Source organism: Homalodisca vitripennis, chromosome 6 (assembly GCF_021130785.1).
Source record: "Homalodisca vitripennis isolate AUS2020 chromosome 6, UT_GWSS_2.1, whole genome shotgun sequence".
Lineage (NCBI taxonomy): Eukaryota > Metazoa > Arthropoda > Insecta > Hemiptera > Cicadellidae > Homalodisca > Homalodisca vitripennis.
The window spans coordinates 112,725,897-112,797,985 of NC_060212.1; the positions used below are offsets into that span (position 1 = coordinate 112,725,897).

Below are 72,089 nucleotides of genomic sequence, written 5' to 3' on the forward strand. Positions count from 1 at the left end.
TTAATTTCGCTGTTATCAAAAGATTCCATTCAGTTTTAAATAAATAATAATGAAAGTAAATTTTCTGTAACTTTTGTAAGGTTTATATTTTGAGAAGTTAAATGGAAGAGAGGGCTATCCCTAACTTCAATTCAGAATAAAGACTATTTAAATTTTCATTTTCAATGTTTGAAAGGAAGAATGTACTTTGCGTGTTCTTTGTAAATATTCTTATAATGTAATGGCCCACGGCCCCTGGACCATAAACATTGTGGCATATTAATGGAATAAATTATTAATTTTTTTGTACAGACATTGTATTATATGAAAGTGTAGCATACTGCAGTATCGGTAGAAGTAAAGGATGTGATTATATATACTAATACACAAATCTCTTAGCCTTGTAGAATTAAAGGCAGACAAGAGACAATTTGTATTTTATTAGCGCATAGCCATGTTTTTCGTGAAATTGGTAAAGAAATATCCCTTAAGTAAACAGTCGATTTTTACCGACGCTAATTTTGACAGCAATGGAAGTGCAAATGTATCAAAAGGGTTAATAATATGAAATGACAGATAGTATATTTCATAGTTTTACAAACTTACATAAAACCAACCGTCAATACGTAAACAAATGTTAAATCAGCGTTAACTACCCGTTACATTAATTCTCTTTGTCCAGTTTTCTGACGATAATATAACTATCATTATGTATGTGTCTGACGTTCAGGACACAAAAAATATCGTTTCGTATTTGACGAATTAAATACCGTTTCATTTCGACCTCCATCAAAATTAGCTTCGTTGACGATCAATTTTTTTTAGAGATAATTCTACATCGATTTAAAGAAACCCAAGGTTGTACGCGTATACAGTGGAAATTGGTTGACGGCTTTTATACTAATAGACCTATGAAGTTACTTGGTTGACAACAAATGTATCTCAAGTATATTGTGCCCTAGCAATACTTACACTAATATTTTTTCTTCAAATAAAACATGCTGGTGTCAATGCTGGATGTGAACAACACATTTTACGTTTCCATACACAGGGTGTAAATTAAGTCCTGATACGCCTGAATATATTCCAAACGAATTGAGATATCACTGTAGAACCTTCACCACACTCATATTTTTTTGGATTTTTTAGTGTAAAAAATATTTTGCCCCCCTTTTCAAAGAGGGGTAGATGGGGGTCACTTTAAATTTTCGAATTTCAATCCCTATCTTGTGACATTTCATTTGAAAGGTAAATTCAAAAGAAACACAATAACATGAACAAAACATCTCTACGGCAATCCTAGCAAAAGTTATGGGCAAATAACCCTTTACATTGTAATGCCATCTAGAAAAAGACACCTCTTACCAAAACTATGCACACCATAAACATTAGATGCTACTTAAACGGATAAGCTGGACCCCCCAATGTCTTACTAAAAGATATCACGCATGTATTGCGTTGATATGCGCAAGACATTTGCATTGCGGCTACAGATTATTACTGTTTTGCGCTATTTGCCCATAACTTTTGCTAGAAACGTCATAGAAGTGTTTTCTTAGTGTCATTGTGTTTCTATTGAAATGACCTTTAATATGACATGTCACAAGATAGAGGTTGTAGTTTGAAAATTTAAAGGTACCCCCTTTTACCACCCTTTGAAAAAGGGGGTGAATTTTATTTACCACCAAAAAATCCAAAAAAGTCATTTAATAAATATAATGAAGGTTGTACATTGATATCTCAATTTGTGATATTTGGATTTGGAATAAGTTTGAGAATTACCCTTTCATTTTCAATATATAGACTATTGAATACAAATTAAAATAATATTGTGCCATTTTTCAATGTTAATTAAAAAAAATAGCCTATCAGTTTTGTGAATAAGTATTGAATGACGGCAATGCAAACCTAAAACCCTAATAAAATTGTCAAATAAATAATTTTCATATATACCACCTTAAAATGAGATATTAGTTGGTACCAAAATTACAGTACACCATTTTTAAAACGAAATATTAATTAGTCTTTACAAATTTTTATAACAATACATAGTTCAAAAAATCACCACTACATCCTGTATTAAAATTAAGTCAATGGCTATTTGCACTCTTGCCTCTATAAGACTCTAATACAACTAAGAGTCTAGGAAATAATTATATCCTGCTTCAATGACAACCTTAATTATATGAACCATTGTTACTTTTAGGATTTGGGTACAGCGGTCTTGTACTGGGATACCGCCTTATTAGGATCGATCAGGTCCTAATAGTTTAATAACCTAGAATGAATTATTCAATAAAGGTACAAATCAATTTCATCACTTAAAAAGTACCAATTCAAATTCAAATTTTTCTTGTACTCAATTCTCTTCGAAGCCGACACTTTACTTAGTGTATTACAGAATACAGATGTTTTTGTATGAAAACAGGTTTGTTACGATATTTACCATCGTTAAGTGCAACAAGTAACGCGACGTTTCGAGTTCTGGTGTCTGCTCTCTTCTTCAAGCGAGAAAACGTAGGACACTAATAGTGTGTCTCTGTTACTGATATGCGTAATCCGTCCCTCATGCTAAACAATAGTTAATATATGTGTGTTTTACTTAATTTATTGGCGGGTTTTGAAGCCCAAACTCACTGTACCGTTGAGCAACTTGAGGTTTACTGCGGTTATATACTGAGTGATCGTGACTAGTGATACAAGACGTGGCAAGGCGTGTTATCGCAGTCAACGTGTTAACCTTTCTTTTCACCCTTATTATGTGTCATATTTTGGCAGATGGAGAAGATAGCAGACGTCGCGTTAAAGTTATTTGCAATGCACTTAAATTTCCAAAACATAAATGTCGATTTACTTTGTTTTTGAAGATGTAATAGTTGTAAAACGAAAATATAGGCCTATGGTTTTCGAGTGATCAATATGTCATTATATTTTAAAATTGAAAAATAATTTTTTCTTATTGTAGTTATTTTACCTTAAACTGGATTTTTATTTTGTTTCCGTGGAGTAGTCACTGTTTAAAGCGATTTTTAATTTTGTTAAATTATGTAAACATTTTTTGTTACATATTTTCATATGGAAAATTCATTTAGGCTACCTTTAAAACGAATTAAAATGGAGCTTTTAATGATCAAAAATAAATTTTACGTTCATTCTTTTCTGAAACCTTGCGTTTTAGTAAAAATAATTAACTATTTTTTACAATTTTGTGTTCGGTATAATATAAGATTATGACACAGAGTTTTAGAATGTTTTAAATGTTCTTCATAGTAAAAGTATTGATATTTCAAAATAACGTTTTTAATAATAGTTTTTAATACCCACTGGCACTTTTCAACATGGCTTTGATTTTATCTCTGGCACTTAAAGGGTTAAATCAAAATAATAATATGTTGTGCTTTACAGTGTTATAATTGATTACAAGTACACACACAAGTAAGTATCAAGTAACCCATTACTTACAAGCATCATACGTGCTTCTCTCCGTGAATTAACAGACATTGTCTCCTAATTACTTTACAGTGTTATAATTGATTACAAGTACACACAAGTAAGTATCAAGTAACCCATTACTTACAAGCACCATACGTGCTTCTCTTCGTGAATTAACAGACATTGTCTCCTAATTACTTTACTAATCACGAGGCAGTTTATAATCCACTAAATAGCAGTTTATGTGTTAATATCTCCAATTAAATTAAATTTATACTCTAGCTAACCGCATCCCTTTATAACAATGTGTGAGATAGAGAATCGGACTTCCGTTAAATTTGTAATACATTTCAGATCGCAGGTTGTATATCTCCGGTGGTTACTTACTTATAAGAAAATTTAAATTGGTTAACATTCCTTACCGAAGTATTTAAAAATGTACCGTCATGACAGAATTACAAGGTGTTTTGAACACACCAAGCTAATCTACTGATTTGTTTGAAATGAAATGAATAGTCGAATAATAGAATTATTTTTACTTCAGAACTGTTCTTCGTATAAAAAAAATTATATGTACTCCTTGTGATTAGATTGAACACATTTTGTTGTTAGTAATTTAAATTCATTTTCGCGATTTTATTCCGTGAGCAAAAACACACGGAATCCTTGTGCATCTGGAGGTGCTATACAGTAGGGCGAGATTCTACGAAAAACAAATCCACAGTAGGCCTACCGAATCACTTTTTACAGCCCAATCGAGCAGGCCAACAATAGCGCAGTGTAACAAGGCGGACAATGGGTCCACGGTGCATTGACGAGGCGTGAGAATGGAACACAGGGATGACACGTTGTTGACAGACAAGACAGCGAGCGCGGCTGTGTTGTGGGGGGAGGAGGGTAGAGCCAATGGGAGGCAGGCCACGCCCCCAGCCTATGACAGCTCAGACAGACCGGAGCCCGGCTAGTTAGAGATTCCCTCAACACCTGTCGGCAAGGGGCAACATAACCTACCCGGTCCTACTCGGTTACGCGCGGTCTCCAGCAATAGTGTGGGGCTGTCACTGTCGCCTGGTGTTCTCACACATTTTTGACTGAATTATTTTTTTAATTGTATTATTTTAAGTCGCGATATGTAGTCTAATTGTTTTTTATGTGTAAGGGATGGTAAAAATTACTTTCATTAAATAGTTAAAACAATGTGTTTTAATTAAAATTTTACGCTTGAACGAATCAATTGTTGTAGTCAACATGGGAAGGACTATGAGATAAACCCCGCTTATGCTACTTCCGTGATGGCAACTTCTCCGCTCTCCAACAACCTCTCGCCGGGAAGCTACTCCTCCGCGGAGCTCAGCGACTCCTCCATCAGTTCCCCGGCCGTGCTGGCGGACATGGCGGACTACCTGAGTCCCAAGAGGCCCCTGACGTTCACCGCGGAGCAGGTGGCCTGCATGTGCGAGGCCTTGCAGCAGACGGGGGACATCGAGAAGTTGATGCAGTTCTTGTGGTCGCTGCCGCCCACACAGCTCTTCCGGGGCCACGAGTCCATCCTGAGGGCCAGGGCGGTGGTGGCGTACCATCGGGGCGCCTACCACGAACTCTACGCCGTCCTGGAGAGTCACAACTTCGACCCCCGGCACCACCCGCAGCTGCAGCAGATGTGGTTCAAGGCGCACTACAAGGAGGCGGAGAACATCCGCGGCCGAACGCTCGGAGCCGTGGACAAGTACAGGCTCCGCAAGAAGTACCCCCTGCCCAAGACCATCTGGGACGGCGAGGAGACCGTCTACTGCTTCAAGGAGAAGTCGAGGAACGCCCTGAAGGAGTGTTATGAAAGGAACCGCTACCCCACGCCGGACGAGAAGAAGTGCCTGGCGGCCACCACCGGCCTGACGATGACTCAGGTCAGCAACTGGTTCAAGAACAGGAGGCAGCGGGACAGGACGCCGCAACAGCGCAGGTGGGCAAACACTAGAGGTCTAGGAGTTCTAGGGCTGTAGACTAGATCGTAAACTACGTTGCATTCTCTATAAGATTCATCAAAATATCCGTTTGACATAACCTTCCATTAAACTATGCTTTATTTGGCAATAGTAACCCCCAGAATTATAAAAAATTCCTTAAATAACACATCCCATGATAACAAAGTAAGTCCGGGACTATATAATTGTTTACCCCCCCCCCCCAAGCCTTACTGCACGTTAGCATACAGTTGTGATATATTGTGTGGTGTAACAAATTGTTTCGTACATTTTATTAATATTTCTATTTATGATTCATTAAAATATGTTAGTATATTTGGATACTTGAGCACAAGATTGTTGTGTAAGTAAGGTAGGAAGTGCTTGAGATATGGATTTGAATAATCTGTATTCTATGGAAAACTTAAAATACGAGTGAAACACTGATTCAGAGCTATTTTATTCTAGAATACTAACTAATTGGTTTTCTACATTTGGCCTTTATTACTTTTAAAACTATTTCGACATTTCAATTGCGTTGCGTAACGTTTTATATTGTCATATAGCATTCTGTACTCTAGCTAACCACGCAATAACATATAACATTCTAACAACGTTCCGTATTTTATTATTATTCTGTAGTAATATATTGACATAATATAATATATATATATTATAATATATGATTCTGTCCTCTACGTAATGAAGAATATTATCATAAACATTCCATATTTTGATATATAAAATTCAAAGATTGTCGTACGTCGTATATTTTATATTTATACGTAATATATTTTAATACCTGGTATTACAATATAAAATTCCATATAAATCTGAATAGTCAAACATTATCGCACACCATCGTATATTTTATATCTACATCAAAGATTCTATATAATCCTATTGAGGTATTGTTTTACAAGCCAATTTCAACTGAATCTAAGCCAAATATTTAAATATTTTTGTGTAAACATTTAACTATACCAGTTTTTTTTGTCTAAAATCGGCAGTAATGTAATGCAAGAAAACATCAAAATGTAATTTTAAAAATATGTTGCGTGATAACTGTTACGGCCAAACATGAAGACCGTGAACCGTATATGTTGTTGGCAATAAACATAATTTTTGACTATCATACTTAAAAATCTGTTAATTATATTATAATAATAAATGTTTAGAAATTATAAAAGTGGAACACATATACATCAGTATGTACATGGAATTAAAACTGGAAGATTTAGTAGAAAAGCATAAATAACGTTGCACACCATTTTAAACATATTCTTTCCAACGATTAGTTATTGTTTGGCAAATTATCACAAACTAACATGATAGGCAGTTAAAAAAAAATTAGAAAGTGGATTGAAACAATTGTACATTATTTACTAATAACAGTATATCTGAAACTTGGCTTCAGTTACAACTGCCTATACAAGATATGATCTTTGATTGTATAAGATAACAAGGTTTGATAATTCCCAAAAGAGAATACAAATACTACCATGTAGACTACATTAATGTATTCATGTGGTAATGTAGAATTATACTGTATTTACATAATACAGTACGTCCACAAAGTCATGTCACACTTTTAAATAACTTTATTTACAAAAACATATACAGCAGAAGAATAAGGTTAAGACAGGATTAAACAGTACTTTAAACAGTTTTACGCCAGTTTATCTGAGCTCAACATGAGCACCATGTGGATGTTCAAGCGAACTCTGATCTCCTCCCATACTCTGATCAGAAGTTCTGGGGCAACTGATTCAATCGCAGCTCTGATTCTTTACTTGAAATGTTCAATATACGATCGTTATAACGATGCACATTTCTAAATAAAGGTAGCCCCATCACTGAAACCAATGTGGTTTATAAAACTTTAATCCAGTCCATGTTCATACAGAATAACAACAGCAAAGTCATACTTCTTTAATCTGTCACCAGGCTTCAAAGCATGGAATAGTTGAGGTTTGTAACCATTAAATTGAAGTATTCTTTTCAAACCTTTGTTAACTGTAGACACGTTACCGAAAAGATTTTTTTGACTTCTTACAAAACTATTTTGGATACTCTCAACTGTTTTATCTCCTGTTTTTAGCCTACCTGTCCACGCTTTGTACAAATAAGCTGCCTGCTTCCTTAAAACTTTAAAGAATTTTAATGACACACTCGAAAATACTCACGGTGCACTGCAATCACAAAATAAAACTTAACTAGCCAAAAATAGGCTGACCTTTTCTTTATAAGGTGCCATGGTGACTGTTTTCGTAAATACGTTAGATGACAACAATGGGTAACTCAACTAATGAAAACCAAACTGTATGAGCAACCGCTTTAATTTAAGTCTGTTGGTAGACCTGCGATCAATAACAGAGTAGCTATAAACAATAAAAAATGTGACATGACTTTGTGGACACCCTGTATATTGTACTCTACACAACACTCGGTACGGGCGCGCGGATGCAGCACCAACTGCTGGCTGGCCTAGGAGTATAAAAGATGGACTCTCAATTCCGCTACTCCTTTCGTGCGATTGTTGAATTACATTTAGCACTATAATCGCCACAAAACATTGCAATAAATTGCAGGTTTATAGAGAACGTAGCAGCATGTTATTCTATTAAACTCCGCCTAGAGGGCGAAGTGTTTTGAGCAGAGAGCAAATACACTCCTCCCCCCCCCCCACCGGTGTGCCTCCAAACTGTCCCGACCAGACTAAATATCTCCTCTGAACAAAATAATAAAATCAACACTCCACCGTCTGAAAAACACAATCGCTACAGCGTTACCGTGTAACCAAGTTAGTATCTTAGTCAGAATAATATCAGTTAATTTGATTACTAAATCGATTGAGTCTGTGATAAACACCTGGAATCTAAATACAGTGTTGCAGGCATTGTTTTAATTTATTAACAATGTGGTGTACTGTGGTATCTTGAAATGTAGTGTTTGGTACAAGACCGTCTCAAATGGTACATTTATATAATACCATGCGGGTATTTTGGCTTACGTTTTACATATTGAACGTAAACAGCGTATAGGCTACATATTATTTTCTTTAAAAGAAACTCACAATTATCCAATAATTTTTTATTTCTTACAAACAAAAATTCGACAAAGATGCCTTTTGACATCCAAGATGCCATCGTCAGGTGTGAATCAAACAATTTGAAACAGTGTATATATTTTTACAATTTAAAAACAATTATCAGCTGAACAAAAATATTGTGTAATTAAAAGAATAATAAATATTAATATATGTATAAAAGTTTGGGTGAAAAACAATTTAGTTATATTTTAAAGAAAAGTCCAAAATCATTCATTATGTTTCTTATGTATAATGTTTCATAAGCATCGAGTTCTTATTTGTGGACTGGTTTTAATAATATGACATTTTTAAAGATGTGACTAGTTCCTAATGCATGTTTGGCAACAGCTGGATTTTTAGTTTGTCCGTATTTATAATACCTTTCGTGTTCTTTAAATCTTAAAATTGTTTGTTTTCCAATAAGAAGAGCTCCTCCCTCCATAACCGTATACATACCTCGCAAAACGAAAGGTAATGGCTAAAATATATCAATTGGACACTATTAAACTTTTTAAAACTTTAAAAATATCGCAACAAGAAACTCACCTAATTAAATTTATTTTTAATGTATGTACTGTAACAATTTTGGATTTTAGAAATTTAAACTTGTACGTCTCATAAAAGCAGTTAAAATATTCATATGGTATTTGGTTTTCGATAATAATACGTCATATTCATACTAAAAGTACATACTTGTTTCGACACATGCGTTTATGACTGAGTATTCCGTCCGCCGGCGCACGGCCGCAACCTGCATGTCGGCGCGGAGTTTTATACTCAAAGTTTAAACGTGCACTGTAAACTAGTAGTGTTTTAAATCTATAATGAAGGTAACTTGCTGAAACGTTTGTGTTCAATGCGGAAGAATACGGTATATTAACTACAAAATCGACCGAAATATGATTAAAACTACAGACGTAAGGGGCGTACAAATCTAATGTTGATAAAATTCAAAATATGTCAAACTCGAATTGCTGCCTCATATAAAATAAATATTCCAGCAAACTTATAATCGGTAAAAGTTTCACTTTAAACAGTTCCACGACATTTGGGAACTTACAGGACCATCGTAACAAATTAATTGAAGAATATTTTTAAGTGCAACAAATAGATCATAAGTCAAAGTTAACCTTTGCGATGTTTTTTTGGCATACGCTGTTAACATGGTTTACTAGAAACAATGTATATATGTATGAAAAATGATCTTATTTAAACGGTCTTTTTTGCATGAAGGCTTATAAAGTTGAAATCATTTCACATGAAAACACAGGACAAAATTAGTGTACCCATTTTTAGATTGATTATAGACAATCAATAATAAGTTCAATGATAGTCTACCAAATTTGGTTTAAATTTGTGTGATAAAAGACCAATTACATAAAAAGTATCATTAAATAATCTTTATTATTTTCAAAATGGCGCCCTTTAAAACTTTTAAAATATTAAATCCAGCAGTTTTTCTCAAGAATTACATGAATAACAGTTCTTGAGAATATTATCACAAAATAATATCCTCTAATGATACCAACATTATTTTAATCGTATAATAAATAACTGATTTAGAGCAGATTTACTGTGACAAAACATGGCCCACATTGAAGTTCTCAGCGAATAGCCGCCAACAATACAAAAACTAAATAAGCGGGAGCTCTCACCACATATTGTCATTTATATGCTTATTTTGTACGTTGTACACATTGCTTCGCTAGTAGGTTAAAATTAAACTGGGTATGTATCGTTCCATATTAAACTATTGAACTAATAGGAAAATATTCGACCAAGAGTAATTAACATCTGAAGTTTGTAATTTAAATTTTCATCCAATCCACTTTATTAGCCTATTTCATTAAAATAAATCTGTATACATCCGTAAATAATAGCTGAATCTCAAACATTTTACATTTGATAGAGTACAATATTATACTTTACGCAATGAAATTTCAATGAAAAGTTTCTAAACATTTAGAAACTTTGAGTGTTTGATTAATATCCATGATGTAAACATTTAATTTCAAAGTATTTCAACATAACGTCATTAGTAGATTATACATTACTAAACGTAAACAGTCACAGAACAAAATTAGGGTATATTGGTATACTACGATAGTTCATTTAATAGAGATTAAAATTTCCAATAATTTGATAATACGCGGTAGGTCAAAGTTGTATGAGAAAGTAAGTACTCCAAATGAATTTCCTTTTTTCTTGATTGATAGAAATTAAGTTAAAGGAAGGTTTATTCGTTAGCAATTTGTGACGCTTTGCAAGAGGATCTAGCATGTTTTCGAAACATATTAGTAAACACCAAATCATCAATAGTTTATAATGTTTTGTTTTACTACGATTTTGTGAAGGGAATAGGATTTTTCTGGATATTTGCCATCGTTCAGTAATACAAAATATCAGTATTAGACTACGTCTCGAGATTTGCAATCTGATCTCTTCCTCAGGTGAAAAACTAACCTAACACATTACTGCAATAAACAAATCATACTACAGTGTTGTGACACGCATAAGTCAGGAATCACAACAACCATGTTGTGTGTCAACTTCATGCAAACTACCATTAAAACATACCTACACTTAAATTAATAAAAGCAAAACACTATTTGTTAATACTGAACTAAAGAATACGGGTTCATAAATTCTTTTATCACTGAACGACGGTAAATTTTCGAAATCAAATCCTGTTCCCTTCAGAATTCTTCCATCATCAAAAACAAACTTCAAACAAAGTATGTTTTCGTGTCAGACTTTTATAACAAACTTAATAACCTCCAAATTCAACTTTACCAGATACCAAAGACTCTTAATTTTGCCAAGAACGTAGCCAGGAAAAACTTTGGAGGTTTCAAGACGAAGTACGACAGAAAGTAAGGCAAGTGCAGTGAACCACTCATTTCCCATTTTGTTCCTTAAAAAGTTCTTGGCACGTTTCAACGTTGAGAACGATCTTTCAGCAGTGCATGTCAGTAATACTGAATTATTTAACTAATAATAGTAGTATTCTAAAAAAGTCGAAAATTTGGGAGCCAAAATAAAGATCGACGCCATTACAGTCAGGTATTAAGTTGGTTTTTGATTTTTTTATAATCGTTGTAACATAAGAGGATCTCCAACAAGGATTTTACTTTAATATTATCCACAAGCACTGAGAATTTTATTCTTTATGAAGATACATTGTTTCATATAGTAACTGTCATCCGGCAAAAGAATAAATAATTCATCAAAAGAACATAAGGCAACCATCGTGGTGCTACGTATTGTGCTAAAACATTGTGTTTTATTAGTTTTCAGCTGTATATGTTGTTTTCAGAATATTCTACAAAAGGACTGGGATGTCTAATAATGGTCAAATATTGCGAAGTACAATTTACGATCGGTTCCCTTGTGTAAAATTTTTCAATTCAGAAATCCTAAGATCCAGTAACAAAAATTAAGCAGTCAGAAGTAAGATCAAAGACCATAAGTTTTGATTTAACATCTACTGACTGAAGTTGTATCTCCACAGCATGGCCGAGATGCTTCAAGTCAATTGTGTAAGCAATGTGTGAACTTAAAGACCTTGATGTTAGTTATTTTACGTGAGCTTCAGTCTAAGAAACAAAACCAATCATCAAATGAAGATAGTTAATTTATTTGATTAACATTAGTTAGTTACAAAGTTGAGGATTTTGGAGCACACACATATGTTGGCGTCCTAGCACCCTCGTGGTCACTGCCAGAAGGTATGCATTGTAGTTGTCCACAGCAGTCTAACTCCAAAATACAACTGGGGCCACACTAGAAAAGAGAGACAAATAATAAAATTTGCCTGTTATGTTTCCAAGAGCTCCTACATTGAATAGTCATATAAACCAAAGAGCAAGCACTCCGATATATCCAGGGTAGAAACGGTCAACAACTTTTTTATATTTTTTCAAGGCTTCATCACTAGCTTCTCTCACTTGATTTTTCATTGCCACGAATTCTAAGACATTCCCAAAGTTAGAATTACGGATCTAAAAATAAATTAAGGTGATTTCAATATTCCCCCCGCTATCCTCAGATGAATTCTGGGCTTAATTCTGCAAGTTGAACCCAATTGCAAAGCTAGAGCGAGGATTCAGGAAAACGAGAATTACTTTCAGTATATAGCTGTGTGGTATTCGTTTGCTCTGTAGCGTTTCGGTTTACAATCGTTTCGTATATATTTTTTTTAAATTTGAGTGGTAGAAAGAATTTAGAGCCTTATTTCCTCCTCTTTAATATAGGCATTTTCTTTTACTTTTGATATGACAGATTTGTTTCTTTTACAAGCGACTACTAAACAAATACTAATCATCCTATAAAATAGTAAAAGGTGTAGATTACGAGTTACAACTTCTATTTCAAATATATTTAAACCACTCATGTTCGTAAATACATTACTTTTCTTAACAAAAGTACAAGTAAAATTAACTTTTCTTTTGTCTTAAAAGTCCAGTTTTAAAGGATAGATTAGGTAGATTAACTATCCATCTTCTTAAATGTTATACTGATAGTAGTTTTCATTAAAAATCTTCAAGTGAAATAAAAATTTTTTATTTTGAATAGAAATTATCAAGAAAATATTACAGTTTTTGGAAATACCATATTTTGCATTAGGCAAATAATTTACAGCAAACATTTTGTGTTTTCTCTATTACTTGAAATACAGTTGATTTTATAAAGATACGCACCTTAATGTTTGACGGAAGGGAGCGAAGTTCAAAGAGGAGGGTAAGGGGCTTAAAAGAAATTATACACCTTTATAATAAGCTACGATACTAGGAAAAAATTAGCGCCCAGAAAATACTCCTAACATAAGGCGTTGCTTTGGTTTGTACAATAACATTTAGCGATGACTGTTTCAAAAGCCGTTAGTAGGTACAGATATACTAGCTCACAGACCCCACCTGGTTATGACCTTCACATAGTTCTAATACATTTCTTCCTTTTCAACTTGCTGTCCATTACATCCAAAGTGAAACGCTCTAAACAAACTGAGCTTCTGGGTGGGCCTAGTATCACAACTACAACTCACGCCCGTATACACTTCTAAGATTTCTTATATAATATATACAAATTAGTAAACAGTTTTTAAGTTACAAATTAATATTTGGTTAATACTATTACCGCTTCTCCAACTTTTGCACAGATCTCGATATCGAAAAGGCCGTGAACGTGGATGACCAGTTGCATCGTTAGGAGAATGATAATAAGCCCACAAGATAACGTAAACAAGTCACTGCCGCCACACGTTTCCGCTTCAACGGCCATAAAGATAAAAACCTATCATTGAAAACAGTACAGTTTTGATTGTCAGCGATCATTGTTACTCTTTTGTTTGCTCATTTCGATAGGGCCACGCCGCGTCAACTAATTGAATAAATCACTGTGTGATAGTCTTGTTTCACTATTTTACTGTCTATAAAACTACAACTGCAATGGCTGTTTATAATTAAATTTGTTATAGTGTATTGAATCGGTCTTTTTAGGTCACGTGATGGCCTTCTTAACTCATTCAATGGTAAGGAGTTGCGCGAAGGTATACAGATCTGTGTTGAACGGCGGAAGGAGTAAATTTAGTATATCAAACTAGACTACACAAATAATAGAGTAGGCTGTTCTTAGACTAGTTGCAAGTTTAGTGGTATTCCTAAGTTTTTACTGACTATAGACTAAATGTAAATTAACTCACTTTTCAGGAGAAACATACAATCATGGCTAATTCTAGTAACAAAGCCACTTAATTGTTACTTCCTCATGAATCTCACTATTCGCATTCCCATTTTTAAATATACCCGTTTTTTATTACCAACGAAAAACGGAAAAGGAGGAGAATTTAAAACGGAAATGAGATAGTGTAGTGAAATTAATAAAAGAGTGATAAGATAAGCCCTGGTAATCACAATATTAATCCCTTATCGATTAAATCGAAAATTTGACGTGGGGGATAACGATTACCTGAGCTCGCGCAGCCTCTGTAGCTCTGGTGGTCACCACATTGTAACTGCTGTCGGGGAATATTTCGACTATTTCCCGAAGTAGTCAAGAAGTTATAAACCCGTATACGCCCAAAACTTCGCTCAATGACGGGGAATTCCCGTGATAAATACACGGCGTGTGTATGCGAATGTCTATGAATTGTTTTTAAAAAGCAGAGGCCTGTTTCCTTCCAAGTCTGATTCTGGTAATTTCCGTGGTTAGTCTAAATATACGAAAATCTTGTCGAATAGAGTAAGGGAGCTAGAGGTGTAGCATAAATAAATTGCAGAATACAGCTAAAAAGCAACGGTTACAGAGACAGTATTCGAACCTGCCGTATCTCTCTCTAAACCAGCCCCTAAGTCTGACGTGTTGGACTGCGCAGCAACTGGCTTTCATAATATTGTGAATTCTGTGTGGCTTCTGTGAATTCTCAATTTAAACAATCTTTCTCTTAAATTCTGTTTTAATATTCAGTTTATTCTGGCAAGCTGGGATATGGCCAAGGTTATTACTAACATTCACCAATAGAGGATCGTTGAAAGTTATGGTTACATATCGTTAGGACTGAATTTAATACTGTGCGCCTTTAGTAACTGATATTTCTGACATTTATAAAACATTCACCAATAGAGGATCGTTGAAAGTTATGTTTAACATATCGTTAGGACTGAATTTAATACTGTGCGCCTTTAGTAACTGAAATTTCTGACATTTATAAAACATTCACCAATAAAGGATCGTTGAAAGTTATGTTTAACATATCGTTAGGACTGAATTTAATACTGTGCGCCTTTAGTAACTGAAATTTCTGACATTTATAAAACATTCACCAATAGAGGATCGTTGAAAGTTATGTTTAACATATCGTTAGGACTGAATTTAATACTGTGCGCCTTTAGTAACTGAAATTTCTGACATTTATAAAACATTCACCAATAGAGGATCGTTGAAAGTTATGTTTAACATATCGTTAGGACTGAATTTAATACTGTGCGCCTTTAGTAACTGAAATTTCTGACATTTATAAAACATTCACCAATAAAGGATCGTTGAAAGTTATGTTTAACATATCGTTAGGACTGAATTTAATACTGTGCGCCTTTAGTAACTGAAATTTCTGACATTTATAAAACATTCACCAATAGAGGATCGTTGAAAGTTATGGTTAACATATCGTTAAGACTGAATTTAATACTGTGCGCCTTTAGTAACTGATATTTCTGACATTTATAAAACGTTCACATGCTAAAATTATACTATTACAATACCGAGTTCTCATATTATTTGAGCATTTCTGAGTTTCTTTTTTTCTTCCAGCAGGCCTATACTGTGAATTTAAACACGTTTGCATTATTGAACAGTTTCAAAATAATTTGATACTATACTATTGTATTTCCTCAAATTTTACCCCAACATGGCCACGATTTTATAACATTAGGCGATAGAAAAGTTGTTTAATCTTTATTTGAATTTATTTCAAACTAACGAATAATATGTGAGAAAATTAACGCGCCAGATAGAATTATAGCTCACGCCTTCATTAATTAGGCCCTAGTCTATTTTAGATTGATAAAGCATCTAAATACTATAAATACGTTTAACTTAATTACATTTAAAATACAAAACGTAAAATACAAAAATAACACACGAAAATAAACGTTTTTAAGTATTGGTTTTGTGTGTTTTAAATGTAATTAATACAATACAAGCTCCATCTTCAACATTATAAACGTTGTAGAATAATTTAATATTTTTATTTTGAAATTGGAAAATTTCATTGCTATCAGAAATTAAATTCAACAACATTGTTTGTTAACTATCACCTAGTAGACCAAAAACAATACTCAAACAAGTAAATAATACATTTTCTTCAAGTGATAATTCTATAGCTTACGTTTGAATGTAAATTTTACTAAATTCTGAAAAAGAATTGGACATTTTTAATCAAAAGAATGTTTTCTAAAAAACTTATGTACTGTGATGATGCAACATCATCAGAAGAGGCGTTTTTAATCTTACGGAATAAATTTGTATTTTAATTGTAAAAAGAAGGCATGTGTAGAAGCATACAGATTAATATTGCGATCTACGAAAAAACATAGCTTTTTTTAACTGATATTATTTAATAACTGTTGTCATTAAATGTATTCATATAAAACCCTGTTTTTATTACATCTTAACTGTTTACTTTAAAATATATATTAAGAACTAAGCGAAAATGCTTCTTCACTTATTACTATTATAAAATCGGTCTCAGTGAAATCTTACGTCATTAGCCAACAATAGACATTTAGGTACACAAGTCACTCAACCAGTTATCTGGCAGTCGCTTGCTTGTCAGATGAGTCTAACGCTAAGGTTAATTGCAGAATAAAATAACGTGCCCTACACTTCCATACCCATTCATTCTCGAAATAGAAACCAATTTATTTCTACAATAGTACATAATTTACAAAACAATATAAAGATGTATATTGAATTAAACATTAAAATATAGCTTTAAATTGAAGCAACCAAACAATTAAACATCGCCCGATGTTACAATTTGTACCGTTATCTAGTTGCATTATATTATCTGTAACTTTGTATCCGTACAATAGCTCATACTGTACATGGTGACCTGACACTGATAACATGCCTTTACTCATCTGGCGCGGCGGTTAGTTTTAACCTGTATTTAACCCTTTTGATACCCTATTTTTTTGACCACTTCGAAATTTAGCATGGTGGACGGAATCGTATTTGAAAGGAAATTCCTTTGTCGGTTTTAATAAAAACCATATGGTTGAGCATTTACGATGCAAATTTGCTCTCGGCTCTTCTATTCAGGTTGGAAATAATACATTTCACAGTCCGACATAGATATCTGTACACCTTAAGAGGCTGTACATGGTTGGCTGACACTGATTTAACATGCCTTACGCACCTGACTGTTAGTTTTAACTGTATTTAACCCTTTTGATACCGTTATTTTCCGACCACTTCCAAAACTAGCATGGCTGACGGAATCTTGTTTTAAAGAAAATTCCTTTAACCGATTTTAAGAAAAACCAGGTGGTTGAGCATTTACGATGCAAATATGCTCTCGGTTGCTTGACTATGATTATGATAATTTAAAAAAAATGTAATACCTCCACACACAAAAAGGCCTAGGCCTACACATTTTGAAAGACACACTGAAGACATTGATGGAATACTTACACTATTATATTCCCTAACCGCAGTAGCCTATAATTGTGATGAGTAGGCCGGTGGATACCAGGATCCCACTTGACGAGTGGTAGTACAAATGTTATTGTAACACTTGAAGAGGGACAGACGGGACACTTTGTGGGATTTGCGGGAACGGACAAACACACTGACAGGGACACAAAGACGGCGGGGCCAAACAGATAAACATGGTCGGATTAGTGGCGCTTCGCGCTGCCGTGGAACCCTTTCCTCGGCCACAATGTGCTCTACACAGATATTGCTCTACCTTGCCAGCTTCTGTGGATAAACACCTGCTTCAGCTAGGTTCAACACATCATTCCTTCATCTAAGTATTTATAAAACATGTTCCGTTAAGTAGGAAAATGCCCTATGGTGTTCCTCAGGGACCAATACTGGGGCCACACTTTTTCCTCATTTATGTCAACAGGTTGAGTTTTTCAATCCAGAATGGAAAGATGATTCAATATGCTTCAGCTCGGTTCAACACATCCTTCATCTAAATATTCATAAAACATGTTCCGTTAAGTAGGAAAATAGTCCAGGAGCAGGGAATTGCACAACTTGTTTTTGCTTAGAATCGATGAAGAAATTCCTCTAAGAAAGAAATCAATAGTCAGCCACGTTAGTTTTGACGAAGGTCGGAATGGGAAAGTATCATTTAGCAAATTTTGTGTGTGTGTGTGTGTGTGTGTGTGTGTGTGTGCGTGCGCGTGCGCGTGCGCGTGTGTAGGCCTTTTAAAACATCAAAATCAGTGACTCATCTTATTTTACATACAGGAAGCAATGCGTGCAGATTGCGAATGCACTGTCAGGCACAGTGAAAATCCCTTATGGTGTTCCTCAGGGACCAATACTGGGGCTACTCTTTTTTCTCATTTATGTCAACAGGTTGAACTCTTCAATCCAGAATGGAAAGGTGATTCAATATGCTGACGACACGACTCTCTGTAAGTGAAATCATTCACTAAGACGAATTCATGCATTGAGCATTTTTCAAAAATAGATTTGAAAAGAAACAGTTAAGAAGCAAACGTTATGAATGTCTGCATTAGGCAACTGGAGTAGAGTATCTACCCGCAGTGATGGTGGATGACGTTCTCTTGGAAGAAAAGTTCCTTGGTATATGCCTTGATCGAGGGTTGACATTGGACTAGCATATAGAAAGCGTCTGCTTAAAGGTTGCTTCCGGTACTATGTCCTGCGCAAGCTTGTAAAATGTTCTGTGGATGTATTGAAAACGGCCTATTATGGTTTGATACATCCATATTTTTATTACGGTTTTACGTTATGGGGCAACTGTTCTAAATTAAAATTTCAAAGAGTATTTAGAGCACAAAAGAAAGCTGCCAGGATATTTTTTAAAATTGAATTCCAGAGAGTTTCAATAGGAATTGGTCCAAGGCAGGGACATCCACCAATACGAGATGAGAGACAGGGACACCTTCAGAAATGAACAACACGGAACGACAGCGTTGCAACATTTGCCGTCTGAAATTGGCGTGAGACTAATCAATAAGCTCCCTGAGAGTATTAAACGTGTAAATAATCCCGATTAAAACACCTCCTGGTGTGAAAGGCGTTTTACTCCGTTAAAAAGTTCGTGATAGGCCGCTGGGAAGAATATTATAAGAATGTATGAAAAAATTTTTTATTGTTGTCAGTTGTACATTTTACATACAGTAGATCTTAAACTAAAATCAAAATCAACAATAAAGCCCGAGGTAACAAAATACCTGTTCGGGAATTACACTAGTACACATAAAGAAACAGCAACTCGAAAAAATAATTAATTAATAATAAAAATAATAAAATAATAATAATTGATGATGATGGTGAAATCCCAGTTCTGATATCGAAAGCTACGTCCAAAGCCTTATTGTTGACGTTGTAATTAGTATTATAGTTATATTTATAGTAGTAATGACGCATGCTATGAAACTGTATTATTGTTTATGCAATAAAGGATATTGTTATTAGTATTGTTGTTGTCCAAGGGCCGAGGGTCAATTTACTGTGTTTAAGGTTACACAGGAAGCTGCGTAGCTCATAGTCAATATCTGTGATTTTAAAAATACTCAGTAGGAAAAAGGAGTTAATCACAAATTATTTAACTAAATGTATTTTAAGCGTAGTGAGTGAGAGTGTGAGAGTGAGGGAAAGGGCAATATGGCGGCACCATTCAAAAAGATTAAATCTTTTCAAAAAATCATTACTGTATTTGGAACTAAAAATATTTCTTTCCTCACCTCAGTCTATAAATAACTGTGCCTAATAATCGTCCTTTTGAATCCATGTTACATTCTTACAAATTGTGTATTTTACAATATATCACAATTTTATAACCGTTAATCATAGTCTCATTCAGTTTTAATATTTATGTTTATGTTAGTAGTGTGTTAAGAAATAGTTTTTATACCTAATGACTATATTAGAAACATAGTAATATACGGTATATCAATGAACATGTATATTGTATCAATTTTGTCCCAGTTTTTAAACGAAACGAAAACCTTTCTCCCGAACAGCGTACTCTCTACGCATACATTTGGTTACTTTAAATACATTTGCTAGTCACACAATACAGCAGAATACGAACTGGAGGGAAGCTTGAGATAACTTCGTTAGTAAAAAAAACATTCGCACTTTTGTAAATAATCGCTCCGAAAAAATCTAACCCAACTGTTCCAAACCGTGCCATAATCCTTCTCTATGTTCACCCCTATACCAGAGCATAGAGGAAGCGGCGCGCCTCGTGAGTTTCTTGGAAACAATAGAGCGGTTTATTCCAAGAAATAATTATTCTACTCTCAGCCGCGCTAGTTTTTAGACTGTTCTCACCAGGATTAATTCCTAGAATCTAAGGTTCCACATTGGAATGTAGACTACTTAAACCAAAAATCTGTTTTATTCCTGACCGTAACACATAGTTAAAACTCTCATTTAGGTCCAGAGTGTTTCCGTAGAATAATAAATTCAACAACTCAGGCGAACTAAGTGTTCATATAGCCTACAAGTGTAATAGCAGATCGAGTGCAATTTTATCGAGGTAAATAGTAGGCTATTGTTACCTGTAGCTTGTTTATTTATAAGTGCACTAAGAAACGCTACATAGCTTATGTTCAGGTGTTTGTACTGTTGAGGCTGTGAAAGAAAGTGTCCCAGACATCTTCCATGTTTGTTCCAAGTCTTTCTTCTAATGGCTTCTTCAATAGAAGTTTTGCAACAAATCAATAGCACTATCCGTTACTCAACTTTCCCCTTTCACAACACGCCGTAATATTATCGACCATCTCGTATCCTTTTTACGTCTTGAACACAATTCAATTTTTCCATAGTAAATTAGCCCCCATGGGGCTTAGATTTAAATAAAACAGCAATAGAAGTATTGTTATTTGTATGTAATCAAACCTTATTTAGCCTACGCGAGACTCAATCAATAAAGCATAACCTTTACAAAGGTACTCTCGACAATATTAATGTTAATACAGTACTATGTGTTACATACCAAAATATTCAGAACTGTTCAGGAAAATAAAAACTGAAAAAAGATTTGTTTGCAGTAAAGTGTATGAGTACCCTATCGGACGTTCGGGTCGTAATTATCATAATGGACAGCCCAAAGTAGGCTACTGTATGGGAGTAAGTGACATCCAAATGAATTATAACCTCAAAAGTGAGTGGAGATTCGTTTTATAACCATGTTCTAACGTAAAGGTTGTGTTTTATTTCCGTCTTGTACTTTTTTGATATATAAATAGTAAAATAGAAAAGTCCTGGTTTTAAATTTGTAGTGTTGTAAAAATGTTCATTTTCAAAATGTAAAATTGAAAAAAGGTCAAGTTTCACAAACAGTATACTACTGTTTGTACAGAAATTGTTGTAGATCTTGCATCATGGATAATGCAGGCGTCTAATAGTTTACACGGTAATAAGAAAACTCAATGTAGGATCTTGATTAGATATTTAAATTTACAGAAGATTTTAACCAAAATTTGGACTTTGTATTACAGGATAACTGGTATACTGTTACTTTCCAACAAATGAACAAATATTTATATTAATTAATTATATATTAAACCGAATAATAAATACCAATACAATTTCTAAGTATCGAAACTAATTGATCTACATCTAAAAATATATTAACTCTTTTGAATCTTCAACCAATTGATAGGGAGTAAAATCTTAATATAACTAATGTTCAGTTTGCTTTCGTGGATGTAGCCTAGACTACTATAACATAAATAACAGTATAGGTCCCATAATGTTTTTAAAAGTCGTTCGTTCTATTGCTATTAGCTTACCATCTCCTACACTCTTAGGTATTTATAGATAAATATAAATTACATATGAATTCAAGGTGGTTATTATGGATTAAGACACACTGCTTTAATATTACTATACGTTATTAAACATTTACGTTATTACGTTATTATTACATTTCGCGGTTAAATAATTCTATAGGCTATATAGAACTAGTCTTGTCAGTGAAAGCGGGAACAAGATAAAAACAAAGGTGCAACTGATATAGGCCTAATATACAGGGTGTTCAAAAAAGGGTGTTACAAACTTCTGTAGTTGATAGTACTCATGGTCCCAAGCAAAATATGTCCGGTAAATATAGGTCGGGAGATGTATCGTAGCCGTACATCCGCTAGCCTCTATTTTATATTAAAGAATTCTTATCTCAAGAACTAGGAAAGCTACAGATAACAAGCTTTGCACATAGGTTATGACAAATAAGAGATAAACATAAAAAGTGTTGTGCAGCATAAAAAGTTAAGTTTAAATATTAACAAAATGGCGCCTGTTGAAATTTTTAAAATATAAAACCAGTATAGTTGTATTAAAATACAGTTTACCAGCTATTTATCAGTTTTCAGAACAATTCCAACGGTACGTTTCTCAACGAGCTCCGTCAATGAATAAGCGAGCACGATCACTTTAAAGCGTACGCTTGCCAAAACCGGGAGCAACAAACATTTTGTCGGTTGAACAGCATTATCAAGCCGGGATCAGTAAAGAGCTGACACATCTCAACTGTGACGTGTTTATTGTTTGCAAAAATTAAATTTTTGTTAAGAAAAGCATGTTTGAAAAATACCATTTTCTTAAATTTTATTTAATAAAAAAAATGTTTAAAGTCATAAATTATTGAATTTTTATTTTATGTCAAACAGTGTTGCCTGTTCCTAATAGAGTAAAAAAATACTTTTCTACTTTAGATGGCATTTATAAACAATTTGAATTATGATTACATTTTTGTGAAAGACCAAATAATACATTTATAGTCTTAATTGAATGTTCCATTCTTCCTTTTAGAATTTCTTGCCACATAATTTAAAAAATTTCTTCCTACATGAGGTTATACATATTTTCGTAAAGATTCAAAAGTAGATAACCACAATATAATTATATTAACATTTCATACTATCCTTAGACACGTGTGTAGGCATTTTTTTTAAACTTTAGACATTTGTAAGTCTTACTGAAATTTTGAGTATCCAATTATTCTTGACCTACTTCATATAGAAATACTGTACTAAAATTAAGCGTGGGAAACGGTCAAATATCTAAATAGCTAGTAATATGATACGGTTCATCTCTGTAAGTGTAATTTTAAGTAGGTCATTTTAAAGATTTTTAATTAAAAGTGCGTCTCACAAAATTCCAAACTTAAACAAATCCGTATCGGAAAATCAGCCAAAAGTGAAGGAAATATCAAGCAGGACGGTCCGGCCCCAGTCGGTAGATGGCTGGTCCAGACCAGATGACACGGTAAATATGCAGGGAGAGATTAGCTAGATGAGTGCGAGAGAGTGTGTGTGTATGTGTGAGAGAGAGAGAGAGGGCGACACACGTGGTCCTTGCACACGTGCGTCAAGCCGGCCAGTGGTCAGTCTGCCTGCACATGTGTTACTCGTCCCGCCTGGCGCTATACTGGACCATATCGTGGTTCTCAATAAAACACGGAACTCCGAACTGCTACAAACTATACACGGCGGTACACAACAAAACACGGAACTCCGAACTGCTACAAACTATACACGGTGATACACAATAAAACACGGAACTACGAACTGCTACAAACTATACATGGTGGTACAAAATAAACACAAAACTTCGAACTGCTACAAACTATACAAGGTGGTTCACAATAAAACACGGAACTACGAACTGCTACAAACTATACACGGCGGTACACAACAAAACACGGAACTCCGAACTGCTACAAACTATACACGGTGATACACAATAAAACACGGAACTACGAACTGCTACAAACTATACATGGTGATACAGAATAAAACACGGAACTACGAACTGCTACAAACTATACACGGCGGTACACAACAAAACACGGAACTCCGAACTGCTACAAACTATACATGGTGGTACAAAATAAACACGAAACTCTGAACTGCTACAAACTGTACAAGGTGGTTCACAATAAGACACGGAACTACGAACTGCTACAAACTATACACAGCGGTACACAATAAAACACAGAACTCCGAACTGCTACAAACTATACATGGTGATCCACAATAAAACACGGAACTCCGAACTGCTACAAACTATACACGGTGGTACACAATTAAAACACGGAACTACGAACTGCTACAAACTATACACGGTGGTACACAATAAAACACGGAACTACGAACTGCTACAAACTATACACGGTGGTACACAATAAAACACGGAACTACGAACAGCTACTAACTATACAAGGTGGTGGTAAACAATACAACACGGAACTACGAACTGCAACAAACTATACACGGCGGTACACAATACAACATGGAACTCCGAATTGCTACAAAGAAACTATACATAAATAGGCTGGAACTATACTTAGTTGCTTACCATATTTTACTGCTTTACGTACAACGTTGCTTAAACATATCTCTCCTGTGCATACAAACTCAACTGGTGAGACCTATTGTTAAATACCTATATAATTTAACTAAAACTATTTCTCAGTACACTCGTGTTGATCGACTTTTGGAATATGCCTATACCGGCTTTGCAACTTAGCGCATCTTGGAAATCACTGCTATTCTGCTATAATAAAATAAGAAACAAGTAACTTAAATTGTTTTCCTGCAAACATTCCAAAAATCTTACGCTAATTGCGCGTAAGTTGCTTGGTTATTTATTGCTGAACACAGAACTAGGGGCATTGGTAATGATCAGCTTATAAATAGGTATATGTGCACGAAATTCCAAAAAACAAAATTCGCTATTAAACCGATCATTGGTATTTACAAACAAAATCGTCTATATTACAGTATACTTGGCTGTATAAATTGAAATGACGCAGTAGAAGAATGACTACCCAAGAAACCGATCGCATCGTAACAAAAAATTAATCGCACAACTTTCTAAAACTATTATAAGCTTATAATAATTTTGTGGTACAAAAATAATATTGATTTTTGGTTTTTTACGATTACTATTTTCTAACACGGACTCCTAATCTAATTGTCACTGTAACAACAACACAAGTTATAACGGTTACCGTACAGTCTTTAGGTCGGCTGTACAGAATGGCATTTCATCTGACAATGGATGGACTTATGTAAAGGCAATAAGCCGTCTGCATCAAAGTTGAATGTAGCTTCTGAGAAAAACGTAACCCTATCAAACATTCCTCCCTCTTTGTTCGTAGCATTTTGCAAATAGGTACGGCAATTTCTGTGGGCTTTCTTGTTCGAGCTATATAAACCTTAGGTGTCTTTGTTGAGTGAATTGGCAGCAATGTTGAGAAAATCAAATAAATTGGAATGTATACGAATAGTAGCCTACTTTTAAAATGAAGCACGTTCGAAATTGTGTGACCAAAATGGGACAAAACCCAAAATGTCTTCCAGTATAGGCGGCTCTTAAGCAGTTATGTTATATTTATGCCAAATTTCTGATGTCAAACGAAAAGTGGTTGGGCTGTAAAATTTGAGTTGGTAACGACAGTCATCTGTTTTTAACACGGGAGTAGAATTTTAAAACTGCGTTATAAATATGGATTTCTCTCAAATTCATAAATGTATCATTACAGAACAGAATAAACGTCTCAAAGCTTATGAATTGTAAAAATACGATTATCTCTCGATAATAATTGTTCATAATAACAATATTCAGTTAGGATTTTCCCGTAAGAAACTCTATATTGAGAATCAATTACAAATCATTAATGTTAACAGGTAGGCTAGTAATGTTTTTAACAATTCATTAGCACTGAGGCAGTAAAATCTAAGTTCATACAGCGAAACTTGTTTGGATTTGAGGCAACTTCTTGTTTTTTATAACGCAGTTTTAAACTGTCGCCATGTGTTAAAAGCCGAACCTCAGAATTGCGGCCGGTATTTAACTAGCGGCCCTCTTAAAAGCAAAGTTCGTTTGACAACCCAGCAACTCTCTTCATCAAAAGCCGCTGCCACATTTCAGTGATACTTTGTCCGCTTTGGAGGACCGGCAGAGTGATTAGGCCACCCTTCAACCGCGTGGCCAGGACAATAAAATCTTTCTTTTCGAAGTAATTTAGGAGTAAAATAGTCTCATATATTGCCATAAATTGTATTTCGGCTAGCTTGCTTGTAGCATTATAAATTCTTCTCTGAAAATCTAAAAAGTTTACACGAAACATAAGTTCTTGATTTGAAGTTAAAAGAAATCTTCCGTAGGTAGGGTAGTGATGTAGTTGCCACATACGCGGTTTATATTTTACATACCATATTTTGGCGGTTATATTTTGGATTCCATGAGAAATTAGGGTTCACTTTACTTACAAAACAAAAATGGGTACAGATTTGAGCGACACGGATGTCCATTAATTGTGGGCCTTACTGAAATAATTGAATCATTAAATTTGATCGGCTATCAGTAAAATTAGATTTGGCGACATATTATAAACTTTTATTTAGTTCATCATTATCGAGCCATAATACAAAATCCAAAATTCTATATACCTACAGAATGGGATACTACGTTTTCAAATCTGATGGTGTCACCAAAAACCGAACTTAAGTGCTACTGTTTGCCCTTTAAGGCTTACGAAATGAGAGCTCAAAAGTACGCCCTTTAGAAAAGAATATTGCCGGAGGCATTTATTAAAAAAGGTTGTTTTCAAAACGGTCAACTTCAGCTGGTGTAGCGGAAACAAAACAAGACAAGATTTGCAACCCATTTGGCTTATGTTCTAAAACAAATATAGAATTTAAATGTTGTCAGCTCAGCACAAAAAAGGTGACCAAACAAACAAAGGTTGGAGCAGCGCAGCGGAGCAGTGTCTGGTCTGGAGCAATGACTCCGTCAGCACGACTCAGCAGCCTCGGAGTCGTGAGAACGCGCCGCTGAGTCTCGGCAGCAGCGTGCTGAACCCAGAGTACGATTGTTGGAACATTATTGTACAACAATAGAGTCCACTGCTGATCGTGCGCTTTGGATCAAATATGTGCACCGGTGGGGCAGCATTCCCAGAATCCCTGACAGCCAATCGGTACAAAGTAACACGTTACAGGCCCACGGGGAGGCTTCGGTTGGAGTTTGGATTGTCTAACAAATCCGATATTTCGGATTCAACATAAAACCTGGTTGTGGTGAAACGTTCTTGAGTTTCTCCATGGAACAAAGTCAGAAAGTATTAGAGCACTTTTACTGAACACCCTGTATATTCGGTTGAATGTCGTTTGTTAAATAGAATAGATATGGATGCATACAAAATAAATAACTAAGCAACATAAGTGGCAGATTTTTCAGGTTATCAATTACAGAATGTTTATATCTTTATAAAGAAAAAACTAACTTTAATACAATTCAAATTTAGTTTCTGACGAAACCATTGGCAGGTAATTAATATTGGTAATATGCCTATATTGCCTTTTCCTTGCGTTTTAGCAAAATTCCAATTAAATATCCTTAACATGGCAAAAAACAATAATGAGGAATTTATTTATAAAATTATATGGTGCCATATTTCTGCCTAGTTTAAGGGCGTTTTGCCATACTGTGTGCGCTGTTTCTAAAAAGTCTCGATCATTGAGAAAATGAAAGTCGTCCGTATAGGCCAAGGAGCTTAAGATTGTTTCCTACCCCTTCCGATTGTAAAAAAAGAAAGTAACCTAAATCTATTTTGTTAATTGCGAGTGGAATAAAAGCGAAATAAGCGAAAACAATTATTCTCCTAACTATTTGTAACTGTGGTTATGTAGGCTACATGCATTCAATTTTGGTAAGCACAAGTAACGTAATACAGAACACTTTAATATGATGTGAATTTTGTTTTAAATTGTTTTATAATCTTATAAAGGTGTTTTGACCTATCGAGAACATTATTTAACAATTACTAAAATGGTATTCTGCTGGAAAAAGAATTGTTAAGTGGAACAAAAGGCTAAGAATAAGATACCAATCGCGATGTTTGTTCTGATATGGTTTTTAGCGCCGCTTTCACAAATTGGTAGTGTACTAATGTTTTGAACAGATTGAACATATCTTTAGAAATTTTTTCAGCTGAACGATTGTAGTCACTGGCAAAAATTTTACTTTTTATTCTAACTGACTTTTTTATGTTTTGTAGATTATAATTCGAAATCTACAAATCAACATGAACATGAACATCAATGGACATTTCGTTGGTGTAATGCAGGACCGCACACAAAAAAAAGGTTTATTTAACTGTTCAGACACAGATAAGATAAGATGAGATAAGATGGAAAAACAATGTTTAAGGAGGGGATGTTACTTGTGAATATTACCCCTTTTGTCGTGTTATTTTTGTTTTAATTCAAAAAGCAATAAATCTCACAGATGCAATTGTTCTAGAATCACACATAGCTGAAATCAACCTATAAAACGACACTGTTAAACTGCAAATATTATGAGTTAAAATGAATGTTGTGAATGATGCGCTCTATGGCTAATTAGCAAACTGTGTGTAGAAACCGTGCAGGCGGAAATGACCAGTTTGACCGGCACGAGTCCTTCGGGCGACAAAAAGTTAATTACCAGGAGCAGGACGAGGACCTACAATCACAAGGAATGTGCACCACTAGGGTCCAGGGGCCAAGGGTTCAGGGGGCGGTCAGCTGAAGCCGAAACAGCAACAGCTGTGATTCTTGGAATTCTCGAATAAACTGTTTTGTATAATCAAAACCAAAGAGAACAGTGCATTACAAAGGATAGAAACGTCCATTTTTAACGACAATTCGTTTTTTTATCGTACGTCAAAAAGTATAAAATCAAATTGTAATTCACAATTAAATAGTTTTAGATTTAAAATTTGTGTTACTTATTGTCATATTAATTTCTGAATTCGAATTTACAGTAGGCCTATTATCAATAAGTGATTGAGGGTGGAAGGGCCAGATAGTCGCTTCGCACGCACGCACCTGCACACTCACGAGCACTGATGGTTAGGGCCAGCCTAGTACTGTACAAAGAAATATGGAGGAATTTAGCTGTCCGCACGGAACCCAAGTACTATCATTTCAACAAATAAAACGATATCTGTGTGGCGAGTTGCGTTTACATGCTAGCCGCTGAGATGAAGGCGCAATAATCTTTTTAACATAATATGTTTAAACTGCCGATTAGTATCGACAAATAAGTTATTTTGAAAAACACGTTACACCGGACTATACAGATTTTATAAAAAAAACAACTATATGTCCTATTATTGGTACTATTATTTGAATTTATCTAATTATTAAATTGGCAGTGAATTGAATAATATTTAGTTAATTAAAATACTTGAATAAATGTAATTTTATAATAACAAATTTAACCTACAATGATTGTTTTCCATTGCAGTTCTTTAATCCCTTGTAGGCCACTGCCACTGCTATCTGTATCCGAACTATCTCCAACTGATACATTAAAGGATTCTATAATATTGTCAATCTGGGGGTCTGCGGCTGCAAAGTCCTGTTTGATTTTCTCGACGTGCATATATTTTACTGAGCATTTGACTAACCCGTCTCTCCACCCGCATAAATAGTTATCAGTCTCTCGCCCTTGTAAATAAGAACTGTATCCCTCTATTTGAGCCATCAGACCAAGTTTGGTTAGGTATGTGAGACGATGGTATATAAGACTCGTCTAAATAAACTATTGGGCATCCTTGCTCCATGTAATGTTTCAATGCTCTGAAATATTTTCTCATTTTCTTCCGGATTTCTGGTTTTTCAATTAATAATTTCTTCTTGTTAGCTGTTCTTCGCCAAATAAACTTCAGGTCCTTTAATGTCCACCTCAAACGTTTCTCACAACCCTGGAAGTTTATTTTTTTCCCTTAGCGCGTCCCTCAATAACTTTTTTATCCGATGTTTTACAATGTGAAATTGTACGCTAGTCTTCTCACTACACACTTATCGAGTCATCTAAATAAATAATTGTTCTACGTCGTCGGCTTTTTATTGTGTAATAAAACTTGCCTCACACTGATTACTAACCTTCAATTTTTAAGCTCATCGTTTATTTGAGTCACAACTCGCTCTGACACACCAGTTGCTGGAGCACTTCTTTGACGAGCCTTCAACGACGTAATATTAACGGTTTGGTGGTCTGTCTCTTCCTTCATAAATTTATAATCATTACTCACGATTTCAGGCATCATTCTACCTTTGATTTTCGACTCTAACTCACCAGACATTATAAGTAAAAACAAAGCTCCAGCAACCACCACACTCAGCACCGTCACAAAACAGACTGATTTTTAGCGAGTGAGATGTGTTTACTGCGTCAGTACGACTTCGAATAAGAGGGCTGCCGTCGATGAGTCATAGGAAATGTTTTCGGGACACAGCTCATAACGTTACCCCGCCACCCCTCCCGCCTATCACCACACTCTCAAGGCCACGCGCGCCGGTAAAGTCCTCGAACTGAACCTCCTGGGTTATAGAGGTGTGTCAGGTCCGTTCCGACTGGAACGTTCCGCTTAATAGATCCAGAACGCCTGGAATCATTTTGGCACGTCTAGTAAACCGTTCCGGAGGAACATGGAGTTCTGAAGTAGTGAACTGTTCCAGGTCCGTTCCGGTTCCGGAACGTTCCGATGGAACTGTTTGTTCTTTTGGCACAGTTCTATCCTGGGTTTCAGATTGGTACTGAATAACCCAAGACTAGCAGTACTCTGCGACTTTTCCACTGTATAATGCGTTGTTTGGTATCAGTTTTCGTGTTATGATGTTTACAATCTATAGATTATATATTAATCACATCATATATTACTAGTATATTAATCACTCCGGTACTAATAATCCCCTGCACACGAATATATCTTCCTAACTCTATCTTATGAATAACACCACTACTCAAATTTCTATCCAGGTTCCCATCCCTCCAAATTCCAGGAGACGGCAAGCCCGTTTTTCGGGACATAAATAGAGAATTTCTCATAAGCTACGCAAGTGTTCGTGGATGTCGAAATAGGAGAGTAGCAAAAGGGTTAAAATGCTAAATTACAAAGTTCTAAGTTCATTAATCCAACCGCCATAGCCGTAAGCTGTATCATCTTCAACGAAGCAGATAGAGACACTGAAAGACTTCAATTTCAATTTTTTATCTCGTCGCCTAGCGCTGATTCAATTATTATATTTACTTGTATCGCGGATAGATTTAATTTGTCAAGCTAAAACATTACGAAATGTGAACAAACTTATTAGGCCTATTTACTATTTCTAACCCTTTCGCTACCCTGTTATTTCGACCACCACCAATATTAGCGCTACAAAGATTGATTCCTTGCCAAGAGAAAATTCCTCTATGGATTTTACTAAAAAGGAGGTTATGTTCGTTTAGCTCTCGACTCTCGACTGTTACCAACCCCACATTACGTATTTTGATTCTTATTTCCAAATTTATATTTGTTTATTTCGTAATTTACCTCCATGTGCATTAACGTTGTACGAGTTTCAACTGTTTCATTGGATATCACATAATTCACCGAACTTAAGCCCGATTTACAAGGTATTTATTTGCTCCAGGTGTACCACTACAACAACATTTAATGTACCTATTTATATCGCGCAGTTACCTTGAGTCACACGACTTTTGAGGTTAGGTACAGGAGAGGACTTCATAACCCTAACTTTGCCTGCAATGAAGCTATGCTTCATTTCACATTTATCCCTAATTTGCCTTATACATTACGTACATGCAGGTGTACCACTACAACAACACTTAAGTATAGAAATACTATCGCGTAGTTACCTTGAATCACACGACTTTTGAGGTTAGGTACAGGAGAGGACTTTATAATCCTAACTTGGCCTGCAATGAAGCTACCTCATATGTAACGTATCTAGCCCACTACAGGTGTACCACAACAACAGTAATGTTAATAGAGTTGTCTGTTGTGCAGTGAGCTGGTGATATCGAGCGACGCAACCTGTATCCTGAGTCCTTCCTCGGGCGGACTGCTGGACCTGCAGTTGATGTACAAGGACGCCCAGGCCGCCGCCCAAATCAAGAGTGAACCCTCAGGTCACGTGACTCACCCTCACCCCCACGTCATGCACGTCCAGAGCTACCACGGCTACGAGCAGCTCCTGGCTAACGCTACCCACTCGTGAGGGACCCATGGACTCTCGGTCCTTCGGGAGATGCGGTTTCAGGGAGATCCCAGTTTATTCATGTGACTCATGTGTTTCGTGACTAGTGAAAGTGATTCACGTACACTTAGGTAACCATTTCAACATAAACTACAACATGGACTTACGAAGGAAACGGTGTTTTATAGGAAAGCTTAATCAATTGTGCCAGGACTACATTTTTACAGGGTACTTCCTCAGACATACAAAGATCACAAAGATTTTACAAACTCTTACGATGGTTCACACACAAATTGAAATTATTTACATTTTTAACGCGATTAGCAATACTTAATGCACAACCTGAATATAAACTTGGCCATTTTATTAAAAAAGTATATTTCGTTGAAGAATTTACTTGTGTCCTGCGAATTTATAATAATTCAAAACAAAAAAAAAGTAGCAATTCACTAGATTGGTGAATTTCTAAAGCCATCTCACGCAAGTAGTAAATGCAATTCAAGGAAATAAGTATTTTAACTAGAAAATTGGCTATGAAGACTTGTAAATATAATTTCTCGCTATTAAATTCGCACACACTAATTAAAAAATGTCATTAGATCACATTGTTTAAACGACCTTTGTAAGCTAATTTGGCGAAAAATTTATGGTTTTTTTGTATCAGATTCTTTGTTATATTATTTTTATAAATTGTATGTCCTGAAATATCGTAATGTAAAACTTGTGATTTATGTCCTAATAGTTAAGACAGTGCAATCGGATTTTGGTTGGAATATGTTAAAATAATTATTGGATTCAACCCTTCCAAGAAACTATTTTTGAAAAAATAATTTTACAAGACTGGTAGGAATCCGAAGCAGAATTCTGTATAAGTATATGAAGTTTTACAGTGTGTATATGAAGGATCACTGGATTGAGCTATTATGTTTATGTATGAAAAAAGTAATTTCTTAACAAAAAACCTTCCTTCATACATACAGGTAAAAAAATGACTTTATGAAACCATAAGTCATGTAAAAATTGAAAAATTTTCACATTTTTATTTTCACCTAAATTTCCTACTTAAATTCCTGTATTTTCTTATTGAGTGATAAAAAATGTGTATTGAAAGAAATTTATGAGGCTATAAATATAAAATATATTCTAACCAAAAATCGATTGCACGACCTTAATAAATAGCTTAATGCCATTGTTTTGACAGTGGATTACATTAAATTCTCTGTTACCTGACATCAAGTGGGCGGTGTCGTAGCGATATCGTGCTGTAAATGGGGCACGGAGAACCCTTGTAGTCAAATGTAAATAATTTGTCACAAAGCGATCTGTAAATTAGTAAACCTACAGTAGAATACTTGTTAGTTACCCGACACAGACGAAATGTTTATTTGTAAATATGACTAGAATTAGTTTCGTGTAAGTTAAGAATTTATTTTAACATTGCGATGTCCTTGCAGGAATGTGCAGGCGCCCAGTTCTATGTTGGATTCCCCAAACACTGATGTCAGTAAAAGACGTTCTTGAGCCGGCAGTAGAGAAACGACCTTGATACACCCCCCCCCCCTTACCGTAAGAACACGGTAAAATCTCATGCAGCTTTTTTTCTTTTTTTGTAAAATGTACTTTTTTAATTTTTAAACGATGAAATACAACAAAGTCTGATATTGTTTTACTAAGACACCACCAAAAACTCAAAAGAGTTTCGATACATACACATAAAATAAGGCTGTAAAACTGCACGAGACTTTAATATTTTTATTATGGGGTCATTTAAAACTCATGGTCATTTTACTATTGTCCGCTCGGTTTATGACAGTTTTGCTATTGAATTCAAATTTATTATTATTTCTATTATTAAAAGTTTGGATTTGTTTCTATAGCTGCAGACTCGGGCAAATAATGATACACCTTTGTTATTACCTAAATCTCAAATTGATTACAACGCCATTGCACATAACGAACAATATGTGTTCTAATTTAAAGCAATTGAATTTTTAAATCTATTATGTTACCGTAATGTATTTTGTTAAATTACTCTATATAGTAGCCTATGTAACAATAAATGACGCTAGTACATTTTTCAAAAGTAAGGTCGGTACAGAGTAGGATGGAAAAAATAAAAATACCTTTGTTTAGATAAGTAGGCTGCAATTCATAAATCTAAAACTTGATTATTCAGCAACATATTTTTGAATTTTTTCCAAAACTTATTTGTTTTATTTTAATTTTATTGTTAACGATGTGAGATTGCTAAGGTTAACACTAGTACAGAGGAAATGACCATAACAAGATGGTTAATTAGTAATGAACTCATTAATAATTAACAACTAATATCGATTTTCCAAGGACGTCGCAATGTTTAGTCTATGAATGTTAAATAAACATTTATACTCACTCGTTTACCAAAGACTGTAGGATAAACTATGTGTAAGCCAAACAATGTCTAAATGTTTGTAATTTTAATTCCGGAAACATCCCAGTGTCATCAAAACTTCAAGCCTAATTCATTTACAAGGCAATACTTTATTATGGGTTGTAACGCCATTTTACATAATTTAGATTAATCACATCTCCAGTTGTTACATTTACATCAAAGTCTCCAACTGTTACATTTTGGTCACAACCTCCAAATGGTATAATTCAGTGGCAGCGTCTGACTTTAAAATAATAGTCACAAACACCAACTGTCACATTTTCGTCACAACCTCCAAATGTTATAATTTAGTAACAGTGTCTAACTCTTAAAATATTATTGTCAACCTCCAACTGTTACATTTTGGTCATAACCTCCAAATGTTATAATTTAGTAACAGCTTCTACTCTTAAATATTAGTTACAACCTCCAACTGTTACATTTTGGTCACAACCTCCAAATGTTATAAGTTAGTAACAGCCCCTACAACTTTGTCTCAAATCATGCAAAAACGGAATAAACCTCTGAAATTGTTTGTTACGGTATTGTCTAATATTATGTCTTTATTTTATGATTAATTCAAAACCCCAACCATAATGATTTTTTAGTTATTGTTTTATTTTGTAAATACAGTTTTCCTTATCATAATATTGTGATCATTAAAATATTTATACTACGCTCATTTTAGTTGTTATGATTACTTCAACACTGATCATATGTTAGTATTATTTACTATACGACTAACATGTTATTGTTATCAGACCCTATTGAAATACATAGCTTTAGATTTGTAAATACAAACATCAAAATATTTTATTAGTTTGACAACGATCAAAATGTTATTTAATATTAGTTACTTTCAATTAGCATAAACAATTTACATACAATATTGTAATGTTTTCCATTTTGTAATATATTATAATACGATGATTTGCGAAAGTTGATCATACACTATAGGCTACTATCAGTAAGTTAGTTCCTTCTTTTTGTTTAAAAGCAATAATACCTAATAATAATTATAATAGAAATATTCCAATGTTTTAAGTTGTTGATTATTTAAACGTGTGCTGTGTTTAAAATGTTTCTAATGTTTACAGAGCACAAGATCATTGCTTGGAAATATTGCTATTTAAGTTTTGTGAATAATTTTAATGAATATATAAACTGAGTAATTTGGAAATGTTTTATAACAATTATTTACAATTATAATCTAAACGCTACTGTTACTACATAGATAAACTGAAAAGCGTAATCTACAAAATAATGTTTACTTTTACTTTATACTGTAGTTCAATTTACAATATTGTTGAGCAAGTTAAGAATAATAATAAGAAGAAATAAACAAGATTATAATTGTTCACATTCTTAAATATGCAATATTATACAGCTATGTCCAGTACAAAATGAGGACAGAATATTAATTTGTTAGTGTTCACTTATGAAATGAACATTAAAAATGCTAAAGATACATTATTATTATATAGAAATTAATTATACATTGCCTATTTAAAAATAATAGCTTTAAATATATATATTTAAGTATACGTTTTAACATTTTTTATTAATTTAATATTTTAAATTAACAGGGCAATCTCAGTTTTTTTATTTATCTTTTGTCCAACAAAAAATAAAGGTATTTTTAGCCTTAATCTTTGTTTTATAGTGGTAAATTTAATTTTATACTGGACATTTTATATCACATAATGTTATTTTATGACATAATATACTTTTAAACTTCACTGTATAGGTTGTGAAAACAATAACCGTACCATATTTCCTCAAAGATAATCCTGTAATGTACAATTTATCAATTTGTTTAATACAGTTTGTTATTGACTTGGTTTTTGGATTTATTGTTCATCCATCTTTCAATAAAGTCCACATATTATTTAAGAAAAAATAACTTTGGGAGTTAAAGAACGATATAAGTTTAGCAAGCTCGAAATACAAGTAGCCTATCTTGAATATTTAAAATTTTTTCTTAAGTTTTAATTTTATCGGATGGTAGTGATATGATCTACCTTTATTTGATTGAATAATATAATATATTAGGTAGGCTATTCCAAAAGTTCCACCCCCCTACTAACTTTTGAACAGAAATGTCCATGGAAGAACGTTCATAATTTAAAACATCATAATTATTAGGATATATCTGAACTTCAACTCCCAATCCTATATGGTCACTGGGGAAGGGGTAAGTTAACAATTAATAATAATAATAATAATAATAATAATAATATTCTTTATTGCGTGAAACAATTACAATATTGCATGGCATGCGTCAACGTAACTATATAAAGTAAATCTATAATTATAAATGTAAATCTCCATTGAGTGGAAATAGCACAAATTTAAGTTATTTAATTACATTAGCTCATATAGTTTGTCAACAAAATAGTTAATTGATTTTTAGCCCATTAAAACAAATTTTTAAAGACAGGCTTCCATTTGGTTTGCGGTATTGTTCTGTTTTCTACTTCTAGAAGAGCCATTATATGAGATGTCACTCGATGGGGCAAAAACTTCAAAATTTTTTACTTAACCCTAATCGCCCAATTTAGGGTTGGGAGTTGAATTTCTCATATACCCCCAAAACCATACTTTTTAATGTTATATAGATCCTCCCCATGGATATTTGTTTATATATTATATTTCAGTTTACATTTTAAGTTCATAAGAGGGCGGGTATCTTTTTAGGAATATACAGAATATGTTAAGAACTAAGGAAAGAACTTTTGGTAGGCCTATCTTTTTTGAAAATAAAAACACTTTCAATACGACTATGGTGTCATAATAGCAGAATCGTATAATAACTTTAATATTGCCGTCGATATGAATGGGACCATACGCGGAGAAAAGAAATAAATAACAGGGGGAAAAATAACTGGTATCGAACTGGTGCCCACAACGATAGCGATCCTTGAAGTAGGGTGAACGCGCAGCCCCTGCAGCTCTGGTGATAATAAATTGTGTTTCACGTGAATGCCGAAGTAGCAAGGAACGTGGTGATATGGCTAAATTCTACGTAGAATGATTACGTCTAAAAATACCCATGTTGCTGATCTCAAAGCTGACCTGATACTGCTCTTTGATTATATCTCACCCACAAGCACGCGCGCGCGCGCTTCTATGCAGTAGAGTCTTAATATAATAAAGGTTCAAGAAAACCATCGTTATAACGAGAAATTTTTAAATACTTGGTTTTTCATATTGAGGTTATAGATTCTAGTACTCACTACAGAAGGGTTGCTAACTCTCTAAGCGAAGATACCAAGAATAATGTCAATTCGAACTAGCGCCAAATTGCATTCGCCTAAATCAGGGGCATCTTACTGCTGCTGCCGTGTCAGAGGTTATAAATGAATAAGGTCCTACTTAACCGTAGTCTTTTACGATACACTACGAAAACTCAATATTAATTTATGAATGATTTGAAACTTGACCCTAGATTTACACGACAGTATTATATTCAGAATATGTGTAAAGTATGGACCAAATACGATTTGATCCCCTAAACTATAAAATTACTTTGGAAGATAAATTTCGTCTTCTTTGACTGTCATAAATTTGTGACATTCTATAATTAAATTGAATTGAAAGATACACAAATTCGAGGTAGGCCTAGTATCCACCAGCCAATGGCACAGTGTAGTTGGTACGGCGGTTATCGCAAGATAACCGGATCAAGCAACGTCGAGCGTGGCTGCTGCTTGAATGGGTGACCGCTGAGCGATCCTGTCCTTGCAAGCAGCCCGCCTGCCCGGCCATTGGTGGTGGTTCGGAAGTCACCTTGGTCCCCAGGTTACGTGTTAGAGAGGGCTTCTTATCCTAACTCCGTCTGGTAAAATAAGACTATACTTCATTGCGAATACTCAAGTTGTTCCTTGCTACAACATTTGTTCGTTTAACATAATCCTTGAACACATTTCTCACTGCAGCATGAAACTATCAAAATATCTACCTCATATAAAACCAGATGTACAGTATCCAACTATAAACCAACAACTGCAGATATAGGTTCATCTACCTGTCACACTGTCAACCTGTCATTGTGTCCAGAGCAAACCTGTAAAGCTTGCTTGTATAATTGCAAGAGACAGTAAATTATTTATTTTAAAACATACCTTACGTTTCTTTTAATAAATCAAATAATTTAACTAAACCCCAAAAGGAACAGGGTTGTTCGAACGTTCACTGCCTGATGGAGTGGCAAGGCATTGGTGGGGGGGGGCGAAGGTGTTCGCAATAAAATATAGTTATAATGTAATGTGATCAATATAGGGAGGTGTCCTGTTACATTCCCATAGCAACCAGAGCCGCTACCATGGTAACCGGATAGCTCCCCCCTCCCCCGCTAACTGCAGGGGTTGTAACAGGAGCCTGTCTTGGTGCGAGGTTCGGGTAGCCGCGCTACACCTCCCCCTACCCCTCCCCCCTTCATCTCACCTTCACACCTACAGCTATACGCGGAGCGACGGGTGCTGTAGTAACCTGAGACAATACAATATGGGGTACAAGTACTCGGGGAATGTTAACATTGCGATCTTGTCAACGTTGGCAGAACTGCGATGTTTGCGTTCCAGACAATACTTGTGAAAACCAATTAATAAAACAGCGTACTACGGCTCTAAACGTATTATTTATGTCCATTATAAAGTCACGGATCCTTTAATCACTACTCTCAATAGATATACATTGTTAATATAAGGTTAATTATTATTACACTTCGTAATAGAAGTCTAATAACTTATACTTACGTGCACAGTTGTAGGCTACTTCAGTTTAGAAGGAAGTTGAAAAAGTGGGAAATGTAGATTTTATTTCAACAAATAAATATTTAACCGAATGTATCCTAGACTACCCGTAATATAATACATTAGAAGGGACAACTATTAATTGGTCTTTGCTGAGATATGCGTACTTACAATAATGTTGAAGATTTCCACTTTAGATTACTATCATATCAAACTGCTGTGCAGGTAGTCATCTTTTTGTTCTAGATTAAACATAGTTGTAGTTCATTAATGCCATAAATGTTGTATTTTTAATATATCTTTGTTATCCTCTCTAGTCTCTACACGTTTTCACTGTATTTTTGTTATTTATGTTGACTAATGTACGACTGGAGTGCTCACAAGTCTCTTCACTTTCTCGATATTTTGGTAAATTATAATTACATATTTAATTTATGTGCTCGCAAGTCTCTACGTTTTCTCAATATTTTTGTAAACTATGCTTAATTAAATGAATAATTTACGTGCTTACAAGTCTCTACGTTTTCTCGATATATTTGTAAACTATGTTTACATGTATGACTGACAAGCTTCCACGTCTATTCAAAGCTTACAAAATTACATACCTCGGAAAACCCCTGCAATCAAACCAAGGGAGAAAACAGTTTATTGTTTAACAATGTTCCCGAGGTCATGTCTCTTCAATACAGCCGGATCTTAACTATTACAATAAGGTCTACACAAACAAATATGAATATAAAACAATCGTATAGTGTACGTGAGTACTGTGGCAATCCGATAACAATAGCTAAATGATAATCCTTTTATTGAATAAACAACAATGAATAACCCACACGCTTTGAATAATGAATTATAGCCTAGCCAATAGTATTAAATTAATTAATCACTACTCATGCTTGTAGAGGAGCAATTCTAGGAATATCATTTGTACTGTAATACGAGTAACTGATTACTGAGCTTCTATAGACATCAGCGACAGTACGTTCATGATGGGGTGGAGTAGGGGAGGGGGGTTAAGAAGTCGATTTAATTTATCCGTATTTAATTGTTGTTCTCGTCTTATTAATATTCTCAACTGCAATTCGATTTATGCTTACACCTAAATATTTTCAACCGTACAACAAAGAACCGCTCTTTGATAAACCAAAAAAGAATTTATTGGATAAAAGTACTTTTTGGGTTATATTTTGAACTTAAAAATTGTATTTCCAAAGAGAACGATCCAAAAATTAATACGCCAATCCAGTCTTTTAGTTGACCGGCTTAACATAAACATGCCCACGATATGAAAAACTGAATTTTACGTTAAGCTTCTTTTCCCAAGAGAAGGTTTATAAACTTTAAACCAAACTATATTAAATAATATTGTTTTTTAATAACAATAATTAGCAGCTTCGTAATTTCAAAGGTTACAGAACCACAATGGAGAATGAATTTTAATAAGAGCGCTAACGTCCTATTGCTATGGAACGTTCGAATTGCATCCTAGAAAACGCCTGTGTCCTAGGATACTTGGTAAATATAAGTTTTTTATTAATAAAATTACTTTTTGTTTCATAATTCACGCTTAGCCTATAGAACTAAAATCAACTTTATAATATTCGATGGTCAAGATATTCAAGGTGGTTGTTATAGACATTTTAGTAGATTCCCACGTTCAGCACAATATTATTATTATTAATGTTTTGTATTTGTGAAAGAGACAAAACGGCGTTTGCACCTTTTTGTACACTTAGTAACGCCTGTCAGCATCGTTTAAAAACGTAACATATTTAATCGGCATTTTTTAACAGTTATTATTACAAAATTTTACATGTTTTTTTTTGTTTGCCTATAGTAGAGATTCTTTTATTCTAATACTTAAGGGTCCAACGAGAATATTTAAAACACTCAGCGCGGTTTCGAGAATGTTGCTTAAGATAAATAAACATAAAAAATATAATTTATGCTTTTTATACTGTATACAACAATATTATTAAATTTAAATCTTTGCATTCACCACCATAAATACGAAAGAAATATATTCCATTGATAAAATCTGTTTTATATCAAATATTACATACAACTTTATTTAAAAGTTTGTACGTTATTTATCGTATAATTTTAAAATACTTAGTTCCTTAAAATTAACGTAAATTTATAAATTTATCTCAATTGACAAGCATACAGTGACCCTCTACAATTTACTAAATACGTGTATTATTCTTAGGTTAGCACTACTGTCCAGAACATGATGTATAGCGGCTGGCGCTGTTGGAGCGGTTATTATAAATGGAGAAATAATTGTAATGTTAGCCATTTTAATTGTATACATTAGTAAAGTTAACATTTGTACGTAAAAAACACAGCAGTTCATAGACAGTAAAATAAGTAAAGTGACGTATTTTCGATTTTTACAGATATGAGTGAATAGTGGAGAGCGCCTTAACAAAGATAAAGCGGCAATATTTCAGCACTACTGTAGCATAATCACATCACTCAGTGGTATCGGCGCTGGTTGTATTTCCATAACTAATCTTTAATGTTACGGTTGGTGTAAAATCAACTTATTGCTGGGATTTTTGTTTTATTTTAAATTAATAAACCTATAAAATAACTTTCTGAAGACAGGATCGGTATAAATAAATCTGATCACTCAACGAAGACTGACAGGCAATAAATTTGGAAATTTAGTCAGGTCAAATAGAAGCAGGTGACGTTAAAATATGTGAATCTTTGCAGCTTATTTTACAATAAAGTAAATTGTAGCTTCAGAAACTGGCATGATCTTTAAAAATTTATGCCATAAGAAAATGTTTAAAAAATCAAATATATTTTAGGAAATGGCACGGTTTGAATAAATATTTTCGTACGACATAAACTTTATAAAAGTAAAAAAAACGTGTTTACCTGCAGTTCTATTTCATATCCTACATATAGTGATAAATCATAAATCCTTGCTTTAAACTTTCTTCTACGTAATAGATTTAAGATGGTCCTAAAATCTGCTTCCAATACCTACCCCTCCTCGCGTAAGGATGATAAATGTTTTATTTATCCTATCTGAGAGTGCTGTGCCCAAGTCTTTTCATTATATATACACTAAACTTTAAAACAAAATGAAATTGATATTGTTACCAAAGGGCTTAACTTTGCACCAACTCCAAAATTCTACCCAAAAAAAATTGGTTTCTGACGTGTTAGTTTTCAAGTTAGAATTAAGAACTATTTTTCAAATAACAAACAAAATGAAGAGCAGATGAGAAGATTCATAAATCTCTCTTGAAATTTAAGCCACCTTCCAGATTGGGATCCCCCAGCTTTGAATCCAGATCACCCTATAGAGCAGTTTTTTAAATACAATTATTTCTAACATTTCTGATCCTTCATTTGCAGATACTTTACCAAAAAACAATAATTTAACAAAACTGCAACAAAAAGCTATAAATTCTTTTAAAAAATAACAAGGACATAATAATACTTCCTGCTGACAAGGAGGATGCAACTGTAATAATGAATATGAAGGATTATGTTGCTGAAGCAGAAAGACAACCGAGTGACACAACTACTTATAAAATTTTAAATAGAGATCTCAATGAAGAATTTTTATAAAAAATATCCAATTACATAAAGAATAATTCCTTACAAGACAACTTAAGTGATCATTCCATCAATTTACTAATAAATAAATCTCCAAAAACACCAACATTCTACATATTACCAAAAATCCACAAGAATATTTCAAACCCACCAGGAAGACCAATTGTAGCTTCAATATCTTCTCCAACTGAGAGAGTTTCTTCACTTTTTGATGACCATTTAAAAGAATTTGTGACTATCTTCCTTCTTACCTGAAAAATAGTAATGGTTTTTTTTTTGCATCTTGTGAAAAATGTTGCTCAACCTCTTCCTTAAAATACTAAATTAGTAACAATCGATGTTCAATCATTGTACACAAATAAAGGCCACCAACAAGGAATTGATTCTGTGAGATACTACTTAAACAAATGTCCCAAAAAATACACCACCTTCATCAGATTTTATTTTAACATTAATAAATTTCATTCTTACTATGAATTGCTTTAGGTTTCAAATTAACTTTTATCTACAGCAAAAAGAGACAGTAATGGGAACAAGAATTATGGCTCCTTTGTATGCTAATCTTGTGATGGGTAAGCTTGAACATGATTTTCTAGAAACACAACCATACAAACCCATATTTTGGAAACGTTACATTGACGATATCTCCATGATATGGACATGTAGTATCTAATTCAGTTGTGAGTTTCCTGGATATAGATATTTTTATTGAAAATCAGAAGTTAAAAACGAAAATCAATAATATATAAAACACAAACACATTTCAGTACGTACATTATGACAGTTGTCATCTGTCCCATGTCAAAAAAGCCATTCCAAAGAGTTTTAAGCAAAAAGCAAAAATAGCCCAAAATGTATGCAATGAAAAATATCACTTAGAACAATATATTCATAATTTATTATCATCAGAGTTTTCTAAAATGGGATTATCCTTGTAAACTTCTAAACAACAAACTGAACAATAATCACTCCATAAATTGGAACAAATAAAACTAAATTTGACAATAATGATCCAAAATTCCAAAAATAAGATTTAGAAAACCACCAGTTTTGTAGATCTAAAATTAAATAAGTAAAAAGAACAAGAAAACGTGACAGTTGGATCACATCCTTGCAATAAACCCAGGTCTTTAGTTTGCAACATGTGCTCTACTCCAAAAACATTTACAAGTAGTTCTACACAAGACTTATCATGTGAATCAAAAATGATTTTTTATCAAATTCAGTGCAAGTTACGCCCCAAAGATTATATTGGCTCAACGATAAATTCTCTTAGAACAAGGATGACAGGACACAGGTATGCATATAAACATAAAAATACAGAGCAACCTGTAGTGGCACATGGCTTAAAACATAATTTAAATTTTGAAGATACATTCGTGGAACCAATTAGAAAGATATCAGAAAATTCAAGTACAAACAATCTTAGAACCATGGAACAAGCCCATCAGCTCGTAACCAAATCAAAATTTCCAAATGGATTAAATTTAAGGTGACTTTGTCAACAAATTGAATTTATAAAATCAAATCATATGTTTACCATTATACATAATTCATTCTTAAGTTTCATTTTCTGTAATGATGTTTATGTTTATTGAATTCTTATAGCCCTTTTTATCATGTTTAATTTCCTAAAGATGGTTCAAGCCGAAATATACAAATTGTTTAATATCTTTCTATATTTTATTGAAGATTTATATATATATATATATATATATATATATATATATATATATATATATATATATATATATATAGGGATATATAGTGTTTTAAATTAGGGATACCGATCATTGAGACCTTTATTACTCCGTTATTGTCTACTGTAGCAAAATAATAGTTATTAATATATGTAAACAATTAATAGAATATTTTTTTCAGATAGTTTGGAGGGACAGTCTATCCTACAGCACGATAACTATGCCGCTCATAAAACTTATAAATACAAATAGCTCGGTACAATTTACTATAAATTATATTTAATTGTTCACTTGGATTTATCATTAGTGGTCGATAAATACAAGCATAGGAGATAGTTACATAGCATACCAGTATGTAACGCGTCTCCTTCTTGAGTAATGGGGAGTACTCAATCACTTGCTAAATGAGCAATACAATAATTGAAGACATGAATATAATTTAATACAACAACCAATAGTATATCCATAGTTACGAATACGATAGTTTCAAGAAGTATAAGCCCGGATATTGGGATGTAACTCTCCACGAAAGTTTAGACAAACAAATTTCAAGAGCCAGCTAAGGTGGCAGCCATCTTGATTTTAACCCCATAAGACCAATTTTAAACTTCTTGCAGTTTGTGATCTAAATTTACAGAATTAGGGGAGGTGTCTCATCCAACTGCTCTTATAGGGTTTTTGATATTTTTATTATTAGACTTGGTTCTAAGATTTGTCTTAACAAAATATTACTTTAAGATCTACGTAGTATGTTTTGTTATATTATTGTAGATAAGCTAAGCTGTGTATTGAATTATTTATGAATACCAAATGAGATAAGCTCTTCTGGAAACGCTTACATTTGATCTTTTTTTCACGTTTTGAGTCTTATTCTCTTGGTGAGCTGAGCCACGAAGATAACTGAAAGATGTAATGTGTGTAGATGTAATCTACACACCAATAGAATGTGTGTAATTAAAAAATGGAGTTTAGTTAGGGTTTATTTAATGTAGAGAAGATCAAATAATTTTAATTATGTTTTAAAACGGACTAAAATGTGCCATAACGGAATTGACATTTCAAAATAAATTGTTTGTTATTTGTGTTGTAATTTGTTTGTACTTGTTGTTGGTGACTGGCCAATACAGGAATACAAGACGTGGGACGTGTACACCATTATTAAAGTTCTAAAACATATTCATATGATAGCTTAGGCCGTTTACCGCTGTCATAAGATCTTGTGAACTACACTTACATACACTGTGGTGCATTTCATTCTGCAGAGGAGGCCACAAATGGTCACTTTAGCCTATGTTGTCACAAAAGAAGTGGATAGATGTTGTGACAACTGAATGATTTATTTTAATTTACATGTATTTTGTATATTGTATGAATATAAACAATATACTGTTGTTGTCTACACGCACGTTACAGAATTTCAAAACCGTGGCTTGGCACAGCTTGCCATATGCTACTGATAGTTACTGAGGGGTCATCATTATGAGAATTCGCTCAAATTGATCAATTATGAATGCATACAAACTGTTTCTATAATATATTATGAATATAAATTCTAAGAACCTACAGGTTATCCCAAGAAACATGTTATACTACTATATTACAAACACGAATCTCAAAAATATGTTCTTTAAGATCTTTGCTTGTATGATTCATTTCAACAGGAAATTGTTATCAAATAAAATAAACCTAAACTCCATTTCTGAGTGCAAAATATACAATATGTTCTAAGGTACAGCCTTTATTTAAACCTCTAGGACATTCAACCTCCTCCACCCCCCCCCCCTTAAAAATGTTGGATACGCCACTGTTAGCAAGCACAGAACGTAATCTAATCGTCCCCGTCGCGTCGTCTGTTCGTGATCGGAACAAAACGTTAAAACACGCATCCAGTTCTATCTAGCGACAAATCTACGAACCAAACGTAGATTGTTGGTTCGTAAGAAATCCACAAGGTAGCAGCACCTCTCACGTCTGTCTGTTGCATAGAGTAAGAAAAATAATTCAGTGGAAATTAAAAGTTAAAGTAAAAAATATTTGATTTCAGCGCACTCTCACGTTGCAGTACCCACCCTAGCTCACCTGAAACTGAAGGCTCTAACTTCCGCTACCTACACGTGGCGCCAATTTAAAATTTATTAACAAACCCTGTACTAAAAACTAGTTTGGTTTGTTTAACATTTCACTTATCTTGTTTAATTGTTTGTATTGGAATAAATTACAGAGAAGTAAAATAAGTAAGAAAACTGTATCTATCAGAAAAACAGTTTTAATTAAATTAAATTAAGTGTGAATAAATATTATAATTTTTATAAATTGTGCTAATAGTAGTTGTAACTAAAAAAGATCTGTAAAGAACACGAATAACAAATTTATTTTGACAGCTGATATTTTGTCGTTAATACTGCAGTACAAACCCTTAGCCATTCAGAAACTGGTGTACCGTATGACGTTCATTTTGGTGTGTTACCCAACTAGCGCCTGTAAATGAAAAAAAATGTATGAATTATGATCCTGTAAACACATGTGAGTTAACACGACCTGTTGGTTACAAAAAAAGCTCCATAGGCACAGTTGAATATTTGATTATATTAGTTACCCGTTACACAGTGTAGTTTATACAGTATATTATATTGTGTAACTAACTGTGTAACGATATTCATCAGCAAATTAACAAATACCAACGCACGTAATAAAAGTAACTTCGTGTATAACTCTCTTTTAGACAAGTTGTTGCCGAGACAGTTATTAACAGCAAGTAAAACGTCATAATGTAAATGAATATAAGTGTAAATGCATACAGAACTCCAGTTGTATTTTCTACATTTTTTTTTTCACAAAACCACTTTCCAATATCAAAATTTTACAATAAAAAGAATGTCACCAATTAATTATACTACACATTACAATCTAAATACACTATTAAAACTAAGTTATCTTTACATTACATAATAAAAACTCACCCATACTGAACGAATCCTATATAAAAACTTGTAAGATGAACTCAGAAGCACTATCCACTCGTGTTGCACTGCACTTCAAACACATTCACTCACGAATTGAAAATTTAAACAAGAACTTATTATTTTCTTATTATATACGTTAAATGTGCCAGAGCAGAAACTTAAATACCGTAATTATAATAACTAACTAAAAGTAAAGAACGCGTTGTTAAACTTACTTCCACTGCAATCAGGTGTGGGTGCGAATGGAATATTGTTTGTTTATGCAAAACAACACTATAGTTAAGTCCAAGAGTGTGTTAAGATGCGAAAGCCTTTCTGCAAACTTTCTCTGGTCATTTTTTATCATGGTAGATTTTTTGGGGGCTCTTTTTGAGCCCTTCATCTCTTCGTGGGTATGTAAGTAAGTAATGGAATACAAAGTGCCTTATCACAGGAAGATAAAATAGATGGCAAGGGCAAGGATTTTTATAGATATCGACTCCAAATACTTGTAAGTGGATTTAACCGGATTTTATTCTAAAAAAGCTAATATATGCTGTGATATAAAGAAAAGGGTACGTTCCGTTTTTATAGAAAACAACATTAATTGTTTAATTATCATCATTAACTGTTTAAATAAAATAATTCATAACGAAACATGATATTCAAGAAACTTCTTCAAAATAACAATTGATAAGTGTTGGAGTTCAAATAAAAGTATTTTGTGACCTTGCTTAGGCTAACTTCTAACAAGAGTACCTAACAGTTTTTTTAAAATGATGTACGGTAGTCAATTTTGGATATGTGATTTTTTATGTTAAATTCATAGAATTTTTTAAGATAACATCCTTAAATACAGAAAAAGTAGAAATTATTTTGAACACTCCACATGAAACTGCAGGTGTTTAAAGTATGAAATTTAGAGATTTTGTAAAAACAGTACCTACTTTAAATAAAACGGCTGAAGAAAAAATGTGGACATTTTACAGTATATATGTGAGTTGTAGCTTCAGAGGGTGCAAGTTTTTTATGTCATTTATAGCTTAAGAAATTGATATTTTGTAATCGAATACAATGTTTTTCTTGACAAAATTATTTTTTATCAACACGAAACATGTTACTGTAATTAAACTTCAGCAATGTAAACACTAGACGGGTAATAAAGATAGGAAACACAAATTTTATGTAGTAAAATGAATATAAACAAACTTCATTAGGATATTAATTACAGCAAACTTAAACAGGATGTGGCTTGTCAGGGATTTCCTTTCAGATTTTTAGAATGTAAATTTAAAGAAACAGATATTACTTTCTAGTTGTATCTAAAATTATAGAAGCTATGTGTGTAAATGTCTCCATCCACTGCCATGCATACATACATATTTCTTGGCCAAAAACAACCTTGTGGTACAGGGTTACTATGTGCACTGAGAAGAAAGGAGATATATGGATATTTAAATGGGCTCTAGGCGGTTTAAACTAAGTTTTACCTAACTCTGTATTACTCCTGCTTACAATTTTCACTATTATTCTGATAAAAAGAGATCAATTGACTAAGGAAATTCGTTCATTCTTGAAAGAATACATTTAATAATTTTAAATATTATAGTAAATCACAGCTATCAAACATTTAAACTAAAATTGTATTTAAAACTTGTAAAGAAATACTGTTATTTATTCCTAATTTCGAATCCTCCATATGGTTTCTTTGAATACTATAGGTTTATTAATTATGACCAACTCTTATTGACAAACGACATCACAACTATTTCTGTTTTATTTCGGACTTATTCATTGGATTGAATATATAACAGACTGTGAGGAAGGAGGAAGAAAGAAATTAGGATAGTATTACGTTTCGTAGTGACTATTTGTGAGTAAGATATATCAGTTACACTCTATGAAATGATGGAAGATTATTCACACTAGTGTTAGTTGTAAAACGAAACTCAATAAATGAATGTGTAAATTTAAACTTTGAAGGACAGGATTGTTCCCACGTGTCTAGTTTATTACACTACTTATGAATGAATACTGTTTTAAATAAGACATAATAAAAAAAAAAACTACGAAAAGAAATCGTACCGGGACCGTTGAAAGTGACGGTTATAAAAGACCGTTATTTTGAAATATTACAGCGTTTGAAATTTCCCAAATTGTGCGAGTTTTTAATTTTAATAATATAACGGTTTTGAAACCCTTGTGGTTTAATCGATAGTTAATAATAAATAACACCATCGTATGTTATGGGGAGGAAACAGTTTCAAAATTTAAATTCACAAATAAGAAAACTGAGTCGTAAACGGTGAGGATGTGACTCTATTGGAGACAATACGGACTCCATCAAATCAAGGGGCAATTGCTTAATTCGAACATGTATCTTAAGTATAACACTTACTACAAGAAGATGCACTCACTTATTGCCGACCACACGAGAAGTTCACGAACGTTGCGTACGGTTTGAAGGCGAGCGCGAGACTGGCGCTACGCTGTTGCGTGGAGGTGGAGGGGGAAACCAGCTATGAGAGGGGGGTGTGGGGGGAGGGGAGACTGGTTCAAAAGAGCCGCGTCTGAGCGACGCGCCGCAGACGTCGCCGACTCGTCGAGACCTGTAGTCGTTCTCTAGCTCTGGCGTCTTTGGTGTTTGCGGCAACTTGTTTACCACACATCCGTTCCCAGGCTTTGACTACGCTGTTACTGAATCGTCTACTGATGTTGGCTTTTATTTTCTCACTCTCCGGAAAGTGAAGGGCACATTATGTGAAAATATTATGTACATTCCATTTTTTATTTCTAAATATAGAAAACAGGAACCCTCTAGCTCTGGCCTATTTGATATTTGCGGAAACTTGTTTACGTTACTAAACAAAACAACTGTTAAATTAAAATACACGTATAAATTAAATTTAAATACGTTTAATATTTTTCCATTTGTTAGACGATGTTAATTGGGGAATCGTCTACTGATGTTGACGTATATGTTCTCCCTCTCTATAAAGTGAAGGGCACAATATGTGAAAATATTATGTACATTCCATTTTTTATTTATAAATATAGAAAACAGGAGAGACCTTATCGAACGGCATACGGACTCCCTAAGGAACTGTTTAGGGGGGACTGTCTCAGGGCCTAGTATCAAGGGCTGCACCATTTTGCTTACCGGCGTGACCCCCTGGTCACGTGACCGCATACGTCACGAACCTGACGTCTGCCGCGTCTACCCGCTTGCCACTATGGGAGCGTTATGGTTTACACGCTATTACACATCAGTAGAATAATATAATTAAGGACATCCATATATATTTTTAAACTGTGTGATCTGCTGAAACTAGCAGTATAAATATATTTAAGTTTATATCGATTTGAAAATTGTACAACAACAAAAAGGCGTGTTTGAACTCGAAATGCAATACATTGAAAGTTTATAAGCGTTATTTTTTTGGTTAAAAACAAACTTTTAGCGGCAAAGTTGTAGTAAATTAGTCTATCTATAAGTTTCATTGGAAGAATTGGAATAAAATATTATTAATATTCCCTTAGGCTGTTGTATACAAATGAATAATAGAATAATTTTAGAAAGAAATAATATCCCTCGAATCTACTTTTTTCAATTGGCACACACCTTATTGGTTAATAACTATTTAAATAATTTTATGGATATGTTTGAAGATATTTTGTGACTTACCTTAGGCAATGTAAATGTCTAGTAGAACCAATGACGAAAAGATTGCACGTCCAAATAAAATTAGTTCGTTCATTTTACAGCATTATTTGTTTACTGTTTTGTTTAAGACGTCAATACCTAAAACTACAATTATGCATGTTAATATATTGATACCACTTAATAGTTACAGCACTCATTTATATAGTTTAACACTGTTCTTCAGTCTTTTTTTGATTGAATCCACTTCTCAGCTTTTTTAAGCTGTTTCCTCTTGCATTTTAAGTTACTATTAACGTTCCTTAATCTAATAAAAGTTCTCACTCTGGCATATACGTGTATGGCCTGCTTGCAAACATTAGGGAACTTTTCAGTTAAAATACTCTTCAGATTGGCTATAACATGGTTTTGTTTTTGAAAAAAGAATTTCCTTCTCCGTGGAACTTTTAAAAATACATTTTCAAATTCTTTAATTGTTTTTTCCAATCCTCTGAAGCCACAGTAAATTTGGTGCCTTAGCCTTAGGCTAGGGACACACAGTCCCCGGTTACCGGGATTCCGGTGATCGGCATCCCGGCCGGGATTTGATGAGAACATGTAGTTTGTTGAAGAGCGCACACACAATAGCTATGTTTTACACTTGTGCGATTTTGCGTGCGTTTGAGGCATGCTGCACAGCGCATGCGCTAGCGCACGTGACGCATGCGGAGAAGAGTGCTTGTTTTCCGGGAAAACAGTCTTCTTTCTGAATCGCGTGCTGCAAAGCAAGCAGTTCCATAATTTTGGATATTCGTGCGTCAAACCGTGCTGCATATATTTATTATTACAGTTGTTATTTGTTAGTTTTGTTTATATATTACAGTGATGTCTTCAGATAAACAAACTGTTGATTTTATAGAAGACTACAGACACTATAGTGTATTGTGGGACATAAAGGACAAGTGTTATACCAATAAAAACAAAACGCAATGACGCTTACCGTGCACTAGGCGAGAAGTACAAAATGAGTGAAAAAGGTGTTCAATCCAAAATTAAAAACCTTCGTTCATATTTTTTAAAAGAACAACAGAAAATGTCGCAAAGAAAAAGTGGTGCCAGTGCTAATGAACGTATATCAAAGTTCCTGGTTTGCCTACAAGCATTTGTTATTTCTCGGAGACTCAATCACTCCAAGAACGACGAAGGACTCCTTAGAGGATACGATCACCGAAGAAGTTGAAATTGGGGGGAAAGACGATATACACGACAACATAGCAGTAAGTTTATTTCCTTTTTATTTAAATTTCAAATTGAAACAACGTGACAACAATCTTTGTTAGTAATAAAATAAAAATACAGAGTACTTTATTGAATTGCACATAATACAGTGGGTGTATATAAAAGAATTTGGTAGTTTTGAAAATTCATATTTTATTAACTATCCTTATAAAATTCCAATGTTAATCAAACGAGAGCATACGGTTACAGATTTCTGCTATTTATTTAGTGTAATTCAAATAAACAGCTGACTTCAGTAATTTACTTTTTTAACTAACTCTCGTACTTTGTTTACATTATAATTTCAGCCGATTTGTTTAACCCAGATATGGCTGAATTATTTTTTTATTTCAAATGAAACTAAATCTGGTTATTTTAGTTATTTAGGGGTATAAGTAAACAGGATATTAAGTTTTTACCTTTTTCGAAACTCTATATTTCTTAAAAATAGCCTTCCTTCTGGAAGGATGTCAGCCGAATACAAGTAACATTCACAACTAAAAAATACAATATGATTTTTAAATTAGCACTTTGTTTTACAAGCTTTAAAAAAAGACACACTTGTAAAAAGAACATTTAATTTCGTATGATAGTGCAAAAAGCATGTCACATGGAGTGGAACTTCGCATTTCATGCACTTTGTAGTTGCCTTTTTGTGGCATTAAACGGCAATGCAACTGTTTCTTTTTTCCTGTGCGTGGGTCATTCTCTATGTCAGATACAATATGGTCAATCCTGTCATATCTGCAAAAGAAAACAAAACAGTTTTATGTACTTAGGCTTTAATAAAAAATAACGTAACAAAGGAAAATAAGTAATTTAGACAGAAAATCTTTGGTATGGTAATCTCACCTGGAGTCAATTTTAGAAGAGGTAGATGGACGTCCCCTTCCAGAAACAACTCGTTTGTTTCCCTCCAACACTGCCAACACTATTCTTCTTCTAAATGCAAGTTGGTCGAGTTTTCCGCCATCTTGCCTGTGTAGCTGCCATGCATTTTGTACGGAAACATCCAAGAGATGGGCAATGAGAGGAAAGTACCACTTTCTTACCTCGAATGGAAACTCGGTACAGTGATATATTCTGATCCGCTCTGTCTATACCGCCCATTGATGTATTGTAGTTATGGATCAGTTTTGGTTGTGGAACTGAAAATCTTTTCTTTCCTCTCTTGTGAATATCTTTGCACGTGGCGCAAAGGGTGTACAGTGTCACTATTGGTTGCAATGTTAACGACACTATTGTCATTCCAAGAAACTAACAAAAGCCCACTGTCGTGGTCACTAGCATACTCCATAGATCCTCTGGGTTTCTTCTTCACAGTTTTTGATTCTGAGATGGGACATCCTTTACCAAATCTGTTGCTTCTTATGGTACCTGTTGCATTGATTCCTCTTTGTTTTTAGATCACTCAGCAATTGAAATGATGTGAAAAAATTATCAAAATAAAAGGTATATGGCATTTTTTCTAGTGTATCGGCGTACGTCATGACAACGCCATAACCAAGACCATAGTTGGCATATTGCGGTGGTAAAGTTCCTGAACCTTGATAAGGTTCCAACCACACTAAATATCCATTGCTAGGCCCTCCACACCAAAATTTAAAACCATAACGAATAGGTTTCCCTCTAATAAATTGCTTCGTCCCATGGTCTGCCAAAATATGGAACCATGCTTTCATCAATCGAGTGGTTTTGGTGATGTGGCATAAAACTTTTGCATCTTTGATTTATTTTTACCAGTAGTGGTCTTATCTTAGCAAATCGGTCTTTATGATCTAACTCATCGTTGTTGCATACATGCAAGTTTTGCATTATAAATCTGAACCTGTCACGTGAGAGAGCTTCTACTACAAGGGGATTATGACAATCCGATGACTGCTCCCAGTACATCTCTCTTCTGGACACAGTATTATAGCCACTTAGTAGCAAAACACAAAGAAAATGATTTTCATCTCACTTTCTGAGCAATCACCCAAACGGTTCCTTTTAGCTGCATATTGATTTGTGTATGTCACTATCATGTTTATGACATCTTCATCAAAAAAATAGCTCAAATATTCTAAAGGTGTCTTTTCAATGTTGGGAACCGTTAACATTTGTGGCCAATCCTCAAGTATTGTCTCTAAATCAGAATTAATTTTCCAATTAAAAGATTTTTTTTTCTTTTCACTCAACTGAGTACTTCGGGTGGAAAGCAAAAGGTCTCTGTTCTTCCTTTTGTGAGTCTTTTGTTCTATAGAAACAGTTTTTGAAAGTTCCTCTGTATTTTCATTTTCACAAATATTTGATTTCTGCTCATCAAAAGGTATGTTTTACTACTTCAAGCAAAGCAGGAGCATTCACTTGGCTTGGAGGGACATTGTCTATCTCAACATTATCTTCCTCTCCAGAGTCTTCATCCGTCATATCAGCTGTTGCATTTGTTGGTGGTAGTAAGGTTATATCTACTCCAGTGTTTGGTATCGCATCATCATTGCCTTCAATAAAGTCTAATAGTTGGTGCAAGGGAACAAACCTCCTAAAAAATAAACAAATATGATAATTTTATTGGTAAGCCAAATAAAAAAATCTTTTTTCACACTGGCATATGAAACATGCACAAAAACAAACCCCCACCACCGCCCCCACACACCATGCACACATTCACACAACAAACAACACATTTTAAAAACACACACACAACAAAAAAATATATTATTTGTTCACCTGAACTATGTAAATAATCGAACTAAGTAAACCATATGTTTCTGATGTAGATTTTGCTAACGTCCTTCTGGAAGGAATCTCTTACAACATGAGAAATAGTATCTAGGTTATGTTCAGGAAAAAACATTTACACATTTTAGTTTCATAATATACCTTTTTAGCTACCAATATATAAAGTAATAACATTTATATATGAACTAATAAAATTTATAGGACTTACCCATCCACACGAACAACGTCCTCTTCATCCATTTTTTCAAAACTGAATGTTTATATCATGAGAACCAAGGCCACTTAAAAGACTCCAGTGAAAAACCATGTGCTAAACAAATTTTTAGGTTATGTTTTGACAAATAAACAGTGCTGCTTTCGGTGGCGCTAACTTGTACTAAAATCCACAAGGTCATAAAAAGAACATTGCATCAATCCTTCTGGAAGGACGTCAGCTCTAACTGGGTTAATAGATTATTTAACTGCTGTAGAACGGATGTATATAACTATAATACAATTACGTGTGTACATTTTATTAGTTTGATTAAATTGGACTGAAACACATTTTTTTATGAATAAATGTTTAATGATAAAAGATCAGTCATTACAGCCTTGATAACATTAATTTATACAATTCTTTAAAATTTAGATAAAACAAACGTTTTATTACATTATTTAAAATGTGTATTGTGTCTTCTAATTTGAAATAGATCCAATACCAGTTAAGAAAATATTCCTTGAATTCTGATCGAACCTGTTTTGCTTTATTCGTCATGTTTCTGGGGGGTCTTCTAAGCGCTGTTAATTCAGTATCCCCTGCAGTATGCCTCCTCCATGTGCCTGGAATGACCTCTCTTGTATTAACATCTTCACGGTCAAACGTCCCTGGTGGAGTGTTAGTTTTGTGAACAGTCTGGTTGGGAACGCAGGAAATTATGAAGATAAACACATGCAAGGGACAATATCTATAACGGTATTCTCAACTTTAACTTCGATGGGTTTTCGAAAAACCCTGAAGACAGAAGCCATCACTCCAAATGCGTTCTCTACAACACAACCCTTCCTCTGGAATGCCTCCAATTATACATTCGTTCTGGTGAACCACGATGTTAAGTCTGTCACATAGGGTTTCATTATGTTTTCCGTTAGTGAAAAAGCATCATCTGCTAATAATACAATAAGGCACATTAAGATTACGACTTCCAAAGGTTCATCTTGGGGCAATCCCAGTTCCTTGGCTAGCATTTTCTTGTGAAATGTAGTATTTTTAAAAAACACCACCGGCAGAAATACGTCCTTGACAACCAACATCAACGTATATAAATTTATAGTGGGCATCAACTATTGCCATCAAAACTATACTGTGTGTACCTTTGTAGTTGTAATACTCAGCAACAGTATTTTCCGGACGTTGTATTTGGACATGTTTGCCATCCAAGGCCCCAATGCAATGTGGATAATTCCAAACTTCATTAAAATCATGGGAAAACTAATTTCCATTCGTCCTCGTTCGCAGGGAGCTGTAAAAGAAGATCTAAGTTTAAATTTTCGAACGCTTCATAAAAGGTGTAAACAAAAACTATGTATGTTTTTTCTTCTTTCAGGATGAAGACCAACCACCAGAAAAAGAAGCACCTGAAACTCAAGATACAGCATCGTCTTCTTGTCGACAGCAAAAATTTCTCCCAACACCACAGACCTGCAGAGGAATTAAAAGAAAAAATAGATGATGATGGGAAAAAAGAAGAGGCTGCCTTCGGATTTCTTGAAGTAGCAGCTAAATCATTATCTGAAAAGGATGACTGTTCTATATTTGGGGAGATGATAGCAACCCAGCTAAGGAAGTTGACTCCGCGTAACCAGGCAATTGCCAGAAATAGAATACAAAAATTTGATTTTCGATTTTTGAAATGCAGGAAATGAATAATTCTTTACAAAATAACACAGTAGCTCCTCAATATTACAGCCCCTCTGGCTCCTCTTCAGATTCTTCTTATGGTACCCACTACGAACCTACCATTAGATCCCAACTACAAATTTCCAAAGAGAAATCCCAGCATCCAAGTAATGTGCTTGGGGAAGTACAGCAGTTTTTGTGTTTTAACCTTGATAATACTGAGAAATAAGTGTTATAGTAGGGTAATAATGTAAATAAAACACTTACCTTGACAAAATCTTGAAGTGCTTCAATTATTGCCTTTAAGACCCCTGGCATCATCGACGAAATCAATGGCTTAGATACTTTGAACAGGTACATCAAAGATGCAAATGAGTCACCTGTTGCTAAATATCTCAGACATATCGCTAGTCTGATCTCAGGAGGAACAGCTTCTCTGAAAGGTAGTATTTTTCTTCTCTATTTTTGCTCTGACTAATTCTAAAAGGTTATAAAAGTTTTCTCTACTCATTCTGGTAACATTTTTGAATAGAAAACTTTCATTCAGTTCCAAATCGTTCAAAATAACCATTATTCCTCCTTTTCAAATAATCACACATCCACATAGACCTAACTTTCCTTTTACGTTTACTCACTTTTGACAATAATAAACACGCTACACTAATACCAGCTAACACAGCGTCACTGTCAATTTTAACACTAAATAATTATTAAAGACACTGCGTCAAGCATAACAACTAACGCTAAAATGTAAACAGCAATGAAGCATGCGTCAAAATAATGCTTGGAAAAGCATGCGCTTGACGCAAGACGAAACAAAAATTGAAAAGAAAGTTGAATCGAAAATCGCACAAGTGTATACATAGCTAATGCCGGTGCTGTGCAGCACAAAGCATGCCGGTGAAAATCGGGTTGGCAATACAAAACACTTGATATCTGTCGTGCGGTGCTCACACAGTGCCGGTCGCCCGGGTCCCGATTCCAGTCAAGTCTGTGTGTCAGTGGTGTAGCTGTTGTGTGTGTCTGCTGGTAATCGTGTATCGTGTTTTACTGTCGAGGGTAGTGTAAAGTTGCGAAAATGTTTGATACAGACAAATTTATAGAATGTGTCCACGGTATTCCAGCGTTATGGAAACATTTTTTCAGCTTTAGCAATCTACATTTGAATGGATGAACCCAATGTACCCTATTTCGTTGTTTTGGTAATTCATTTAGAGCCTCTAAACAACAAACTAACTTCACTTTGGATAGCATGATTCGTTCCGAACAAACACTCAAAAGGTTAACTGAGAGACAATTTGGTGTTTATCGCCGGGACTGTGTGGCCAGCACACAACAAAACCGTTTACCGGCAAACCCGTGTGGTCGGCATCCCGGTAACCGGGACTGTGTGTCCCTAGCCTTAGGACTGTTATTTTAAAATTACCAGAAAAATTTTTTCCAAGAAAACAGCTGTGGGATATGATTGTCAGTGATATCTCTAAATGTTAAGCTCTAGGTGAAAACCTAAAAAAGGGTCTAATGCTACCACCTGCTTAAAGTAGCTCGGTTGTTTACCTTCTGTTTCACTGCATAAGCATAACCACGGTAGCACCCATCCTATAACCGTGGCGGTGGCGCCCGGGACAGCTTAACCCCGTTCACCCCCACCCCTCTTTCGAACAGCCCTGTGTGTGTTTTGGAGTGCCGATGGCCGAGCGGTCTAAGACGTCGGACTTTGAGTCTGAGTTAGAGATAGCGCAGGTTCGAATCCTGTCTGTGACCCTTGCACTTTTTATCAGTACCATCAACTTTGTACTGTATCGACTCTCCCCCTTATTCTGTTTGATAAGATCCTCGCACAGGGCGGTGGCCCATGAGGACGGGCAGAATAAGGCTTAAAAAGGGGAGGGGGGGGAAACAATATGTATGATTTACCGTTATTTTTACTTGATATGGTTTACACTATGAAATATGGGAATTCTGGAATAATTGTAATTTTATAAAAATATTTAACCCAACGTCCATTTTTCAATGTCATCATTTTACATTGATTAACGTTGTTCTAAGAGAATAAGAATCGAAGTCAGTTTGAGAAAGAGAAACAAATTACGCTACTTATATCTACCAAGTCAGCTGTACTTAAGTACTTAACTGCAACATATGTGTTTGGTTTTTCTTATTTATAAAACAACCTCCTCTACTTTGAAATATATGTTAGTTATATAAGAACCTGACAAAACTCTATCCACATCAATTCCTATAGTTTTACTTCACTCAATTCGTACATGCACTACATAAATTGTTTTATTGCCCAGTCACAGCACTCATCACACTGAACAGGAACATACCTATAACAAATACGTTCTATGGTGGTATTATATTCGACTGTTTTGTTACCATTTTCCAATTAGAATAAAAAACAGAATCAATGAATATAGTATTAATGGAAATAAATGTAAGGTATAACATTTATTAGAATATAAATGAGAGAAAAAAATAGGACGGGAAGCCTAGCCATAGCAAGCTACGTTGTTCCCCATTTTATAGAAGCCAACATCGTTGTCAAATGTACAGTGTTAGCCATTATATTCAGTACCTATCCCCCATAGGAAACTCTATATTGAATATCAATTACAATAACCATTAAGAGATAATTGTATTTTTCACTACTCTACACCACAGAAGCACTGAAATCCAAATGTCTGAAATCAAACATTTATAGATTTGATACGAACGTAGCCAGGAAAAAGTGGGGAAAGGGGGGAATTCAAGACGACTTATATTTTCCCGTAGTGAACAAAAAGTAAAGCAAGTGTAGTCAACCGCTCATTCCCCATATTTTTTCCTTAAAATGTTCTTGAGCCTTTTCAGTGTTGATAATGGTCTTTCAGCAGAACATGTCAGTCAGTAAAACTAAAGTATTTAAATAATCATGATTGTTTACTACAAAAATAATTGAAACATTAAAATGGGGGGTTCAGACCCCTTGATGGCTATGTCTCTGTCCTCATATTAAAACAAGGGACCATCAGATGCGCGGCCGGCACTGACCAGCGTGATGTGTTAATACAGTAGGGAGTCTAGTATCCGTGGGCCAACAGTAATAAAACAGGAACACGAAACTAGAACAGTCGCCTCCGCGAGTCTTCTATAAAATAACGAAATTTAGTTCATTCGCTTCATGTTTTCTGGTCTGACTAGATGTGTGACAGCCGACTAACTTTTTCATTGGCACGAAATTAAGAACTGGCTGTAGTGACACTACCTTGCGTTTTTCCTAAGAGCAGTTTTAGTTTTTGTACAAAATACTAAAAGTTTCTCGAAATTTAATGGCTCCGACAATTTCAAACAAATCTATTTAGATTATCCTATATACAAAGTAGGAGTACCCAACACTAAGTCTCGCGTAACAGGGTTCGCCGAAGTTCAAAGTAAAATTTAAAGTCTAAGGCTTGAAAGATAAAACGACAGCAGTCATACGACAAAGACATTTTTAGATCACCGGCAAGCAAGAGAAAAACTGTATCTAGAATATTTCTTGGATCACGGCCATATTTAATCGTTGTTTACAGCTCCGAAACTTTCCTGCTCCTTGTAAGACGGCAAAGGCAATCCTCATATCGGTGAAGAATTTAATACAGCCGGAGAGTTATCGTCCGATTTCTCTCCTACCAACCATTTTCAAGGTTCTGGAGAAACTTTTGATAGCTGGATTTCCCGAGGACTTCCATCTTTCAATCCAGAACGATCACCACGGTTTTCGAAGAGGCCACTCCACTACCTTTCAACTGACCAGAGTAGTTACTTAGCTGACAGACAACATGGATCTGTTTCCCACGGCGATGACAATAGACGAGCAAGGCCTTCAACCGCGTGTGGCATGAGGGACTTCTCTTCAAGCTCCCACAGAGTCCTCTCTCTTGGCCTATATTCCAACTGCTGGCGTCATATCGTTACGACCATCGTTTCGCTGTGTCAGTGGAACAAACCATCTCAAGTCTTCAGCCACTATCTGCCGGTGTGCTACAGGAATCAGTCCTTGGAACGATATTGTACATTTGGAACACCAATCCTGATGACTCCTATAATGGACCTCGCACTCTGCGCCGACAATGCGTTATTGTAAGTGCGGTCAGCGCATCTTCGTCAATCGTGTATGATTATGCAGCAATAACTCGAACTCCTGGAACCATGGCTCAAGAAGTGCAGAATACAGTTGAACACTGCCAAATGTGAAGCTAAATGTTTCACTAGGAAGAAGTGAGGTCCAGTACTTCGAAAGAACCTTCACCTCCAGGACGAAGGCTATGGTGGACTACTAAAACCAAATATTTGGGAATAGTGTTAAGCCTCACCCTGACCACTACAACGACCAATGTCGTCAACATCAACACCAACAATATAGTCCTCCAAAACTTTTCTAAATCTGTTTTTATCTTGTATGTCAGTAATGCTTTTAAGGATGTACAGGTATTTTAAAAAATTACTCCTGAGTACATAGTCCTTTTTTTTAAAAAAAATCCAGTTTTTTTGGGGTAATAGGCTACTATATTTTTTTATTCCTTGTATTGTATGAATGTGGCTTATTAATTTTAAACAGTTGTGTTGTTGTTTAACATACGGAATACTTTCTAATATACATAGGCTGTCACTTGTTAAAATTTGGAGGTTTGAAAAATGCTGTTTTCAGAGTGGTCCTGTTTTAAATTTAACATTTTCTTATGTTTTTTTTTTGCAAAATGAAAATCTTACTAAGATTTTGAGAAGAAGTAGCTCCATAGACACATGTGCTATAAGAGATATGAGATTTAACATGAGCATAAAAAGCCCAGAATTAATTTTACATATAATTTGGTCATATATTTATCCCAGCTAGATTAACATCAAGGTTCAAACCCAAAAATTTGGTATTTATAGTTATTCAATACTTTTGTTATCTATAAAAATATGAGGTTGAAGTATATTTCTATTTTGTTTTGTTTAAAAGTACATAGTTTGTTTTTTCTATGTTCAATATTAAATCATTGTCCAAAAGATACTGTTGAAAACTTGACAATTGCATATAAGCAGCTGCTTCAAGTTCATGTTGAGTCTGATGATTCGAGTCATCGACCTTTATGCTGATGACTCAAGGCAGAGCTGACTTTTAACTAAACCTATATTATGTACAGCTTCAGGCATACCCTGAATGTAGAAGGTGAACAGCAAGAAACCCAAAATAGATCCTTGTGGAACTCCATATTTTAATTGTTTTGGCTTTGATGCATATTCTGTAAGTTTGTTATTTGAAACATAAGAAATTTCAACAAATTGTTGTCTGTTACAAATATAAGATCTGAACGAACTGAGAGAATTCTGTTTTATACCTAGAGACTGTAATTTATTGAGCAATTTTTCAAAAGAAATACTATCAAAAGTCATTTTATAGTATTCAAAACTTCCATTGGCATTCGCACTGTGTTGTTGTACCGTCCTGCTGGAACCTACATTCCCCAAATCCATCCTATTGAGTGTTGGCAAGAAAACCTCTAGAATCGTATGATTGTAAAGATAAAGATCCTTCAAAACTACTTGTTTGTTTTAATTAAAAAACCATGGACTAATTAAATTTTTTCACATACCAGTTTTTCTGAAGTTGTTTACCCATGGAACGATAGACTGCCGGCCAGAAACACAACTACAAGTTGTGATATTAAAGGGGATAAAGAATGCACATCGCATGGCGATGATTGAGCATTGAATTAAAAAGTATGCTTCAACAGCAAATCGTGCTCCACCTTTACCCACTGCATGAAACAGACTAAATTGAGTGGATCAACAACTTTACGACCCTCCTCTCACTCTCTCTGTTGAATGTCTCTTACCTCCACACTCCAAGGAATAGCTTCATGGGGCTCAATTCAAATAAGCAAGTTTCTCTGTCTCACCCTGTATAAGAGAATTTCCTTCCCCAGGAAGGTTTACTTCTGACGGATTTATACCTTTCAGTTAAACCCACACTGGGCGCAGCAAAAACTGATATGTCACTTAAATCTGGACAACTTTATGGATGTCCAGGAGCGGCAAATCACTAACCGCAAATGTTGAGATTCTGAGGTGCAAGGATAATTCAGAAGGTCTAGTCTACTGTGGAAGTTGACTGTTGGAGTTGATGGGATTCTTTACCTAAGAATCAAAAGTTCTTGCTATCCTAGACATAAGGGTGTGCCACCCCCTGCCTGCTTTGACTTGGGAGAGGCTTGTTCAAAGCTGGCTTCCTCTTCTTCCGAGGAGACATGACTGAGATTAATACCCTAAATTCTTCCTCATGGATCTTGACAGGAGGCGGCCCTTACTCCCAACCTTACTCATCCAGAATATCCTGTCACTCCAGAAGTAGTGCAAAGGTCCTTATGGGACTAAGTGCAATTTTTTTTAGCTTCTTGTCCTAAGAGAACAAAAAGGTAATTCCCCTTGTACTATTTATACATTTGAACTTACCACTAATGATGGATTTAAGTGCATTACATATAATGGATAGTTTACATTAGAATTCAAGAAATTGATATCGTCTATTCAATTTGATTTTATAGTTGTGTACACTTTATGTCCATATTTTCACTTATAGCAGTCTATATTTTTAGAGCAAGAGTTTTATTTGCAAAGTATTATGTTAGTACTACTGAAACAGTTAACAAGACATTGTTTTTGAGGTTTCACATTAAAAGTATAAATTATAAAAACGTTAAGTTCGAGCAACTCGCTTTTGAGTGAAATATAGTGTGCAACCCACCACATGTTAAAAATAATTTGGTGCTTCTCAAAAAACCTATTTTCCCTCTGACACTAGGAAATTAATAATATAAACTAATGAAAGGTGTTAGTGCCAATAAAGATAAAACTAATATCTTACAATATATTTAATTATTAACAAAATCACTAGTTAACAACAATGACTTCAGATGTTTGTTTTTTTAACCGTTTTGTTTTACATCTGGTTGACGATCTTGTTCTTTTTTCTGACTTGTTTGGATTTTCAGTTACATCTTCTGTATCCTCTTCAGAGTTTGGTTGACCATTATCTTCAATTTTATCCTCTGTTACACTTTTGCTACTTTTTGTTTTCTGTTTCTTTCTTGGCCTCTCTTCTTCAATATTCTGTTTATCAGTTATCACTTCCATTTGATCAAACATATTTTCATACTCTTCATCTACTTCGCCTTCTTCTTTACACTCCTCTTTACCCTCCACGCTCTCTTCCTTTACATCTTCCATTGTAAAACTTGACTTGACAAGTAAGCCTGATAATCGAGACTGCATGTATTCCTGAAAATAAACATTTTATTGAATTGTTTATTACAACTAAATAATAGAAAATATATGCTAATGAATTTGATTGAAATACAAAATCACAAAAAATAACAACAATTCAATTAAATTTCTGAAAATTGAAACCATAATAATTTTAGTAAGAGCAGTAAAAAATGTATACATTAATAATTTTGGAACTTTTATAGTTTAATTTTTATGAGTAGTTTACTTTTTTGGTTCATTATGCTATATTAAAATATAAGTAAGTGTCTCATGAATGTTATTATACTGTACAAAAGGAAAATATATACAGTATACTGTTATATTAAGAAAAAAAATATACATCTTTTTCTGAAAGTAAACACTCAAAAATTATTTTGATTACCTATACACAGTTACAAGAATAATAAAAATATTTACAAAACTGTAATTTTCTTCATTCATAAATACTTATTGTACAGTGTAATTTAATTATTCAGTCAAATGTGACTTTACTTGCATTTGATTTGATTTTAACTTATTAATGGATACATAATGGGTATGTGCTCATACCAAACAATAAAAATTCTTTTTCATAATTAAGCCTTTAATGGTTTTTGACACAATAGTGTTTTAGGTTCATAGTGATTGTGTAAAAGAGTAAAACTGACATGATATTACACATCGTTATATTGTTACTGTTTAGTTCTGTTCTACATTTCTATGACAAAATAATGTGTGTTAAGCAAGTAGTAATGGCATTTTCTACTACATATCAGCACTTCCTTGGTTCTCTGTCATGAGTGTTTGCACCTTCATGAGATCGCTGTAGTCACACAGTGCAGACAGCTACTGTGTGTTGTTGCATGTCACCTGTCCAGGAGTATTTTATGAATTTATTTCTAGGGCACCAGGAAAATATCTAAGCCAAAATAGACAATTGGATTAATTTGCATGACGATGACCCGGACACAGATAGTGAAAATGACTTGTTAGAAGTTAAATTAAAAAAAATTTAAAATAGTTTTGAAGTAGCATTGAAATTTTGAAATCAGCAATTTTTTTAGGATTCCACATAGCCTCCAATCTAAAGTGGACTGAATATTTTCAAATTTTGGAAAGAAAGCTTAACTCTACTTGTTTCTACATGTCAATTTTAAGAAACGTTATTGACTTAGAAACAAAACTTATGATTTATCAGTACCTATGTTTCCTTCAATCATGCAATATGGCGTTGAAGTTTGGGGACGTTCTGGTAGGCTGGCAGACATTTTCAAAATCCAAAAGAAGGGTTATGACATTTTCAAAGAGAACAACTTCATGCAAATGAATATTTAAAGACTTAAATCTGTTAATCTTTCCATCGGTTTATGTGCTGAGATGCTTATTGTTTGCAAGGCAGTATTTCAAGCTCTTTTTTTGTAAATCACTATAACCATAATTACAATACAAGAAATAGAGATCTGTTGCACTTTCCAATTCATTGAATTTGTTTGATTGAGCGTTCACCACAGCACTTTGGAAGAAAATTATACAATAAATTGCCTACTAGATTGAAATCAATTCAAAAAGACAATGAATTTGAAATAAAAGTTTCAGTATAAAAGTATACGTTAAAAAAAATTACTCTATTGAAGAGTATCTATGTGATACAATAATCTAATAACGTTATGAATATAAATAAAAAAATTCATACATTTTATTTTTATGGTTGGTTTATAATTATAACATTATACATATTTAAATCTATAATATTACACTTAATTAATTACATTTGACTTTGACAATTTTTCATAACTGATATTAATATTAAGTTCTATTTTATACCTAGACAATGTCAACCATTCTTCCAGCTGTGCTGGATTAAAAGAATGTATATTATGTAAACTGTGACAATAAAGAATTTGAATTAGACTCAATCTGTTCACACACCATGTTGCATGTGTGAAGTTTGGATAAATACAATGTTACTGTATAGCTATAGCTGTATAGTTATGTTTAGTATCCAGTAAATTAGGTTAAGTTAAAGGGAATAAATTGCTTGATTTATTTAGCTAAGTATATTATAAATGTTGAAATAAGGCAAACTAAACATAACATTTTCAAATTTTATTTCTAATCAAGTAAGATTAATTTTTATCGAGAAAAGTCTTATACATTTAACCATACTCAAACCCTTTAACAAGTTCACGTTCAATTCAAAATGCAAGTACCGTGCAGTTGTAACAAATTAAAATAAGCCTTAAATTTTGGTAAAATTTGGTAAGATAAGGTAAAATTTGAAAATAATACATATTTTGACTACAAAGTTATTAATATCAGGGGATTTTTAAAGAATGGCCAATTACCTTAAACAATAGCTGTTTGGTGTTGAGATGGTGCACACGGAAGTGACGGTCAAGGCTGACACTGAGAATGTACGGCTCCGTCGTGGGACATGCGACCTGACGCACGCTACCCATGAACCCTCGGTACTTGTTGAGCAGCAGGCCCTTGCCGCGCAGGTCTACCAAGTACATGTTGCCCGTCGTACAGCCCACCACTACATGGCTACCACAAGAAAACTCTTAGATTAAAATTTATAACTTTTCATAAAGATTAGAGAATGACCTAAAAGTTGCACCAAATTACTCGTATAGATACATACTATCAACAAAAAAATATATAGATGTAGTTTTAAGTAATTTAAAATTAAAAAATAATAATGTTTTAATAGATTACAATAAAAATTTTTTTTATATTTTTGTTTGTAAATAACTAAAAAAGGAAAAATAATTTTACTGTGGGAAGCTATTATATTATATTGTACATTTAAAAAGGAACAACCATACAAAATTTTGTGTTATTTCTCTCATAAATAAATTTTTTATGACACATTTTGTATAAATACGCATAATTGTACTTCGCAACAAGTGATAAAGCAACTGACTCTTACACTGCAAGAAACTTAAAATAAATATTCACATTATGGATGTACCGGTAAACAGATGATTGTAGGATCCATAAACAGTTTCAATACAGTTAAAACACTATTTACCAAGAAATATTTACACAATTTTATTTGAAATTTATTTACACTTTTTCTATTTACAAATATGCTACTTACAATTTCACTCCCGTGAGATCGCAAATTGTCAGTCATTGTAACTACTACACACAATAGCTAAGCACGTAACTACTAACACTACTAATATTTACAACCACAAAATAAAATAATGAAGAAGAATCCAGCATACAATAGTACGATTACACTAAAAAAAAAGAATTAACAACAATAGATCGAGTCAGCTGATAATGTCACGTGACAATTATTACGAAATAAAAATGCATAGACCTCCAAAATAAAAATGATATTCATATTAATTATCTACAAATATACCAGGGAATATAAAAACATAAAACTTTAATCATTTGACGTTGTATTTATTTAAGAAAACAACGAATATCAAGGGGACTATGTATTGCCGCCTGGCACTTTTCAGACGCGATCTATGGCGGCAATATATTGCCGCCTGGTCTGGAAAGGGCTAAATGAAAAATTCTTTTACTAACAAACAATAATTGTATTATACCTAGATAACAAATTTGAGTTAATATATTTTAATGCCTAATTCTAACTCCAAGTTAATACAAAGTGGGTCACAGATGTAAAGGACTTCCACTTAAAACTCACTAGATTTGATTATTATTTCTGACTATATTCATCAAGTATGCAGGTTTTGAAACATACTATGTATATGATTAATACGCATTTTAATAATTTACACTTTTTTAATTAACTGGTTTGGAAACTAGTGACAACAGTCTGTTATCAGTGAAACATTCTCAGTGAGGGGCTTCTCTGCTTGCAATTACTATCCACTGTTCATCAATTTTCAATAAGTTATTTACTACATATAACATAGCTGTGGTGGAAAGGGTGATTCATATGTAAATATTGAGTTTAGCTCCAATTCACCTTCTGCTTAGTGCAGTGTCTGAAATCTGAGGAGTGCCTATGGCACAAATGGTTGTATTAGTGTGTTTTCACATCATTATGTATTACACCTAGGAATCAAGCGCGTACTGCGGTCAAATGAAAATCAAAGATATAACTATATATATATATATATTTTTTAATGTCCTTAATAATGAAGAAATATTCGATTATCATGGGACAGGATCATTTTTCTTTGAGTTTTCTCGTAGTGGACAGATTGTAACACAAAATATTTCTTCATGCAGGATCAAGAGCAGACTTTCCTTGAGTATTTAGCGTGGGTTTTTGGTCACAGAAGTATAAACAGGGTGATTCATGAAGATATGTAGAAACTGTGGAGCTCACTCTACATGTAAAAATAATGAAAAAAGTTTATATAAACATGGGTCCGGAAATGCTTCATTGGCAAGTTCCGGCTAGCGAAAGATTTCACCCGGATTTCAGCTCACCATGTAAAACGAGGTCTTTCTAAAATTCTAGTAAGGTATATTAAAGGGCGAATTCAATTGTTTCTTATAGTTTATAACCTGATAAATTGACCAAACCCATGTCCCAGAACTGTAAGTTGAGTAGTTTTTGAGACTAGGGCCAAATGCAAAAAATTGTGTGAAAAAACACATTTTTTCTTCTTTGGGCAACAATAACTTTATTATTTCACCAAGAAACACATCAAAATGTTTAATAAAACTTGTAGAACATTTATTCTGGACAAAATTGTGTAAATAAAGTACACAGAAAGCGAATACATGTTTGATTAAATGAATGTTTATTCATAACATGTTATAGGTAATCATGGGTAATTTCCTGAATACTTGGTAAAAAATGTTCTAAAAAGTTTTTGACCTTTACGATCCTCCTTGATCTTACAAGATTCTTTTCTCCCCATTTCCTATACCACAATGTATCAATAGCATAGTTTGGATTTTGTTTTAGCTAGAAGTTGCTAAGGTGATATGTTCTTTTATAGATTTCACAGAATAATTAATCATAGGCAATTAAATTAACTGAATACATTTAAGATTTTAGCGTATTTTACTTTATATTTATGTTGATTTAGTACATATAGGATGTTGCATATTATCTTGAGGTTGAGTGGGAAAAAGGCTAAAGCAGCCTTAACTCTGCTATAAATATACACATTTTTCATTAAATTTATGTAATTTTTTAAAACCGAGTGAACTATCAAATTCAAGAAATACCTGCTGACTATTTATAATCAGGTTATTTCTTGAAACCTTTCAAGTTAAAGTGGTTGTAAAAATTTGCATAAAATCTTTTAACACTACTAATTAATATTCCCCTGACAATTATGTTTAATCCATGTTTTATAATTCTGAATAAAATTCATTCACATTAAGAAAAGTAATAATTCTACAGTCCATATCCTAATTATACAACATAATACTTACTTCTCCTTTGGTGCATTGGCAATACAGGTGAAACTCAGATCCTTGGCTGTGACCTGACAGACAGGTCGTCTGGTAGGAGTTGAGGGGTCGTACAGTCTGACCTGTTGAACAAATGAAACTCCTCATAATTGTTTTTCAAATTGGCAGTAATATACATAAAAACTACCAAGGAAAAAGAAAAGAAACGGGAGAGTACAATAACTATGTCTATGCAGGTAATCATAGAACTGACCCCTTTTAACCCATTGCGGATCACTGACGAGCTGTGCTCGTCATGCAACGGCCGTGCCTAACGGCATGATGACGAGCTCATTTCGCAAAAGCGGTCTGCTTTTAAATTTCCCTCCAAATAATTCTATTAATGTCTGATAGATTGGGCGATCGCCTTTACTTGTCAACTAAGAGTGTTTAACAATGGTCTACGTTTAGAGTTTTCAAAAGTTTTATAAATATCCTACAGATCGCAGTTGTATGTTGAAGTTGAAAACTCATTCATATGAGTTTACTCTCTGCTTTTTAGGGCTTCTGATTGGTTGTTTTCCTCAGCTGTTATTATAATAGTAATTTTATGGTATAATTTGCGTGTCATAATATGAGCTGATCGAAATGGAAAACTTATTCATAAACAATATATTGTATTTAATTATTTTGTTTTTAAGAATATAGATGGAGATATTTTTATAAACCAGAATCAAGTTCAACGTAGATATGAAGTGAGTATACAATAGTGAGCGATACGACCTGGCGCACATTGCTGTTCGTTCGGCCGCTGCCCGTAAATTAATTCGTGCCCGCTGGTGTCCGCGTGCCAAAACAATACAATCCACAATGGGTTAATTCACTTAATTCCTAGCTCCCATAAATAGAACGGGTGGATAAACTACATGATTCGTGCTGTTCTAGTTCACGTCCTGACATCATATGACTGTCTAGCGGTATCCTGTGATCGAGAAATGTGCTCTCGGACCTTGATTGAATATGATGAGACATAATTAAGTTCAACACTTACTCCTCATTGTAATAATTAGCCACTTTATTGACTTGTAAATCTCTTGAAAAAGAAACTCAACTGACGTCAATTGTACATGATTATATCACATTATATCCTACAGGACTGTGATTTCTTTCATAATAATTGAACAATTCCACCTGTGCCACTGTTATCTCAGCATCGGACAGAATTACAGACAAATCGTTACATATGGTATTGTTAGGCTAAATGTACTTACCATATAGTAACAACTTATAACTTATGTTTTAAATGTCTCTCTTTAAAACTTACTAAAAGTGAGATTAGTAAAGAAGTAAATTAATACTTACATGGCCGTATCTGGTGGCCACGGCTACTTGGCTGGAGTTGGGCTTGAATGCTAAGTCCATCACCCACACAGGCACCCTAAGTTCCAACTCGTCATGGCGTACCTGTTAACATTCTTACATGTTTACATTCAAACAAAAATAAACAACACCATACAATTGTATTTTAAAATTAATTAAATAAATAAAATAGACACTTAATTCTTCTACAAATGTTTTATGTTACCATACAGATTTTGAACTCTTTAGGTGCTATGAATCATGATCATAACGTATTAGAGTGTTGCCAAAGTGATAAGTTAGTGAGCGCTGCTGAAGCGAAATCGTCAGTGAGCTACCTGCAAATTCAAGACATCAAGATGCTACTCTTGGACATAGGAGTTGTCCTTCGAGATGGTGGGATCGATTTCTGTGGTCTGTGGTAAAGTTGGCAAGAGGACCCACCTTAAATTAACAACGGTTGGCGTGGGTGGAAGTTGATGGGTTCAGTGTATTCTTGTACAAGCGTACCAGACCCTAAACAACCGTTTTGTATTTTTTGTCTTTATTATTAAAAAAACACACCTCCATTTGTGTTATCTTATATTTTGCAAGGCTTTTATTGTTGAATCATAACATATAGTTTTTAAGAGTTAAAAAAAATGTTAGACAAATATTACAAGCAGTTAAAGGGTTAATCGATTTCATTCAAGATTTCTTTCACAAAACACAATTTATGTGTGGCGTGTATCAATCAATATTTAAAATACTCACATTTTTTGCTTGAAACGTAGTTTTCCCCGTCTCCAGGTCCCACAGTTTCAGGTCATTCTCTTTCCCCCCTGTGCCAATGATGGTCTCCTGGCTGGGGCTCTGCCTCATGCGGCTCAGTGGTCCTCCAGTGTCCAGCACTGTGCTGTTCTCCTTCCATACTTTCACCACACCCGACTCTACCGCTGTCACCAGCGACCTAACAATAACGGGTTTTTAGACCAATTTTAGCATTATATGGTTTTTGGTACTGCCAGAAAACAT

At 34.1% G+C, this 72,089-nt stretch overlaps 3 protein-coding genes across 3 annotated transcripts in view; 1 reads left to right on the top strand and 2 right to left on the bottom strand.

Annotated features, from left to right (window-relative positions):
* Nucleotides 1–4,468: 4,468 nt before the first annotated feature.
* On the top strand, nucleotides 4,469–36,207 carry LOC124364738 (homeobox protein six1). Its single transcript, XM_046820441.1, has 2 exons — nucleotides 4,469–5,371; nucleotides 32,030–36,207. Exons 1-2 carry the CDS (start codon nucleotides 4,704–4,706, stop codon nucleotides 32,238–32,240), a joined length of 879 nt encoding a protein of 292 aa, XP_046676397.1. The 5' UTR covers nucleotides 4,469–4,703; the 3' UTR covers nucleotides 32,241–36,207.
* An 18,616-nt stretch (nucleotides 36,208–54,823) lies between these two features.
* On the bottom strand, nucleotides 54,824–55,516 carry LOC124365524 (piggyBac transposable element-derived protein 3-like). Its single transcript, XM_046821509.1, has 2 exons — nucleotides 55,452–55,516; nucleotides 54,824–55,043 (listed from the first exon to the last, which is right to left on the bottom strand). The coding sequence occupies exons 1-2, from the start codon at nucleotides 55,481–55,483 to the stop codon at nucleotides 54,824–54,826; spliced, it is 252 nt and encodes an 83-aa protein (XP_046677465.1). The 5' UTR covers nucleotides 55,484–55,516.
* Nucleotides 55,517–63,985: 8,469 nt separating this feature from the next.
* The window catches only part of LOC124364739 (WD repeat-containing protein 74), a 15,249-nt gene continuing 7,145 nt past the window's right edge, over nucleotides 63,986–72,089 (bottom strand). The window contains exons 3-7 of the mRNA XM_046820442.1: nucleotides 71,829–72,024; nucleotides 71,079–71,180; nucleotides 69,759–69,859; nucleotides 66,719–66,920; nucleotides 63,986–64,406 (exon numbers count right to left, since the gene is read on the bottom strand). Of these exons, the coding sequence (XP_046676398.1) occupies nucleotides 64,020–64,406; nucleotides 66,719–66,920; nucleotides 69,759–69,859; nucleotides 71,079–71,180; nucleotides 71,829–72,024 (988 nt within the window). The 3' untranslated portion in view covers nucleotides 63,986–64,019. The remainder of the gene's footprint in view (nucleotides 64,407–66,718; nucleotides 66,921–69,758; nucleotides 69,860–71,078; nucleotides 71,181–71,828; nucleotides 72,025–72,089) is intronic.

Bases quoted from the DNA above. Each gene is read 5' to 3' on its own strand.
- LOC124364738 (XM_046820441.1), top strand. From the start codon at position 4,704: ATGGCAACTTCTCCGCTCTCCAACAACCTCTCGCCGGGAAGCTACTCC. The intron at 5,372-32,029 runs GTGGGCAAACAC...TCTGTTGTGCAG, and splicing joins AGGACGCCGCAACAGCGCAG to TGAGCTGGTGATATCGAGCG.
- LOC124365524 (XM_046821509.1), bottom strand. From the start codon at position 55,483: ATGGATGAAGAGGACGTTGTTCGTGTGGATGG. The intron at 55,044-55,451 runs GTAAGTCCTATA...TTTATTTTTTAG, and splicing joins GACGTTGTTCGTGTGGATGG to GAGGTTTGTTCCCTTGCACC.